We start from the raw sequence: 66,555 nt of genomic DNA, 5'->3' as shown, positions 1-66,555 counted from the left end.
GACGAATTGCTCAAACCTGTGGTATGTTTTTTCACTTCTTTGCTATGCATGGTGTATTTTGGAGGGGGTGGAGGGGAGCAAAATCACTCCTCTCGTCTGAAACAAACCTGTAGTGTATCTGCAATCTGATTTTTCAGTTTTTGCACGCATGCCATCATTTGCTTATTTGAATAAATTAAGCTACTAGATAACATTATCCGTGGAGCCTAGATAATATGACATTGGTATGAAACAAAATGGATAGAGGGTACTGGGAATGCAAAAAGTTCAAGATACAAAACAGCCTTGACTTGATACATTTGACACGGACCTGCACATACATAACATCTGCAAAGCAGTACAACTACAGGGCCACTGGTCATTTCTTTTTTCTCATTAATGCATAGCTATATCAACAAATGAGGATCACAAATTCACAAAAGATGATGTTTGCTGTTGTAAATAAAAGTGTAAAGTTACATATGGCCAAATATATTATTTCCTATATAAATATGTCATGGAAGGGTCGTATTAAGTATTGGGCTATATTAAGACAGTCATTTTAATTTTGAAAAATCAAGGCACTGTATTTTATATGACAACTGTATCTAGCCAAGGTAAATCTTACCAGTGTAGTATCCCAAACATACCTGCTTGTAAAAAAAAGTTCAGAAGACTCCCTTGATTTGTATTTAGCTGTATCATACAGGTGTTTATGTTGTATGTGCAACACCAGTACTTTTTCCGATTTTGGCGTCTCTGCACTAAATAGCTATTGACAGCAAAAATTCCACTTGCGTTTTATTTTCTGAAGCGTCTTGCACTTAGCTGGAGTCAAATCCATGATGATGATTGACTTACTAGGATTCTATTGGAAATTTATTGTTTAAATTTTACCTTTCGTTGTTTTTAAAAATATTTTGCTGAGATCACACTAAAGTTTGATCAGCTCCTTACTCTGCTTGTGAAAAAATACTTAATTACTGAGCAAATGTAAACCGTTTCACTAATTCTGAGTTTGTTCAATAATATCTTCCTTAGCTTATGGGGTGGCTAAAGTTCCACATATAGTATGAGATACTCAGTGGAGTATTTGAGTGATTTGTTCTTCTGCCTTAATAGTTAGCTTTTAAGGGAGAGTTTCTCGAGTTAAGATCCTCTCCGTTTGCTAAAAATAAATGGACAATGCCAATTAGTGAGAGATAGATACAAAAAAGTATGTAATGGGTCCTACCACTAAGTGGGTTTTAAACTTCTGTGTCTTTATCTCTTCAAATGGAAGAATTGGAGAGACTAATAAATGGAGAGGATCTTGACTTGAGTTTCTCGAGTGCTTTGATACTATCAAGAACAGGGAAATTTTCCATAAGTTGACCAATTTTTCTGATCAGTAGTGAATTTTTTATTTATTTTTTTCCATTTTGCCTTGGATGTGAATGTTTCTATGCACACGACTATATTAAGAGGCAGCAGATGTGTAGATTAGCCTGTCGAATTCAAATTTCAGAGGCGATATTCCTGGGCCAAGTGGGATGAAATGAGCAAAATCGGGTTGCTGAAATGTGCCCTTGAAGGTGTAGATGGGATGTTGTGGTCCTTCAGCTTTCATTGCTGATAATTTCTTCTGGTTCATGTCTCATTCAATGCAGCTGTGAAAAGAATAGGCTGACAATTCTTGCTGGTTAGCATTCTGGTGGTTTTTCCTTCCCTTATTATCCCTACCTTTTCCTTCTTGAACTAACAGGAGATAAAACTGAAATGTAGAGTTTCTAAAAGAGAAAATTTTATAAGTTGGGTATTGAGAGTAGGTTTGTTCAAATCATTGGATTTATTTTTGAGTTAGTTACTTTTGAGAAGTGTGGAAACCACTACGGCACACACTAATGGTATCTGCACAAATCCCACTCACCATTAAAACTTCATAAACAAAAAATTAGAGCATTGCATGCATATGGAGTATTACGATCTAGACACAGGATAAAAAAAACGACAAGAGATAAGAAAAAAACATCACATAGGTTCCAAAACAAAAAGAAAACATAAAAGGAAAAGGAAAAGATTTAATGAAACTGCAAATAATGGCGCCCAACTTCTGTTTAGGTGGATTCTCAGTTTCATAAATTCGTTTATGCATCGTCGTTCTGAAGGGTTATGAAGGGAAGTTGTTAACATTTTGCTAAATTTCTTCTTAAAAAAACATTTTGCTAAATTTGAACCGCAGTTAACTACTGTTTGTGACAGTGGTTTTTAATTGTCGTTGAGATATTTTTGGTAGTTTAAGATGCGGAAGCAAACTGTTATAGGTGCCTAAAGTGCAATTTTTCATATTTTTGTTAGAGTTTTTGACTTTGTTACATTTTTAGAGCTTGAATTCGAATTACCCTATAAAAGTATGTGAAATGGGAAATGCTAAAAGTATTTATATTTTGTTTTAGTTTTGTACAAGAAGGTAATTTTTTTTAATTGCTATATATTTTTCTTATATATAAGAAACAATGCTAAAGAATTCGAATTTTAATCATTTCTATACTAGCGTAGCATGAATTAATTAAAATGATTTCAAATACAGTTGTGACTACAATATGAAAAGAACTTAATGTAGACCTACAAATCGAGTTAGAACACCCTTAAAAAGAATCGAGTTACAACAACTCTATTCACTCTAAGTTATGGCTTACTCTTTTGAGAATTTTTTCCACCCTTACGTGCCCTCCAAGTCTTCCATTTTACCGCCGTTCATATTTTATATAATCTGATATATTTTTTTTACTCTATTTCAAATTATATAATTCGAATTCCCTAAAAACTAAGAAGTCTATGTGTTTTGTCATTGAATTACTCTGGTTTCTCCGATTCTTATTAAAAAACAATCTGAAAAACATAATTCGAAAAAAAAAAATTAACAGTTCATATTATATGATCTAAATGTGTTAAACCCCCATCATGCCTGTCCATGTGAGCTTAGCTCAGTTTGTAAGGACAATGCATAATATATGCAAGGTCCAAGGTTCGAACCCCAAACAGCACAAAAAAAAAAACCACTGCATCGGTTTCTAATAACAAAGATAGTCCTCATGGTGACACATTTCGGATTATATATTATGAATGCGTTAAATATAGGTTTAGGTTATATAATTTGAAATGTGTCAGCATAAAAATCCTAAGTATTTGAGATAGAAAGCACACCCTTTTGCAAGTTTACGTCAATTTGCAATACACGTAGTTCTCATGGTGACACATTTCGGATTATATATTCTGAATGCGTTAAATATAGGTTCAGGTTATATAATTTGAAATGTGTCAGCATAAAAATCCTAAGTATTTGAGACAGAGAGCACACCATTTTGCAAGTTTACGTCGTTTTGCAATACACACAAAAATAAAATATCGACACACCTCAAAATATTATCAAAAGAGAAATGCTAGCAACACTCTCTTTTGAGCACTCTCTCTAGCACTCACTCTTTTATTGGGTGAAATCAATGTGTGACCTACACTTTCGAAATGGAACCCACATAAAGTGGTGGGACATACATTGATTTTACCCAATAAAAGAGTGAGTGCTAGAGAGAGTGCTCAAAAGAGAGTGTTGCTAGCATTCCTCTTATCAAAATATAATGAAACCATAACACGTCATAATTATAACATTATACATGTGTAAACTGATATCTAAATCATACAAAATATTTGGAATAAAATATTCAAATCATACAATATATTCCAAACAAAATATCCAAATCATACATAGTTATAAACCCTAGTCAGCGACATACGGCATACCACCACCCCTCCTCCTGTAGTGATACACCATCCTTCCCTGAGAATCAACAATGATCCATTCTAAACCTTATCGGACTGGACCCCCCTGCTCCACTTGGCCACTAGCAAGTATCCCAAATGTCTATCACCCATATGTGACCTAATCACAGGCCCATATCTACCTACAACGTGCTCCAATCCTCATTAGCAGTAATCTCATCAACCATCTCATACTCAGGTGGCCCAGGAAGATCTCCGCAGGTTTGGAAAGTAGGCACGAATGTGAAATCCTGAGATACAGTTTCATTATATGTTTGTTGTCTCAAAACCATTCAACACATTATCTCCCAAGTCCGCAACAGACAACGCATGACTAAGAAAGTTGGCCTAGGCCACAAGCACCTTCTCTCGGGTCGTCATAAGTGAAATAAACCGAGTTGGATGTTTGAGAATGGTTTGGACAAATCAAAGATAGCACAATACGTGCTCCGAAAAATAACATATTATGCGAGGTCCGTATAAAATCCAGCCTGAAGAGAGTTTGTCCGGCGGTGAGCAGTTATGCGTAAAAGACACAATTTGTAGATATAATATAGTCCAAGTGCGCTCTGTAAGGGTTTACAAGGTGGAGACCCTTCATCGGTACAAACAAGATAGCAAACAAGTATTTATCCGCCTACAATGCTCCTCAAAATCCATGGGTTCGACTCTGTCGATCTGCTGATAAATTAATGCTTATATCAATAGATACTAATAATTAAACAACAAATAATATACATGTTTACAAGTTTCGTAAATAACAATTTGTTTATTATACCTGAAGTAGTGTCATATATGTAGCCAATCAACTGTCTGGTTCTATGAATACAGGCGACGTTATGTGATAACCACAAAATGTTTGTTATTACTTTTGTTTTATCCCCTTGATTTAACGATCTTTTGAGTGATTGCATGACTTAAATATCATATTATGTGTCTATTTAAGATTTTATTCAGCTTTTCTTGATATTTATTTGCTTGGAACAATTTATATTTGTTATGGTTGTTATGTGTTTTGTTGCGATGATGTTCAACGATGCAGCGCTTGTAGGACTGCAAGTACGAATACGTTATGGTTGGTTTTATGTGCAGATTGTGTGTTTTGTTGCGAAGATGTTCAACGATGCAACACTTGTAGGACTGCAAGTACAAGTAAGGCGGGAGGTGGGAAAATAAATTCTATACTCTTACATTAGTAAGTATAGTTAATAGTTCGTTAGTCCATAATGTCTTTCATGTTTCTTCAAGTAATTAGCACTTAGATAATTATTGTCAAGTCACAATTGCTTATGTTACTATAATAGATAGTTAATAATTCATCCAAACGTCCTAGCTCAACTGACAAAATGCCGAAATTGTGAGGCTGGATGCTATGATCAGGGTTTGAACCCCGGTACCTCCACTTGTGTGTGTGAGTTTATAATGACTTTACCATTTCGTTTATCTACCAAAAAAAAAAGATAGTTAATAATTCATACTCTATTTTTGGGGTTTTCTAATTAGTATGTACCTAATCCGCACTGCTCGCTTAACACAACCAATTAATGAATAATTATTCTCTTGATCTGCTATCATCAAAACATCAATAGCAAGTATTTAGAGAGAGAGAGAGAGAGAGAGAGAGAGAGAGAGAGAGAGAGAGAGAGAGAGAGAGAGAGAGAGAGAGAGAGAGAGAGAGAGAGAGAGAGAGAGAGAGAGAGAGAGAGAGAGAGAGAGAGAGAGTTACAATTGATGGATACCGAGTTGATTTGGTGTAGATCTTTTTAAAGGATTGATCTCATACCACTATTTTAAGTAAAAAATATTCTTTCTTTTTTCTGTAGATTAAATGAACAAGAGTTGTATTTAGCTAAATTATAAAGCACATAATATGTTATCTAATTAATTTTTAAAAAATGTTATCTAATTAATTTAAAATAGAAATATTTGCTTACAATAGTGATCAAATGAAATACATTTGCAATAATACTTCTTTCGATCTATATGCAAAAAATTACTTTTAGATTGATTTGATAAGTGATGTATATGGTCTATATAGAGACCAGATACATCACTTATTCAATGAATCTAAAAAGTGATTTATCGTTTATAACAGAGAGGGTAGTTATGCTATAAATATTCACTACTATAAATAAAAGAATAAAACATATATTATTTTTTTTACCAAAACATAGAATAATAATTTTATTAAATTCACATCACTCCTTTAAAAAATATACAAAAAAATAAAATAAAATAAAAGCACCTAGTCTAAATTTGGATCATATACATATACATTTTTGTTTTGTTTTCTATAGATCCCTTCAGTGAAGTTAATTATATTCGAGGCGCATAAAAACATGGATGCCTCTTCCAACTATGATGGTGTCTTTTTCAGCTGTGATTCGAACTTTGGTTCACTATGTTAAACAAGAAATCATTAGTATATTAATCATTATCATAAATCATTATTGTTATTGTTATCATAAATAAATATAAAATAAAATATATTGTTATCATAAATAAAATATATTAACTAGAGAATGATGTAAATAATATAATTATGCATAGCAAAAAAAATGTATTAGTTAAAAGACATAATTAAATGTATTAGTTAAAAGACATAATTAAAAAATAATTATGTATTTTTTTTTTTTTATGTAAAAGTGATACTTTTTTTTGTCAGATTATTTTTTTGTCACATAAACGTGACACTTATTACAATGATGTATATATAGTGAGTCATGAGTGAGTGTAGTATAAAAAAACATTGAATCCACCAACTCACTCTCTCCTAATTCTTTCTCTGAAAAACAACAACTGCCGCAACATTACAGTTTGAGGTTTAAGCATACTTTGATCCTTCCGCTCTCTCACACCAGATCCAGGTAATCACAAAAATCCGATCTTTTTTTGAAATTTTTTATTTTTATTTTTATTTTCATGATCATATTCATATTCATCCATTGCTGAGAATCTTTCAAGCAACGCCGTCATGTATGCGGCGGCGCCGGTACGTGAATCACGGTGTTTTTTTCTTCTAATTTTTGGATTATGATTTAGATCTTAATTAAATTGTTGAATAAATATATTTTGTTGTGTTTTTTGCTTTCAATAGTTTAGAAAATAATGCAGTATTAAATTAATTGTACATATATGCATCATAGTGAATGAATGAATAGTATGAGCTTTTTGATTTTATTGCAAAGTTTCTGTATTTTGATGTTTGCTTTGTCACAGATCAAATGTCAACTATGGCTCTTCTGCGTTTTACACCTTCATCTGGTCAAAGCCGTGCACTTTCATTTCCATCATCATTACCATCACCACCTCCACAGTTAAATAACCGTACTTCTATATATCTCACCAACCCATCACCCCATTTGCCTCAAAGGTTGAAAATTTCATTTGTCGGAGGTGATGGTGTTGGAAGTGGTGGTAGTGGTAGTGGTAGGAGTGGTGGAGGTGGTGGTGGTGGAAGTGAAAATTGGGGTGGTGCTAATAATGATAATGATGATGGAAAATCAAAAGATTCGTCTTTTGGGATTTTGGGTCTGTTTCTGAATGGATGGAGATCAAGGGTTGCTGCTGATCCACAGTTTCCTTTCAAGGTTTTGATGGAAGAGTTGGTTGGTGTTACTGCTTGTGTCTTAGGTGATATGGCTTCAAGGCCTAATTTTGGTTTGAATGAACTTGACTTTGTGTTTTCAACTCTTGTTGTTGGTGCTATTCTCAATTTCACACTTATGTATCTATTGGCACCAACATTAGGAGCTTCTTCTGCTAGTGTGCCTGCAATCTTTGCATCTTGTCCTAAGAGTCACATGTTTGAGCCTGGTGCTTTTAGTTTATTGGATAGGTTAGGTACTTTGGTGTATAAAGGTACCATTTTTGCTGCTGTTGGGTTTGGTGCTGGTCTTGCTGGTACAGCACTTTCAAATGGGTTGATTAAGATGAGGAAGAAAATGGATCCAAATTTTGAGACACCAAACAAAGCTCCACCTACTTTACTCAATTCTCTCACTTGGGCTGCTCATATGGGTTTCAGCAGTAATCTTAGGTACCAAACACTAAATGGTGCTGAGTTTGTGTTGGAGAAAGCGCTTAATCCTTTAGCATTCAAGTCCTCGGTGTTGGTGCTTAGGGTTGTGAACAATGTTCTTGGAGGAATGTCTTTTGTGGTTTTGGCAAGGTTGACAGGGTCACAGAGTTCTGGTGAGAAGCCATCACAATTGGAGGATGGATTAGTTGAGAAGGTTGAAAGGGAAAGGGAGGAGGCTTTGGAGAATAACAACCAAACAACATCAACAAAGTGAATAGCATCACTTAGTTTGTTTTTATCTATAGCTTTGACCAATATTGTTGGATAGGTGAGTGTCTTTTAGTTTTTCTGAATTTTCTGGCAGCAACAAATAAGAATGAAGGGTAGATTGAGATGGGATATTTGGTACAAAATTTTGGCAGGTTTTGATGGTATGTTGCTGAAAATTACGACCTGAACAATAAGGTGACAAATTAGTATGGCCATGTATTGGATTTTGGACCCCCACCACCTACTCAAATGAAAATGTTTTGGTTTTGGTACTATGTTGCTGTTTTTTTGTTTCTTTTCTATCAGTAGGCTTTTCTTGTCCTTTTCTAGACCATTATTATCTTTGTAAAAGTATCACATATCTAGTTTGGAGTATTGGCTAAATAAAATCAGGTGTATGATATTGACATTAAATTGTGCAACATCAATAATTTGGTTTATTTTCACTTTTATTGATATTAAATTTGCATATATAATAGTCCTTCAAATTGTGCAACATCAATAATTTGGTTTATTATGGCGAAATTACATTTGCAGTTCTTTTAAGTTATGTGCTGTATTTCTAAACGGTGTTTGTATTATGGCGAAATTCACTGAGTTGGATGAATGACATTCCAATTCAGGTTAGAACAGATTTCACCAGGAATAGACTTGGTTTACCTTGCTTTAGATTTGTAAATTTCTGAAAGGTTTTGGTCTATGTCCCCCTTTCTTCTTGTTTTGCTTTTTGGTTATATAGATGTCTTGCATCAGAAACTTTTATAAAAAAAAAAAGTTATGTGTTTGTATTTGACAGGTCCTTTTAGATTCTAAACAAAAACAAACAAAAAAATAACCAAATGTCATCTTCCTATTATGAATCCTAATGTATTCCCTCCATCAATAAACCAGAATTCATGTTTCCAGTCATGACCGTCCCTACACTTTTGTCCCTTTTGCTTTGCATAGGGAAGGATACACAAATCATCACAAGAAAAAATCACCCTTGACATGAGTTCTGTGCGTTGCCACAAATTCCTACAAGAAACAACAAGTATATTGTGGTTTTCTTTCTAGAAAAAGAGGATGCATAGAAGCAAGTGCTCTTTAAGATTGCATTGTTGATGCCAAACATCTCAAATAGTATTACACAGTAAAGCAAGCAAGTACTCCGATCCAAAACCGTAATACCAAACATGCACTTAGAGCATCAACAATGTGTACTTCTAAAGAGTACTTGCTTGGTTGTCGATGCTCTAAGTGCGCATATTTGATATCACGGTGAAATTCCTGAAATCACAACTATGATTCTGCTTTACTTGTTGGTACTTTTTGAGCTTTGCCTTTTAAATTTTTTTCCTTCATTTGAACCAATAAAAGAAGTGAGTCGCCTATTTTCACTTCAAATTAGCAGGGAAAAACTCATCATTATTACAAGTACTGTGGATATAATGGCATGTTGAGTTTTTCACGTATCTGTAGTATTTGACAGAAACACTTGTCACTCCTTCCATCATTTTCTCCACGCATTCAAAACCATTCCTTCTATCATTCTCCACCCATTCAACATCGATGCTCTTCCCAATAGGGAAAAACTAATCTTGATAGCATAATTCAGTGTTTTAACATAACCATGTAACATAATATTTTTGATAATACTCCAACACACATTTAATGGCACAAATGATTGATTCATTAGAAAAAAAATCACCACGCTTTTTTTTTTGGGTCGAAATCACCACACTTTTAAAGTGATCAATTTACAAGACCAATGTATGGAGTTTTTATAAATCAAATCAATCAATGTTATAAAATTGGTTTTTTCTAAGTTACCCCTTCATGATTTTGGGGTAATTTACCCCTATAAAGAAAAATTCACTTTTCTTCATCTTTATTCTTACAATAGTAACCAGTTTCATCTCAAGAACATCAAACAACTTCATCTCCTTCATTCAACATGTGATATCCATCTCCTTCGGTCTAGAATCGAATCCTACTTTTCATAAGAGATAAACTACCCCCAATTCATCAAAAGGTAATGTAGACCTCACCGATAGGGTTTTCTCTTACAATCAATTATCATTTTCATCTCAAGAATATTGTCCTTCTTTATCTCCTTGATTCAACATTTGATCTCCATCTCCTACGTTTCAAAATTGAATCTTATTTTTCATTAAGGATAAATTACAACCAAATCATGAAGGGGCAACATAGGCCATTACCTAGAATTTGTTAAGAAAAAAAAAATACGGCTATCATTTCTCTCTTAACATAATTTCATTTTTCTTATAAGCCCCAACATAATTTCATTGAAATGAATCCTTGGTTAATTTTCTTTTGAACCATGTTATAGATAGATACTTTGTATATATTGCCATTTAGCAGTGACTCCGAAATGAGTTTTTTAATTTTCAACCGAGTTTTCTTATACAGAATAGTTAGAAATCAAACCACTAACTAGTTACTCGTTTGAAGTGCCTAAGCCTCTTATCCTGTGGACCAACCACATGGCAGTCTTTCATTACTTTCCTATTATCAACTTGCAAGCAAATTTAAAAGGGAAATTACCACTTTTCTGCAGCAAGCGTTCTTTCACACTCATTAGGCATACTTTATTTGATTTTGATGTGTTTAATTACAAACATCGTCACAAATCTTCAACAAAACAAAACAAAAAGGAAACCAGGTGATTCATATATCAAAACTCACAAAATATTGGTTTAAGAAAATGTGCCTGCAACAGTCAAATATTGGTCTGTTTGTAAATAACCAGATGAGAGCCAGAAAAGGATAAAAGGGAATAATATGTCACACTTCTCAGTAGTGTTACACTGTTAAACAAATTCAGATCATGTGTAAAATTTATATACAAGTAAACACTAAAATATTACACATGGACAGGTTCTGAATGAAAACTTGGTCTTCTTGTGGATCTTCCACTTGACATTGCTGTTTCTAGTTTCTTTCTTCATTGAGAATCTCTTCAAATTTGTGCAACCATGCCTTGTGAGATCAAACTAAAGAAGTGGATGAACAATAATAACAGAGCAAGCAAGAAATACAGCATAGAATCGCCTTATCTAACAGCCTCTGGTGCAGAATTACAGTATGGTGTATGCAAGCAAACCAATCTAGTGAATGTTAGACATAAAGTGGCGAACGTAATACCTATAATAAGACCACAGGTGCTCTTCCGTTTATCCAAACTAAGTGCTCTTTTAATTACATTGCCAAAGCTAGGAATTAATCCACCACATGCAAGAACCATTATGTGATCAAGACCACTATAATCAATACCACTGAGAATAGCTCCAATTGCTGATATCGGGCCCATAAATCCAATTATGGCAGCTGCAGCAAGAGAACCATGCCAGCTATCGGTGGCTCCAAATATGCAGCTGGCCACAGCTGCACCACGAGGAAGACCGTGTAAAGAGACTGGAAGGACCATATGACGACCAAGTCCATATGCCTTTGGTGCAGCCACTCCCAATGCAAGTCCTTCAGCCACAGCGTGAAGAGCTACTGCACCACATGATATGAATGATTGAAGGGTGTGAATACTGAGCGGGAAGCCAGTGATTGTAGGTAAGTTATGGGCTGAGGTTTTTTTTGAAGTTGCAAGCTTCAATACACCGGAAGAAGATATATGGATCAAAGCAGCTCCCAATGCAAGAAGAGATGAGACAGGAACAAGTCCCATTTTTGAAGACAAAAGAAGCTGCACAGGTCGCCATGCACCAAGAACGAAGGCAATACCGCAAGCAATGCCCATGAGAAGAGCGTGCCTAAGATGAAAAGCAAGAGCAAATGCAACCAGAAAAATTCCGCCAAGTGATGGGCCTAGGCCAAAAAGTAATGAAACAAAGAAGCCAGATGCATCCTCAGAGCTGCAACAACGAAATCACAATTTAGGGAGAAAAGCTGAAAACTCTATCAGAAGAAGTAAAGAGAAATTCTGCACATTTCACTATATTTCAAATTTCAGCAGAACATGGATGATCAACACTATTCACCAAAGCAACAAACCCAAACAACAAAATTTATCCGATAATACAAAATGTACACACAAAAACACAAACTCACTTGTAATCATGACTGAAATTCTGAAACAAGGTGCTGAGAGCTTCCATAAATGCTACAGAAAGGGTAGCAGCTGATGCAACCTGTGAAGGCGAGGCTTCCTATAACCCAAAAGAAAAGAGAAAATGATATTAAATATATATGAAAAGACAATTTCATAAAAGTTAAAGGCAAGATAATAGCATAGAAATGTATGCGTGGCTCAAAGAGATGAAGTCCTGCAAATCCCATGAACAGAAGACAATATAAAAAGGTTAAGAAATACTCCAATCACCCCTTCCTTTAATAGCTTAATCTTTAAGGACTTGGTCTCAAAAAAACACAAGAATTAAAATAGTAAAGTTACAAAACAGTAAAATAAAAATTTACACCTCGAAAATGTTGTGGTAAACAAACAACATATCATAATAGCTTTGGTATAAAATTATAAAGGTAAATAACCTTGAATGCATCAGGAAGCACTTCAGCAATAACCATCCAAATCATGCATCCAGCAGCAAATCCCGTACAGAATGGAAGAAACTTGCTGAATGCATCCGCACAAATGAAAGAAGGAACAGCCACGATTGGCTGCATTAGTATTAAGAATAAGAGAGTTAGAGGCTATAGTCAAAGACAGTGACGACTGTATTAAACAAATAAACTGCATTTTACTAAAGAAGTGCTATGCTTCTACATGCTTACTTTTCTTTCCTGAATTAAACAAGGAAAACAAACCAAAACCGAACAACTAGAAGCGTGTATAAGGCTCTTGGTCAGTGTTCATGTCTGTAACATGTAGTCATATGAACATGAACTGATTAACAGTCTTAATTAGGCCAGACTAGCTTAAAGATAAAATTGCGTCACACAGTTACAACTAAAGCAACCTATATCAACCAAGTGATTGGGTTCAAGTGGTTAATGAGCTTCACCAAAGGACCGATCGTTCGGGAGAACCCGAGTTCGATTACTAGGTGAAACAATTCTTGGCCAGGCTATACTTACCCCACGGCCGAACTCCGGATTACCAAGGCCCCCTTCCCCTGGGAATCGGAGGGTTAACACCCATAAAAAACTATATTAGGCATACATTTAACCTAACATATATATATATATTGACTGGCAGTGAATCATGTTAAAAGTATATAACTAGCAGATATAAGAATGGTTTGGTGGTTGAGGTGGGGGAGTAAAGGAGTGGAGTGATAAGGCGGCCCAGTGATCTACCCCCACTCCCAAATAATACTAATTGAACTAAAGAAGACGAGCTACCCAATTATAAAACTAAATAGTGTCTTACAACCACAAACTACCCAATTATAACATTATTCATACAGACAATGTAATCATGAACATGAGCCTAACAACCAGTGGCAAAGGGGAGAGCAAAGGTTTATATAAAGTCAAAAAGGAAATCCTTCAAAGTGATGCTGACCAAAGTCAACAATTTTCTTCTGAACAATGTAGGATGTTAAAATTTAATTAGGATATACCTGCGGTAAAGATGTAATTACACTCCATAACATTGCATTCTGTGGAGAAACACCCCTTGATGCCAACACCATGCTCACAGCTAAACCCTCTGGTATGTTATGCACCGCAATAGCCAAGGTTACCAACAAGCCTTGACTAAAACCCTTTGAGCCAGCAAATGAGACCCCAACCCCCGATCCCTCTCCAAAAGAATGGAGAGTCATTATTCCAATAACAAGAACAACTTTTGTTGCATCAGCACCTTTTAAATCCAACATACTTACTTCTCCATATTGCTCAAGAAACTGAAATCCAAGAGACATGCAAGACAAAAGTGAGAATACTATAAATCTAAAATAGCCTCTACCAGTAAAGTAAGAATTACACAACAAAAATGCATCCCAAAAACATAGAAAATGAAAAGGCACTATACATGATACTTTTAGTAAATGATCAATTCATCAATTTTTCCAACATTCCTAGAGTACATTGGTAGGAAATTTTAGCAAAAATCAATACGACATGCAAATGTGACGTGAATAAGAAAACCATTCTCGATTTTGATGTTCATTTTTTTTTGACAAAAAGATCGCCAAGGATATAGAACTTATTTATATCAATGTAGTATCAAAACATAACAAGACATATATACATATATCAGTGCATAGAAGCACTGCTGCGATAAAACAGCAAATGCAGGTAACTACAGTAAGGAGAAAGAATGGCAGACAGAGAGCATGAAGAATCATCATCACCTTTTTACATAACCAAATAAAGACTCCACCAGCTAAAATTCCAGTAACAACCCAGCTTCCAGAACCATACTCCTGCCCTTCCTGTATCAAGTCAAAACTTGCAGCCAACATAACACCTGCAGCCATTCCATTACACAACCCAGCCCATTGCGGATCAAGCTCTACAAAGAAGAATGGCACTGCACCTAAACCAGTAGCAGCTGCCATCGCCAACGTAAACAATGCAACCGTTGAAACGGAAACTCTACTGCTTCCGCTCTTCCTATTACCATTCTCAACTTTTAAAGAACTCTCTACACCAGTGCCATCAATTACAGTGGATCCTACATCCTTATGTGGAGCAGCTCTTACCTTATTATGCAAAACTTCATTTTCTAATTCTGCATTCGAGTTTCCGATTACAAGAAAGCTCAAGAGTATAAACAACAAGGAAACACCTAACCTTAGCTTCAGATTTGGAGCCATGTACAACATAATCCCTCTATATGAAGGAAACTCTCTTTTATGCCAATAGCCCCAAATCAAAATTCACAAAAGCTACAGCTCCATTAGCTTCTATTGCATCAGATTAAATCATAAAGTGGTAGTTGATATTAAATCAAATCCCAGAAAAATGCAACTCAAATGCAATGAATTTATGATCAATCTAGCTGCAACAGATATAAAAAAAAAAATAACAAAGAATTATTAGAATTAGAAATGAATATATAAAATAAAATACCAATGACAGATACAAACAATATATGCAATAATAAGCAATTATCAATTTTGCATATACTCAAAAACCCAATTTTTGTTTACCAAAAAAAACCCAATTAAACCCTAAAAATCAGAAAAATATGAGCATTGTGATAAGAAAAATTGAAAATTGGGAATTGAAATGAATAGGAGAGGTAAAGGGAAAGGTGGCATACATGATTGATTGGAAGAAAAGGAGAAGAATTTGAAAACCCTAATTGGATTGGATTTATATAGTGAATTGATTGATTGGAAAGATAAAGAAATTTTGAGGAAGCAAAACCGGCGACTTTGCGCACGCAGAAACCGCTGCTGATTTACCTCAATGTGTCCATTCATACATTGCTCAATAAATAGCATTTACTTGTTTTTTTTTTATAAAACTTACCAAAAAGATATGTTTTTTTGGTCAAAAAGAACATAAGGTTCAATGATAACAAAAGAAATTAAGAGAAAAAAAAATAGAAATTAAGACAAATATTAATGTCTATTTTGATCATTATTGAGTCAGAAATAAATATTAATGTTTATTTTGGTCAAAAAGAAGAAAAATAAATTTCAAGTCAAAAATAAAAAGAAAAAATTAAGTTTTTTTGGTTGTAACTAAAACTAAGGTTCTTTAAGAACGTAGTTTTAGTTTTATTTGATGATAAAAAATTAGGTAAATTGAAATACAATATTGTGAACTTTGGTAAAAAAAAAAATACAATATTGTGAACTTATAAATATAATAATTCTGACCTTTTGAAAAGAAAATAGAATTGCATTCTAAAAAAAATTATGATCGTGTATTATAAATTAAAATTACCTTATGAAAAAAAATTATAAGTGTGATTGTAATTTTATACTGAACTGTATTTTTTTTTTAATAATATACTGAACTGTATTTTAATAATATAATTATGAATCTATCATATTCTAACCATGTCAAAAGACACATATACTCATTTATTTAAAAATCTATTTATAAACTATAAATACACATATTTAATCAAATTTTCCCAAAATAAGTTTTTTTTAGGCCCAGAATAAGTTGAATCCAATACAACTACTATTAACTTAAGCAGATGCGAGTAATATGAGTAAAAATATATAGGCATGAGTATTTATTTATTTATTTTTAAAAAAGAATAGTTAAAAAAGTCTTATTTATTTGTGACTCCGTCCATATTTAATAACAGACAAAAAGAGTAAAAGCAACCAAAAAAATTACCTGTTAAGAAAATTCTTTTTTTTTAATAAAGAAAAATCATTAAATTGACCCAATACCATAATGCAGATAAATCTACTAGATTAGTGGTGGATTGATATATGATCCATGTATAAATGTTGGATCGATTGGTGGTTGTGTGTTGGTATATCCAACGGGTATATTTACGATATTGCAAAAAGAAATGATATTTGTACAATTATTTTAAAACAACTTTTGTTGCAACTCTATTTCATACTCTCATTATATTTTTTTTATTTTTAAACAAGTATATTCTTTTTATTTTTAAACAACCTTTTTATGGGACAATATATAGGAGACAAAATTTCTTTTCTTTTCTTACCTTACCTTTTTTGTTAGAAAAAAACAGTAGCATATGATACTGCAAAACCTAAACTCAAAATACTGATATTTTCTCCTCGAGAAATTTAAAATTTTGTTTTATTTGTCGCTAAGTATTCAGTATTTGTAAAGAGAAAAATGTTAATTTCCTATTTATTATTTGACAAATATTAACTAATATTCTCAATACATTGATTAAAGAAATACAAATAAGTTTACCAAAAAAATATTAATTACACAAAATAAATTTAAAACTGTGTCTCAATCCCAATTGAATCATATACTCCTACGTTCTAGATTACACAACAATCTCACTTTCATTCCCTACCATTACACTACAGACAGCAAAAATAATCAGCTCAAACTGATATCAGGAACCACTAAAGATGAAGGCTTTTGGGTTCTTAGTGTATGTGCTGGGACAAACAGTGAGTTGGCATTATCATGGTGACAAGGTGATTTTGTTAAAGCTCCAAAGTACAATTTATGTCAAAATCGTTGTGGTTCACCGTGATTCTACCATTCTCACAGTAAATCCAAACATGGATGTCCCACAACATCAACTTTCTTTGACACATGACCTCTCCTATCATATATAATGCTGATGATGCAACTTTGCAATCATAAAATGAAATATATGGGAAAGAACTACAAGTTCCTAGAAGCTTTTCAACAATATTTTCCAAGCTCCACCACCACACCCCATTCATGGTTTCTTCTGTGTTGTCATGACAACAACTGAGTACCAAAGTTATAAACGTCTCAACACAATCTGACAACAGTTAGGAACCTATTATGCTGTCTACAATGGAGAATATCATGCTAGATTGATCACTATTTTATGAATAACTGTCCCAATCAAATTATTTAGCCGGACCACACGAGGAGATTGTCTTTCCCTTTCTTTCCAAGCCGGGGTAAATTCTACTTTAACGAGTGCTTAAAACACATCTAAGGTCATACAAAATTCTGTCCTAATATCATCTTTGATGGAATTAAATCCTATCTTGTATCATCAAGAGTCAACCATTTTTTCCAATTTTCTGCATAAAAAACCAAAATATATTATATTATGCATTATATTCCATCCCAGTGACTGAGAAATTCTTGTGCAGGCTAGTTTATTTAAGTTGTGTACAGCTAAGCTAATTATTAATTATATACCACCACCACACCATTTGTATTAAATAATAGTAGATCATTTTGTGCCAAACAACTCATATTTAAAATAATTACGTGCCTAACAAGTTGCCTAGACTTTCTAGTTTGAAAATTTGATAGAAGTTAAAAATATAGAATCGCTGACAACTTTACAGTAATAGACTCGTCCCTATATTGTCACGGGATCAAGGCAACATCTTAGTGCTAAAGTTAATCCCTCAAATCAGATGGGAGCAAACCACTCTGCTGTCTAAATTCTAAAATGGAAAATATCATGCCGAAATAACAAGCCATATTCACCTGATCTGACACTATTGCCCAATGATGGTACATATTGAAGTCTGACACAATACCTACAAAGACCTCCTGAATTTAAAAAAATAAAATAAAAAATCCATGAAACACTTTGCAGGCAATTGATGCAATTATCAGGAGTGCTTTTACCAAAAATAGTAATCTTAATAATCTGGTAAATCAATTATCTCTCTAAGCACACCTGTGTAATAAAAAAAGGATGCATAAAAGTCTTGTGCAGTTTGAAATCATGCCTTGCCAGGGTGGAACTAAGAAGGGAAAACAACCAAATGAAGTTACCTTGCAATCAATAGTCTTCCTCTGATATAGGTTGCAACTCCACCAAGAGCTCCAGAAACACGGCTCTGTGGTGTAAGGGTTTACGAGTTAGTACACCACATACCAGTTTGAAAGCTTCACAAAATATAACCTCCTTGGACAACATTAGGTGAGCAGTTAAAATTGTACTCAGTATCAACTGCTAGTTCTTTGAAAATGAATGCTTTCCTTCCATCTATTTCAATGCAAATATTCGAGGCTGCAAAAAGCATAACCGTTAGATCCATTCTTTTGATAATTATCGCAAATGATGCTGTCAGTGTCGGGATAATGTTCACAATGTGGTACAACAGTACTTACTATTGTATGTTACAGGTGTGTAGTTTTCAAGTGAAAAGCTCAAATGTATTATGGAGTTTCTGCTTGATTGTTAAATACAGCCCATTGAAGTGGATAGTATCTCATCCCATCATGCTTGGGAGCAAAGCAACCCTCTACTCCAACTCCAACAGCTTATTCAAATCTGAGACCAAATGTAACTGTTTCCAGGAACTACCAAAAGTCCTTGCAAGAACAGGAACCATCTTTAAAATGGTGAAATCTATTGGCATCTCTTAAAATGATCTCCCTACCGGTGACTTTTGCGATCAGTTTGATCGCAGAATGACAATCACCACAAACTCGCAAATTTTTCATGACTCTAATTGGCATCCCTTCGGGCACTTTTAGAAGTCCATATGCTACAGCTAGTCTTTCACTATGATAACCTAAGCTATGTGTCTTCTCTTCCTCATCCACGTCATGAAGCACAAAGCTACCATCGGGACAGTAACCAGCTTCCCTTAAAAACCCACTTAGCTTTTCCAACATTTGTGTGATCATATGCTGCTCAGGGTGGCTCTTGCTGTCTCCCCCGGTGAACATATGCACCTTCTTCTCCACCTCAATCCAACTACAGCCAGGAAATTTGATGACTCTCCTATTTATCTTTTTCCTAAGTACTTCAACATCCCTCCATCTTCCTTTGGTTGCATACATATGTGAGAGCAAGACATACGGCCCAGCATTTTTGGGCTCTAGCTTTGCAAGTTTCTCTACTGCAACTTCAGCCAAATCCAGCTTCATATGGTTTCTGCAAGCACCTAACAATGCACCCCAAACAATAGCATCTGGTTCCATTGGCATCTTTTCTACTAGTTCCATTGCCTCATCAACCCGGCCTGCTCGGCCTAGCAAATCAACCATACAAGCATAGTGTTCAATTCCTGGTTCCACTTGATAAGTGCATTTCATTGTTTCAAAAATTTTGAACCCTTCTTTCACTTTGCCGCTGTAGCTACAAGCTGAAAGAACTCCAATGAAGGTAACCTCGTCTGGCTGAACTCCAGACGAGCACATATCATGGAAAACATTTAAAGCTTCCTCTCCCAACCCATGTTGGGAATAACCAGTGATCATAGAATTCCACATAACGACATCCTTAAACGGAAACCTATTAAAAATCCTTTTTGCTCTAACAAGATCACCAGACTTAACATACATCGTAATCAACACCGAGGCAACATATAAATCTTGATCAAATTCAGACCTCACCAACCTAGCATGAACCTGCCTGCCATGATCAAGGCTAGCTAAACTGGCACACACAGAAAGAACACTGATCATCGAAGGGAAATTCAATGCAACCCCTTCCCTTTGCATCCTAGCAAACAAACCCAAAGCTTCCAAGTCAAACCCTTTCCTCTCACACACTTTAATCATAGCATTCCAAGTTCCCTCATCCCTTTCCTTCATTCCCTCAAACATCATCCTAGCTCTATGCATCTCCCCAGCAAGTCCAAACTGTAAGATCATCTCATTACAAGCAACAATCCACTTCACTGGCATCGCTTCAAAAAGCTCAAAAGCCTCCTTCATCCTCCCACTCTGAGTATACCCCATAAGCATAACCGTCCAAGACACCTCATTTCTTTCCGGCATCACCTCAAAAAGCTTCCTTGCAACATCAACCCTCCCATTCTTTGCATACCCAGAAACCATAGTAGTCCAAGTAAACACATTCCTCACCTTCATTTCATCAAACAGTTCACGAGCTTCATCCAAACGACCCACCTGACAATACCCACCAATCATATTAGTAACCACCACAACATCCTTCTCCGGAATCATATCAAACAGTTTCTTCGCATCATCAATACGAGATTCCTTCAACAACCCACCAATCATAACAGTCCACGACACCACATTCCTATGCGGCATCTCCCAAAACAGCTTCTCAGCTTCCTCCACCATACCCTCTTGAACATAGCCCCTAACCATGGATGTCCACGACACCACATTTCGTTCAGGCATTGCATCAAACACCTTCCTAGCATCACCAACCATTCCATTCTTCACATAACCCGATATCATACCATTAAAGGAAACAGTGTTTCTTTGCGGCATTTGATCAAACAGAAGAAGGGCATCACGAGGTTTGTGAGATTCAAAGTAAGCGGCGACCATGGCGTTCCAGGAAGCGATGGTTCTTTGTGGCAATGGCGTATTGTCGAACACCTTACGTGCATTGTGTATATCACCGATGCGACCATAACGTGAAATGGCGGTAGTGTTGCTGCAGAGTGATCTTGCTTGCACCATGCGACAACGTAGAGTTGCGGCGTAACCATAACCCATGTGTGTGTAATGTAACCTACGAGCGCAAAACATGCACTTTTATAATCTAGTGTCGACTATAGAATATATGCTATGCTTGGTTGAAAATATTAATTTCAATGCACACGGTAAGTGAAGTAAGCATAAAGTTTTTTTTTTTTTTTTTTTTTTACGGAAATATAAAGTTTTTTATACAATGATGTGTTGCCGCATCATTTAATATGTGTTTGAAAACACATGATTTATGTATGTGTAAAATAATTTTACATCGACGGTGTATACAAATTAAATCATACTTTCTATAGAAATGAGAGTGTGTTCTTCATCAAGATCTCATGTTCGATTCTTTCTGATGTTAATTTTGGTGGGTTAATTTACCTTTTTTAAAAAAATCATACTTTCTAACACTATTTTCGATGACTTTTTCACCAACGTAAAAAAAATTACATGATTTGATGAAATTATCATAATTTAATAAAATTGATTTGAATTAAAACTAATAGAGATACTCTAGCATCAAAGGTGTTCAAAGCTAAATGTTTCTCTAAAAAGTATTTCTTGGAGGTTAATCTATGCTACAATCCAAGTTGTGTGGAGTATCATCTACGCTTCTCATGCTGTTATCAAGGAGAATTTACATTACAAAGGTGTTGATTGTCCACTTGATTGTCTTCAATGGGATCGAGGGATTGAGGATGTTTGGCACTGTTTTAGTTGTTGTGATGCAAAGAATGTTTGGGAGGAATCGGGTTTGCGACTCTTGATCGATACCACGTTGGCAGGTGGTGATGGGGCAGCGACAATAGTGTTTAATTTGTTGTGTAACAATTTAGATTACAGCACTCCTTTGTTATGATGTATTGGTGTATATGGAAAAGAAGGAACGGGAAGGTGTGGGAGAATTCTGCAAAACCAGATCAGATTTTAGTAATGCACACGTTGAGCATTTTGAACAACTGGTAGCGAGTAGCGAAGACGTGACATAATCTATCAAAATATCAGATCTAGTGTGGAGCAGCATAATCAGATTTGATCTCGGACAGATTTAGGATTGTTAAAGTGTAATGTTAATGCAGCTTTATTCAATGATTCTAATATATTTGGAGGTTGTATGTGCATTTCAAACGACATAAGGAAAAATATGGGTATTATAGAGTTCCTCCTCATGAAGCTGAATGCATAAGTGTGTTACTTGCTCTGGAATGGTTGTCGGAGTTGGGCCTATCACAAGTTGTTATTGAATCCGACAAGCATTAAGTTGTTACAACTTACAAGTATAAATGGAGACAATGTTTCTCCTATGATCGGAGATAAGATACACACTGATATTTGTATCATTGAAATTTAAACTTCAGAATAAATAGATTATATCTACTGTTCCCAGTTGCATTTGGTCCAAACAGAACATCTAAATTCAGACATACATCAATGCTCACAGGTGACGCAAAATCATAACATTTGATTCATATTTCTTATCAAAATAAATAACATTTGATCATTCCTACAATTTGCACAATAACACAAGTATAACTTCATCCAATATATATGTAATCAAGCCAGCCAAAGCTAACTACTCGATGTAGATATGACTAGTGACGGTAGCCTGTTGTGTTCATCATCATGATGAACTCCTCTGGATCAACCTCTCGATCATCTGCATATTATAAAACAACAAATGTTGTCTAAATAATATCTCACAAACATGGGAAGATATTACCAATCCTAACGCAAGAAAAAATTCAACACACAAAAAGAGTATGGTATAACTATAACACGTTGAACTCCCCTTAAGAATTTTTATGAAACCAATGCAAACCCCCCGTTTAGTTTCAAACTGACAAACTACTCATTTTTCAATAAATGTTTTATGGGATATACAATTCAGGAACCTATTGTAATCATAGGAACCAGAAAAACCACAGGACATAACAAGTAGTACAAGCAGGGAAAGTGTATGGGGGAAAGAGAGAAAGAACACTGTTATTCCTGCAATGGAGAGAAAATAAGGCAAATAAACCAGTTTCCCCTCACAAGTCACAACTAAGAGACTCAGTTGTTGCCTACTAATCCAAAATGCCTATACAAATGTGCAGAACCTGCTAATTAACCTCTAACTCCCAAATTGCCATTGTAACTGACCTTTGACCGACCAAATAGCACCCTATTGTTTATTCTACCTTGATTTCCAGCTAAATCGCATGTCCAAGTCCTACGCATCGTGTGTATTGTACACAAAAATTATAAGTTCCAGGTGATATGGCTGTGAACCTATTCTATACTTTAATCTATTATAGCTCTGTTTGCAGCCTTTTAACTTTGTTTTTTATGGGGAAGTAGTGAACAATTTACTGCAGAGTCCTTCCCCGCTACCATATGGCAGAACATATCCTTCAGCAGGAACGCTAAACTTTTTTTTTTATAAACTAAACTAACCCACCCAAATTGGCACCGGGGAGAATCGAACATGTGACCTAGAGGAGGAGCACACTCTAGGATCCCAAGCCAACACCATCAGGCCAACCGAAGTGGGTTATGAACGCTAAACTTATCATAGAAAAGGTGGTTGGGCCTAACACAACCCCACAAAAGCGGCTTGTGAGGTGAGGATTGCCCCCACTTATAAACACATTGTCAGGCCATCACCTATCCGAAGTGGGACTCTTAACACACCCCCTCACGACCAGCACTATTAGGCTTGGTTCGTGGACATAAATGGTGGGTGGCCTGATAGCGGAAACCTGATAGCAGGTGGCCCAATGGATCTTGGAGAGGCTCTGATACCATCTTAAGACTGAAAATATGTTTTACTATATCATATTATGTGGGGAGAATGTACATTTATATGGGTAGGAGTCTCCTAGTTAACCCCTAATTAATAAAGAAGATTAATCAATACAATCAATACAATAAATAGTGAAGTTAAAACTATACAGTCACAACTTTTCAATATCTCAACAACTTAAAAGGCAACTTCTGAATATGAGTTACTACATCAACCTTAGGGATTATATATATATATTTTTTGCTTCAAACTAATATATTTTAACAATGGACTTACTACTGTAACTTGCAAGATGGAGTGGATTTTGATTATTTTGCTTCAAAAGCAAATTCTGTGTTTGTTTTATCATTGCAATAATGTTCCTAACAACTTACTTTCGGACATTTTGGGAGATCTAAGTCCACCAGCAAATATTACCTTAAGGTACTCTAATTAAAATATACTCCATGCAATGCAACCATATATCAGATTCCCTCTCTATAGCTCAAATTATGTTCATAGTATTCCAATCATTATGTTTACTTTTTATCTAATATGATTCATTTTTATTGTCAGGATTAAACTATCATTAGTTGTAATACCTTCGATGTTTACATGAATGTCTTATCATTTATTTTTTCTTATGTCAAAATTATAAGTGTCCGAAACTACGTGAGTACTAAAACATGACCCAATGCGCACTATACTTTCAATGTAGAAAATCACAGATTTAAAGTTCAAACCAATGATACTATTATTTCTTATACACTATGTTAGCATAACCTAAAACACACATATCTCCACCCAGCTCACCGTAGAATGATATACAAATACGCCATGTGAGATGTAAAATTTTTACTAAAAAGTTAGAACTAGCAAGGATATGTTTGTGGAAACTTACTATTTTGGTCTGCTTCATCAACCATCTCCTGAATCTCTCTATCAGTAAAATTTTGACCTAACTCTTTTGCAATCCGCTTGATATCCGATGCCGATATCTTACCCTACAATACAGTGACCACAAAAATACAATGAGAATCAATAAGAAGCAATACTAATGATGTATAGTAGAGAAGATATCTGATATTCACATTTTTGTCTTGATCAATAATATGGAAAGCTTTCATGAGCTCCTCTTTAGTGTCTCTTTCTCCTATTTTGGCCGTCATCATGTGCTCAAATTCATCATAGTCGATTGCTCCACTCCCATCCCTGTCGACATCTGCTATCATTTGCTCAATTTGCTGAAATGACACAATGGATGATCTATTAGAGAGAATGCATATAAAACTTTAACAAAGAATAACATCACAAAATCCTGACAATATTGTACATAATCTATTACTATTCTACAATCAAATTTCATTAGCCATTGAATCCCTATCTCTAAATTAGTATAAGAACAACCATAGCTAAATGCTACAACAATAAAAGAGGTATCACAGAGAAAGGGAATTGGCTTCATTGCTCGTGATATTTACACAAAAGACTAGGAATTATTTTCCTTGGCAACGGTCAATGGATGAAATAATTAAAATCTGTAAACTATGCTCAATTGTATGAAAATTGAATGAAAGTACTTAGATATTATCAAATAACAAGATGTACTTGTTACTTTCCCAAACATAAACATTAATTACCGCGACAACATAATATGCAACGAGTGGTTATAAAAAGGGGCAGAGGGGGGTACCTCTTCAGTCATCTCAAATCCAAGGGCCCTACAAAGATAAGAATAAGATGTATGTTATGAAAACAACATGCCCAATTATTATGAAAAACATTTTAACCTTGTGAATAACAACAATACCTCATAGCAACATTAAGCTCCTTGGCATCAATAGTACCTAAAAATCATTAAACAAAGTATTAGTATGGTATAAAGAGGAGATCAAGAATATTTTTGACTACATGGTTATTGTTGATGGTAAAGTGTAAACCTGAGCCATCAGTGTCGAATAATTCAAAAGCTTCTTTAATCTCTTGTCTCTTCTGTTGCGTCAAATGATGTTTTCCTCTTTGTTTGTTGTTGAATCTTCTGGAATCTCCTCTAAGTATAGAAGATGACTGATAACAAAATTGCACATCAAATCAAAAGACAGTTCTTGATCAAGGGAATCTACTCTAATAGTTTAAAGATAAAATTTGCAAAATTAATAATAATGACTAAAGATCATGATCTGTTAGTTTGATTGAAAAATAAGAACAGCAGAGAGATCGTACCATTGTGGAACTAGGGCAGCAATTCACGATTTGGAAATTGGAACAAAGTCTAAACAGAATCTTTGCCTTCGATTTTGTCAAATAAATAGTAGCACAAAACTTAGATGTTTTTTTTTTTTTGATAACAAGAGGGCCGAAGCCCGAAAGAAAGCAACTACCGCTTCACAAGACGCGGAGTTGAAATGCCAAGAAAGTCTGCTACATAAAGAGATCTAATCTGAGCGGGACATTGCTCATACAAAATCAAAGAAAAACCACTATCACAAGCCATATTCGCCAACGCATCTGCACAAGCGTTGGCTTCTCTAAAGGAGTGACGAACTTGAACTTAAATAGTAGCACAAAACTTAGATGTTGGATACGTACGGTTATTATCCAATAAAAACATGACAGCTGGACTACTTCTAATTTATTTATTTTCTTTATTGAAGGACTAATTTTTTTAAGTTCCACTTTTTTTTTATTTTTTTTATTTTTTTTACATTTGGAATGATCCCACATTGACATCTTTCATGAGAGGGATGATGTGTGAGTTGGATGAATAGGGTGTCCACACCAATATATTTTATTTGTATTTTCATCAATAACAACTATCATCTCTTGTAAAAAAAAAAAAAAATATCATCTAAATTATTCTATTACGGTCAAGATTTTCAACAGTTTTAGTCGCGATAATGCATCTTCGTCCTTAACCATAATTTATCGGGTTTTTCAAATACTCATTAATGACATCTAAATTGTGTTCAAATATATGTAGAGTAAAATTAATTTGAATGGATATACACTGACAACGATGTAAAATGGTTTTACATCATCGTCTAATATGAATTCATTGTATAGGTCATGTAAGTATATTTGTAATTTCTTTTAATATAACCAACAAAAAATTAATTATATTTTTCATCAAAATAAAATAATTTTTTTTTGTCAAGTAATTTAGTGGACGGAATAAAATATTTCGGTAAAGAAAAATATTATGTTAATTTTAAATTATTTTAAGAATTATATTATCATTGTTGCCAAAGTAAATTAATTTCAAATTATCTTCATTTCAATAAAAGTAAACTGAAGTTAAGTGAATAAAATAGTTGTTTCTAGCTCAACTTGTAAATGCCTATATTGCTAGATTGAATACCTTTACTTGGATTCGAATTTAAAACCTAAGTTGTACATGTGAATTTTAGATGATAATTGTCATTTTATCTGCATACAAAAAAAAAAAAAATGGTTACCACCTCGCCACCTCGATTTGATAGACTTTTTTTTTGTCAAGTAGCCTAGTGGCTAGAATTCACCTTATAAGGTGAATAAGTGAGGTGTCCAGGGTTCGAACCCCGACCCCTGCATATAATAATGCATTGTCCTACCAGCTGAGTTATGCTCACGGGACCGATTTGATAGACTTTATCATTACAAATATTATCCAACGCAATTATAATTCAGCTGGGTGACCACCTTATAGATCATCCCTCCCAACCATTTTATAGTTCAATCATCACCTTACTTTATCCCCAAAGTGACCATAAAGAGTATTAGTGTTATTGGTTAAAAAGAATGATGCAGTATGAGATTGAGAGTGAACTAAAGAAATTGAATAAAATGATCATTAAAAATATGTACTCCCTCCGTCCCGGAATAACTGACCCATTTTCTAAAAAAAAGTGTCCCAAAATAACTGATCCATTTCAATTTTCAATACAACTTTCATCATTCTCAATACAATATAACACTAAATAATACTACTTTTATCATTCCCAATACAATATATTCCACTTTCCCCTTTATTTATACATTTTTCTTAATATGTGTGAAAAACAAAATTGTGTCAATTAAATTGGGACGGAGGTAGTATCATTTACCTATGATAGATGATATTTTAGATTAGCTGACACCAGTGGCACTGTTTTGTAAGATATACACCCTCCGGTCACTAATATAAACAAAAGTTTGATTTCTAGATTCATTCATTAAATGACGTATGTAATCTATAATAAAGACTACATACGTCATTTAATGAATGAATCTAAAAATCAAACTTTTGCTTATATTAGTGACCGGAGGGTGTACTCAAGAGTAAAGATATTCTTATTCTTGTGACAAAGGGATCATCGTGAATTATACGGGCATGATCAATAGCTCGTATGAAGATCAAACTCACGATTTTCTTATCACTTCACTTCTTAACTCTCACCCCAAATTATCAAGTCAACCTTATATCCTCTCCTAAAAAATATTATATGTTAAGTTAAATTGTTAAAAATACTCAACATTAAAATAAAAAGTATGTGACAATAAAAAATATGTGCTTCCATGATTTGGACAAACCACAAAAAGGCTATTGGTAAATATATCAATCTTGTAACAATAGATCATATCTTGATAATGTTTTTTTTTCTTCTTTTTGTCAGCAAATTTGTTTACATAAGTACAAAATTTACAAAGTCCCATGTAGGATGGGAAACAGCAACTATCTCCCTATAAACTCTCTATCTTTGGTATTATCAAAAAATGTATACTTAATTTGGTATACTTACATTCTTTTTGGAAGATCTGAGGGAGACTAATAACTACAAGGTCTCAACGAGGAACGATAGTAGGAATGACATCGCTGACAAGATCACTTCCTGACACATATGAGGACATGTGTTGTTGGTCCTTTCTCATCGTAATGAATCCTGATGTTGTTGTCGATGATGAAGATGAGGGTGCCATTTTACCAGAATTATCTAAAGAAATATCTGATGATAAACTAATTTCAGTTTCCGGTAACAAGGCTATAATGTCTTCCAATTCCCTCACCACATCTAACATTGATGGTCTCTCCTCTGGATGGTCATGACAGCAACTGAGGGCCAGTGCTAGGAACTTGTCTAAGCATTCGGATGGATATTCGCCCATTCTATCGTCTATAATGGAATCTATCAAGCCAGCTTGACAAGCCAGATTAACCTGATAAAATTACGTACCATAATAGATATAAGAGTACGTTTAAACAGTAGTATTTCTTTCAACATGGTTGGAAAATAAAGTGTTGCTGGACAGTGTCAATTTACTCTCTTAAATTAATGAAATTTTAAAATGTCTTCTGAATGTGAGCATAAGTTTTATCATCCAATGCTTTTGGTAATATAGTTATTATCGTAAAATAAAGAAAAAAGACACAAAAATTAAAAATGTACCTCGCGGACAATGTTTTTCCCACGTGATATTGGATGCATGCCCGTCAAAAGCTCCAAAAACACAATTCCCAAGCTGTATACATCACTTTTATCAGTTAACTTATGAGTCATCATATATTCTGGATCCAGGTAACCCTGCACCAAAGTTACAAAATAGTTAGTATATTCGATCGAGCATTTCAATGATTGTTTCAAAATATTGTTAATTTCATCAAGAACCAAACTGTTTTTTTTAGGGGAAGAACCAAATTGTTTGATAACTACAATTTCAGGAACTAAATCAATTATTCATACTATTAGGAACCAGCAATATAACTTCAAGTCTTCAATGTTAGAATTGAAATCATTCCTAAATTTTCTTTAGCAAATTTACCGGTGTTCCCTTCACAACTGTTGACACATATTTAGGTACAGCTCCCTCTTCATCTGAGTATGGTATAAGTCGTGACAATCCAAAATCAGCCACTTTCGCTGTGAACTTTGAATCTAGCAGTATGTTGCTGGCTTTAATATCTCTGTGGTATATAGGAGGGTTAGCCTCTGTATGCAGATATAGTATGCCTTTGGATGCACCCATTGCAATCCGTAATCTCATGAAAAAACTTAGGCCTTCCTTGCATTTTTTACTTTTACCTGCCAGATCACAGTATTGATTAGTTTGTGTCATCTACAACATAAAAAATTTAAAATCATGATGCAAATGTCTTCCTTTTTAACTTCTACAATATGTTCAACTTTGCATGAGAATAAACAATATTTTGGCAAAAAAACTAAAAATTGAGAGCAGAGAGCAAGAATATGAAAACCGAAACGAGTTCATATCCATAACCAACATAAAGGAGCCGATATATATTTAAACTTGAAATAGATGACATTTCTAATTTCAATACAAAAATTTCCGATGATTCCTTACCAGAAATCCATTCCCTTAAGGTGCCATTGGGCATGAATTCATAAACCAGCATCTGAACCAAGAAAAATAGTATATATGAGATAATATTATGGTAAACTATCAAGCAATACAACAAAACATATGTCTAACCTACGATTACATATTTGAGTTCCAAACATAAGATTAATTCAATAATATTAAAATAATAGAAATATTCAAGAAAAGAACTACAGTCGAAATAGACATAACTTTAACATACAGTGACATATTCATTGCCTTCGATTAGCTACAATCTCAACTCACATATGAGCTTAACAGAACAGACACACCAAACCAGATCAACAGAAAGAACCAGCACAGGAAAAGGGTTGAATAAACAAAAGGAAAAGATGTGCATATATTCGAGGTCTCTCCACCAGATTTCCAAACACATTCAAATAGGATGTGCGAGTGTTTTATATTTTGTTAAAATCTATGACTTATAGTTAGATGAATGTTTATCCTATGGTATGGAAGTTTAATAATTATGTATAGTAGAACAAATTTATTTTCTCATTTTATTTTAAATTCTTCAATAAAATTAAATTAGGTGCAAGATAATATACATAAGATAAGCGTAGCTATGGATTATATACCTGCTCTCCTTCTTCGTCACAGTAGCCCACTAGTGAGACAAGATTTCGATGATGTAATCTTGATAAAAGCTCAATCTCAGTCAGGAATTCTTTTTGTCCTTGCAATGAATTTTCTCCTGCTCGCTTAACGGCAACGAATGTTTCATCGGATAAAATGCCCTTATAGACACTTCCATAACCTCCTTCACCGACTTTAGTTGTGATATCAAATTTGTTAGTAGCATGAGTCAACTCTTTCAAAGTGAATGATTTCACACCATCTACTTTGATACATACACTAGAAGCTGCAAAAAGAAATAGCCATTCAAATAAATTTCTTTCTTTGAAAATCAATCAAATAGACATTATCCAACGAAAGCATTGAAATACTTACACATACGCTTCCTGGAAATCAAGTGCTTGTATTTCGAATTTCTTCTAAAAAGTAGGAGCATGATTATTGCAGATATTGCTAAAACACTAGCAACAGCTCCTAATATAATTGCAACTATTATGCCTGTTTTTTTCTTTCCGTCTTCTGTATGAATAATTACTATAACAATAAAATGAAAGTTATATCAGAGAAACTCAGTAAAGGGAATACATTATATAAACTAAACCTTAATACTAAAAATTTACACTAGCTATCTGACTCGTTAACATTAATGGAAAACTATTTCTACATTCACATTTATCTTTTGTGGATCAAGATATTTCTGGTTTTTTTACACTTCATTTTTTACTGCGAGGATTAGTTTGGACGTAAATGGACAAATGCCCTCATCTTTTTAGTTTACAACCCATGTTTCTTTGTATGTGAATAAAACGTCACAAAAAATAAGGCATACACCATTAAAGAACTAAAGATTAATGCCTTCAACTTTCAAGCAACATCTCTCAGGTAAAATCAAACTTCCAATTGTCAACATCTAAGTTAAGCAATGGTACATTAAATGAAAGTGTATTTTTTTATTTATTTTTTTGGTACAAAATGAGAGTGTATATTAACAACAACAATAATAATAATCCTTGCAATTTCTTTACACCATACATATGAAATTGCCTATCACTTCTACAAGCAGCAAAAGAAATTTCTTTTAGATTCGTTGTTGTTAAATAGTACATACATTTGGTTGGATGCAAAGATATAATATAGTCAAGGAGGCATAAAAAATGTTATGTATAGTGTAAGATAACACTAAAATGTTGAGATTGAGAAACTTACTATTTGCATAAGGTCCTAGAAGAGTGACATTCAGGAGTTCATATGGTCCAAAGAAATCCGTGCGAGGGAATCGCCATGATGTAAAGAGGCCACTAATCCGAAGGACCTCACTTATGTTGAATGTGTGAGATTGAGAATCATTAAATGAAGGGAAAAATTTTAAATACATTCTAAGACGAGGTCCCTCTTCCCATTCATAAGAATCTATTGATAACTGAAAGGTTTTTAAGTGTAAGGAATCGGCTATGTATGATTCAAAACTATTTATATAGGGAGGAAAGTAAGAAAAACTTGGACTTTTAAGCCTATATCCAATTCTTAGAGGTGCTGCGCAATAACAAGAAACTGGGGATGACGGTGCATATTCAAAGAAATTGTCTGCTGCACAGCTTTGAATGGGGCAGACAGTGGTCGAATTTTTAAATTCTTCATCTACTTCACGTCCTTCATGATCACAATATTCACCAATTCTTTGTATGTTGGACTTATTGCAAACAGGATTTCCGGAAAGCCTTTATGGAAGAAAAAAAAGAAACGATAAGATATTGATGTAACACCAAACCTATAAAAACTAATGATAGTATAATCCTGACAATAAAAATTAAATATAATGAGTGAAATAGTCAATACTATGAACATAAATTGAACTATAGCGAGAGAATCTGATCATATGGTTGCATGGAATATATTACTGAAAATATTAATTAAAGTACCTTAAGGTAACATTTACTGGGGGATTCAGATCTCCGAAAACGTCAGAAAGCAAGTTGTTATGCACATCACTGCAATGATAGAACAAACACACATAATTTACTTTGGAAACAACGTAAATCAAAATGCACTCCACTATTTTACAAGAGTGAGCCTCTTGTCAAAATATATTAGTTGGATGCAAAAAATAAATATTCCTTAAGGTTGACGAGTAATTCAGATTAAGAAGTTACATTATAAGTTTCGCCTTCCCACTGAAGGATAGGTTCTGCCATATGGTAGCAGGGAAGGACCCAGTCAGTAAATTGTTCTCTAGTTGCCTGTGTTTGACAGTGAAAACAAAACGTTAACCCAATAAGTGAAGAACTTCACCAGACTAAAAGTCTTGCTGGATTCGAAATGGAAATTTGCTTCTCATAAATAGAAATTTATTTAGAAATTTTAAGATATGATTATGTAATGATTAAAGAAATATTATGTGAAATACAAGTTGATGAGGATTCTCACAATCTTTGAAGATGAGGATATACTACGCCTCGAGGAATTGATCCATTGAGTTTGTTATGGGACAGATCACTGCAATAGCAAAAAAAAAAAATACTATATTAATATTGTGATGAAGATAAGTAAACTAGGATCAATAGAGATACAAATTTTATAAATAAAATTGGCTATTTACATACACAGTTGTCATATTTTCTGCAAGTTTCGTTAATGGTATAGGTCCAGTGAACTGATTCCAGCTTAGATCCCTAAAACATGAACCAAACACAAATGAGTTTGTATCCAAAGCAGAAGTAAATGATTTCATTATCATCAGGCACAGTATAAAACAAAGCCACAAGATATACTTCAACATACAAATATGCAAGTCTTGGTATTAAACTGAAATCAGGAAGAGCTCCTTGCAGACTGCAATTTCTTAGACTCCTGTTAAAATACAAAAGGAAACATTAGCTCAAGGAACAAAAATCGATCTGTGTTCTTCAATTCACTGTCCGAAATTTGACAGTATGCTTTTCTTAGTTCAAATCCTACTTGAGCCTCAAATGTAGCCTAATATTTTTATAGAACACCTTTATATGAATGCTCTTTGGCCATGAATCATGGAAAAACAAGTACTCCACATGCTATGTCAAAACTCAAATTTTTGAAGGGTTAAGGAGAGACCACATGGCGAAAATCGATTTGGAGGCCATTTCTAACATTTTGACTTAGTTTATGGCTAAATAATAGTCATCAAATTTTTGTAACGTCCTATGTTAAATGAGAAACAGAAAAAGGACATGTAGACAAACAATAGTACTTACAGTTTTACTAGCCTCGGTAGATTTTCATAGGTAGACGGAATTCCATTCCCGCTGAAATTATTATTATCAAGTTGGCTGCAAGGAAACAAGAAAGTATGAAAATCACAGACTATACCAAAATCCCTGTTGTGGCCAAGCTTAAGTACACACAAGACCATATATACAGACAGGCATGCAAAATGGTTGTAGAGTATACTAGTAAAATTCTTAATTAGTTGAGTGCGTAAAAGACTACAAATATTCTATTGCCGAAGTAACGCAAGAAGTGAGATTCAACTTTCCAAACCAAAAAAAGATTAATCATTTATAAGAGTCATGCAGTTGACTATTGCATTACATGATCAAAGAATCATTAAAAATGGTAAAACAAAATATAAAGGCTACAATTTGATTATTGACATTTGACACAAATGACTAAAAAATATGAAAGCAAAATGTCAATAGGGCTCTGAGTCTGACTCATCACACCAGAGTATAACATTGACATGTTCACTAAACCTCCCCAATAAATCAAGCAGATGCATGTCAATAATTTAACATATATACAATGAAGAAATTATTGCATGCTACTAATCTAGACAATGTGGAGCATAACATACAGTATTGCCAAACCGCGCAACTTGGAGAATTCTGGTGGAAGATGTCCAGTTAAGTTATTGTTGTCCAACAGCCTGCAAAGTCATGTCAACAAGCAGACAAAGTTAAAACTTGTAAAAAAAAAGGTCAATGCATCCTAGGATGCAACTCTAAAGTTTTAATCCATAATAAAGGAAATGTTAAAACTGGCTTCAATACTCACAAATGCATAAGGTTGGGTAGATTTGAAAGTTCAGGTGGAAGTTGACCATTGAATGAGTTGTTGTTCATGTGGCTGCAAAGATAAAAAATGAAGCAGATAAAGTACATGTAAGAAATCCAACTCGGTGTTTGTTGATGATGCATTTGGTTTAGAGATCCACTTACAGGTGTCTAACATTGAGCAAGTTAGCAAATGATTTTGGCACAGGACCTGACAATTGGTTTTCATCTAGTTGGAGTCTAGTCAAATTTTTAAGGTTGCCAAGCTCATCTGGTAAACTACCAGATAATTTATTTCCATTCAAGAGCCTGCATAGAAAATATGTCAGAATTATAACAATTCATATTACAACAGTGGCTGTAAGACTCGCAATGTTGTATGAGACATAGTCATTGTTTGGATAAACATCTTAATTAAGCGCTTATGCTATAAGCGCTTATCACATAAATGCTTATGTATAAGCTATTTCTATAACAAAAGCTAAAATAAAGTCAAACTATTATTATATATATGCTACAAGCTGTTTTCTAAGCTATCCTGGAGAGCTTATGGAAATAAGTTGAGAACAGTTTATGGATATGTCATAAGCTGTTTCCATAAGCTTTCTCAATCAATCTCACAAGAGCTGACGTAAGTAGCTAAGCTCAAACAAGTCAAACTCAATCCAAACAGACCCTTAATGTTGGATGGTAAAGTACCCCGAAAGTAAACTTAGTGTAACAGAATTGACGGATTAGTAAATGGGTTGTTCGAGCTGGATATTATATATGAAAACACTATATGCTCCACTGCATGATTGCGTCCTAAAAAAATGCTTAGATGCTCTTGTAGCCACACATAATTACGTCGAGTTCTCTTCAATCATGAACACCAACACACAGAAAGCAGAACATCAGAAATTTTCTTGTATGTTCAGCCAATTCTACTTCAAACTTATGTCACAAAGAAATAAAATAAGTTTATTTATAAAACATAAGGATATGTTAAGCATAGGTCCAAATTAAGATCCTTCTTTTGAAACAAAGAGACAGTGTCAAGTAGGACAGACAGCACCACCTTAAAACAAAATTTGATGAGGATCAATACTAATAATTCATCTTCTTTGGTAAAGTTCTTACAAGAGTCTCAATGATGTAATTTGTCCAATTTCCTTTGGTATTGTGCCTGTCAGATTGTTCCACATGAAATCCCTTCAAGCATAAAACAACGAAGATATTAGCGTGGTATAACACATTACCATTTATCCTTCTGACACATACATTTGTGTTCCAAAACATTTTAGAAAATGATAAAACTCACATTATCGCAAGATGGGAGAGCGAACCAAGCTGCGGTGATAGAGTTCCCGAGAGATTCAAAGTCATCAGGTAGCTAAAGTAAAATTTAATAACAAAAAAATTTAGAAATCTATGTAGAATTGATTATTGATTGAACTGAAACACAAGCAAAAAGAAAACAGAAGGACAAAAAAGACATACAGCTCGCGGATATGGAAGTAACCATCATCGCTCTTCTTGTCAAAACACCAAACTCCAGTCCAGTTTGCTGTACATGGGTCACCCTTATTCCAATTCCTCAGTTTGTTCATGGGATCAACCAAACTCTTTTTGATGTCTATCAATGCTTTTACTGCATACATACCGAAATTAGAATAAGATTGTTTGAGTTTAAAAACTTCAAATACCATATCAAATTACATGGAAGCAAAAGAGAACAAATATGAATTGACCAATAAATTTAAGCTAAAAATCTAGAATCAAAAGCTCTGAATTCTAGCTTTAATTAAAGATTAAAATCAACTCTGAAGTCAAAATCAATTCTAAGTAGAGAACTTTCAAACATGTCAAAATCAATTTTGTCTCCTCCAAAACTGAAACCAAACATAAACTAAGATTTTTTATGTCTCTATGACTACGATTGAGCTGCATTTGACCGCAATTCTCCCTGATTTTTCAACTTGAACTGAAATTTTAATCTAAACTCTAAAATCATAGAACAGAAAAATTCAGAATATTATAATTTGTTCCAACAAATTTACCTTCTGAAGGATCTGTTTTTTGTGAAGCAGCCATGAGGGTAATGAAACAAAATGAAACAGCAAAGACATATCCATGAACTCGTAGAGCCCACATCACAATATTCCCTAGAAATCAACCAAATAAAACACATGGAATACTATAAGAAGCATTGAAACATCATAGAAAAGAAACAATTTTCAGTTATATACATATGTATATATCATACAATTCAGAACAAAAATTGTATGAGTTACAGTGAAAACTCAATTAACACAGGTATATAACAGTTGTTAAATAAAATAATAATGAAAGAAACTAAGGAGAAAAGAAAAAAAAGTCTCACCAGGGAAGGTAGCTTATGATGAATGAGATGAAAATCTAAATCCTAAGTCAAAAATAGAGAGTCCGTGAGGAACTTATTAGCTAAATAATTCTCTTAAACCATGATTCACATATTATATACTAATGATTAATTCATGACAAGCATATGATATAATATTGACCGACCCTCTTGTATTTTATTTAATTATTAAAGTAAGAAAATGATTTTGTACCAAGAAATAAAAAAGTCAGCAAATGAGTATATGAGATGGCACTGTCATGGTTGGTTTGGTTTATCAAACTTTCTAAATTGTCAAACACGCCATTTTGGAAAGAAGCAAGCAGCCTTTTTAATTTCATATTTTGTTACTATTCTCTTAACTCTTGTGACCACCTCCACCACCTACTCATGTTAAATATGGAAAGTTTACCTAAACAATCATGTGCATTTGTGTCAGTATTTTTCCATAACTTAGGATGAGGGAAATGTTTTTTACATTTATGACACAAATTTGGACACAAGCATATTAATACGGTTTATGAATTGGATATTGTTTCTTTCATGTTGGAGAATAAACTAGAGATTTTTTCTTTCTTTTTTTATCGTACACATTTCTCGTATTTTCAAAATTTTCATTTTGTATTTGGATTATATCCAAACCGTTTAATTTGGATTATATAATATGAAACATGTATGTATATAAACAGCGATCAAAACCTCATCCTATATCAATTGTTGCGGCTTTTGTTCTAAAAAACCATAAAAATAAAATAAATAAAAAAGTAAAAACTGTCGAAACCTATCAAATAAAATAAAAAAATACCACTTGAAGAAACTAAAAATCAAATAAAATTAATGCAATTTTTCTGAGAATATGAAGAAAAATGGGTCTAAACACTAGAATTTTGAATTTTGGGGACGGAGTCGCGTAAGAAGTCATTTCTATGGAAGCCTTGATCCTTCATAATTTTTTTTGGACAAGTTTCGAAGGAAACTTGCACAATCATCCGAAAACCGGTTTTTTATTTTTCAACTAAAAATATGCATTTCCAAGACGTGAAATACAAGGAACACATTTGAGCACTAGGATGATTAGTATGGTTCTTAAATTGGCTATCCCTATCACAAACAAATTCAGTCTTCCGAACAAGTTTTTCCCATAATTTTTTTTGGCACAGAGAGGGTGTATAGGGGCGTTCAGAATTTTTAATCCAAAAAACAAGCACTTCACAATTCATAATCTAAAGGCACCTTTTACATGCTTCAAAGTAGGGTGTATAAGGGGTGTTCCGATTGTAAAAATCTGGAGTACATATTTTTTTTTTCAGATTTCGAATACGAATTGATGGAAAATTGATTTATTTCACCAAAACTTAATTGATCTACTTGACTAATCAAGTGTTAGGCTCAATTATTCAATAAGTAAGTCCAAAGAAAATTCTAGAGAGATGTAGAAGTAGATTCGTAATAGAAATACATAGTATTAAACGTGTGTGGTAGAGAGAAGCGTGTAGAACTCTCTCTTGATGTGTGTAGAATAATATATTGATGTATGTATAACTCTTCAGTCCATGGCGAGCTCAATCATGGTTTCTTCCGTCAATTTTGGCCTCTCATAGGTAGAGAAATTTTTTAAGCTAGTTGTTCTTGGTTCGAAGAATTTAGCTTACTCGTTAATCTTAATGATACTAATATTTCTCTTGTGGCGAAGATTGATCATCAACAAAGCTTGTGTGACTTGTATCCCATATCTTTAAGTAATGTCATCTATAAGATTCTCTTCAAAGTGTTGGCCAAACGCCTCAAAAAGGTGTTATCTAAGTATATCTCTAATTCTCAAGCCACTTTTGTTCTAGGTAGAGACATCCTTGATAATGCTCTTACTGCTTTTGAAGTCCTTCACTACATGAAGTGCAAGAATAAAGGCAAGGAAGGTTTTATAGCTCTAAAGTTTGATGTTAGTAAAGCTTTTGACAAAGCAAATGGATGTGTCTCCGAGTTGTTGCAGATAGTATGGGTTTTTCTAACACATGGATTCGTTGGATTATGCAGTGTGTCACCTCAATAAGTTACCATGTTCTTCTTAATCGTGACAAAGTATGTCGATTACTCTTCTTTGTGACCTTAGACAAGGTGATCCTATTTCATCTTATCTTTATATTATTTTCTCATGTGGCTTATTTTCTTGGGAAATGTTAACCAGTGCCCCAGGGGCACTAGTTAAGGCCTTTAAAAGGTAACTTATCATGAAAATATGTGTAATCAATGCATCGGAAATCGAAATATTTGACTTTTTTATAAAATAATTTCTTCTTTTGGAATCCTTAAAGAGTGCCCCGGAGGCACTCGTTAACAAGACCATATTTTCTTTTATCAGTCATCACGAAGATAGAGATATCATTCATGGGGCACATTATCATTCATGGGGCACATATTTCTAGTTGTAGCCCTCCTATCATGCATCTTCTCTTTGCGGATGATAGTTTTTTCTTTTGCTATTGTGTCTAGATGGTGAAAATAGTTGAACTGATAGAAAGCGTCTCTCTATGATTTCTTCCTCGTCAAGACTTTCAAGTCCACCCTTTAAATCCAGTATAATAAGATCCCCCTCCACTCTTTTAATTTGCTCCCATAAATTTGTGATATGTTTCATATGTCACTCACCTAATAAAGCTCTAATGATCATGGACAACCTCAAGATAATCATCATATTTTAACAAATAGTTCAACATTATAAACGGATGTGATCCTCAATTCTCCCTAATATCAAAAACCATAATTGCCAATGATAGACAAACCTCTATCCAGAGCCCATTGCAAACAAGAATCTCAATTTGCTCATGATTTTTCAAACAAAATGAATCAATTAATATATTCATGCACACTTACATCTAATTGAGTTCAAGTAAACCTCCTACAAATTTATGGTAAATCCACCAATTATTCATCATCAATAAAATCATAAAAACAATTTATATCCTCCACTCTCGAAACTTCACCCATTCCTTTATGTTCCTCTTCATTTCGAATTGAATTGAAATCACCATACACTCCAACAACACCCCAAATTTTCCTCAATTATGTAGCTGATTTGTTGCGTATGTTCTTTCTTACTATGGAAGTCACATGGAGCATAAACATTAATGACATGCACTATAGCTCCATTTTGCTTCCACAAACCTTCTCCCATCAAAGTATGAGATAACATTGATGTGGAATTCATTTAACATAATTAAGATCACACTTAGTAAATGTTTACATGTATTTTTTGTCTAAGGAAAGTCAACTAAATCCAAAACATAAATAAATGTTTACTCGGTGTGAGTGCGGAAGTTTGAACAAGTTAATAGGTAGACTCCCCCACTATTTATGTATATAGAGAAAACACGTTTGTGACTCAACATATTCTCTCCCCATACTGAAATATAAGTAAAATGGATACTTAAAGAATTGATGTATATGGTTAAAAAAGTAAGTCTACATACATCAACTTTTCAACTTTCATTTTTGTTTATATTTTATTCCAGGATAGTGTACCAACTTCGTTTATATTGGGTCTTCCTTTATTGAACTTGTGATTTTTGTCGAATTCATTCCTGTTTTAGTAGATTCTTGATTTGTCGATTTGCTAGGTTGATATGAAAATGTTGACTTTTATATTGACGCAGATCATATTCATACAAATTTCAAAATCCTCTAAAAAAACTAATTAATTAACAACCAAAATATTGTGTAATATGATTAGAAACATTCCATGGAATCAATGTAAGTTAAATTAGAATGACGTGTAATGTGATTAGAACTTTTGTATGGAATCAACGTGGTTAATTAGAAATTAAAATGATTACTTACCAATAAAGACCAAACTTTTTGAGGGGACATAGTATGGAAATGATTATTGATTAATTATAATGATGTAAAATGTGAACAACTCATGTAATGTCAAAATGCTATAGCATGATGGAGTATAGTTTAATTTCAAATTTCTTTTAAATATTACTTTCGACATGTGGAGCCTGATCTCATTCACTTCAAGTTGTGTGACGGTGAAACCGTCCTGTCCTTCAAGTTGTACTTGTGATGTATTACCACTCCTTTATACTCGCTTCGGTCACTATTATAAACAAATTTTCACTTTTTAGATACATTGGATAATTAATGTATCTAGTTTATAATAAAGACTAGATACATTAATTATTTAATGTATCTAAAAGTGAAGTTTTGCTTATAATAATGACCGGAGAAAGTATTTTTTAGTATATCGATTTTACAACTTGATATTTTTTTCTATTACATCTATATCCTTAACAAAAAATATATACATCTATAAACTTTTAGTTAAACCTCTATTAGAAGAAATACGCCTAATTTCTTTTCAAAATTTCAACTATTATACTTTTTGCTTATTCTCTCACTTTTTTTTTTATTTTCCGTCTTTCTCGTCCTCTCATTTTCAAATTCAAACTCATTTTTCATATAAAAAAATGTGTTTATTTTTTACATGCGAATGTGATAAAAGATATGCATGAATTAAATTCACATAGCTATCGATATAAGATAATTCAGTCTCCGCGAGCTTAACTCATTTACTAAAGATATTGCATAATACATGTAGAAGCTGATGTTCAAACTCCTCACTTCTCCACATTTAAAATGTGTGAAAACAAATATAAACTAATTCAATTGATGTATAAGATTATGTTAGTTAATTCAATCAGGTGAATTTTTGTCTAAAATATTCAGTTCATATATATACACTTTTATTTTTTGATATATATATATATATATATATATATATATATATATAATATACTTTTAAATTACACTTGAAATCACATAAACCTCTAATTAACCTTTGAAATTTTTATATTTTCTCCACCGTTTAATTTTGAGCTTATTTTTGTTGATGTGTTTGTTGAATAATGAGTTGACCACTTTTTTTTAGATCGTCTTAACGGAGATCTTCATACTAAAAGCATAAGTTAAACTCACGATTTTGCGGATGAGTCAATTCTTTACCGATTAAATTGTGTTAACCTTTATTGGCATTCTCTTTAATTATTTCAATTTATTTTTACTCGTGTAAAATCATATCTGTTCACAGCCATGGTTATAACTGCTCAACCAAACATCAAAGTGGAAAGGGAAAGGCATTGACTAATAATAATTAAGCAAAATGTGAACAGCATATATTAGTGTAAATCTGGTATGATGTTTGTCTTGTATTTCTTTTCAATGTCTCTTTCGAGTTTTGATATAGATCATGGCCGACTGAATTAGATAACACTAAACTTCCATTTAATTATTTAAAGTTTGTTCAACGTGTGTAATATTGCATATAAAAAATAACTTAAAACAACTAAAAATCACAAATTTTTATTAAAAAACAGTAATTATTTATTAAAAATTATATATTTAATAACAAGTTTTTTTTTTTTTCATTTCATGGCCCCCTTGATTTTTTTTTTTGGCTCCGCCACTGACCCCAAACCTTGTATATATTATGCATTGTCCTAACCAACTGAGCTAAGCTCACGAGGACATTAAGAAAGAGTTTAATGATGCACACAATGTTAAAAAAAAAGTTTTGCATTATCAACAAATCATCATCCATCGATCAGTGCAACCAAATTAGGGCATGTTTATTTAAGATTTAAAAAAAAAAAACTTAATGTTTAAGTTACGTTTGTGTGTAACCTTTTTTAAAAATTGATTTTTATGCTGAAAATAAGAAGTTTTTTATTATCCCATGAGTTTAGCTCAACTGGTAGGGATATTGCATATTATATGCAGGTGCGGGGGTTCGAACCCTGGACACCCCATTTCTCCACAAATAAATTGTGTGAGCTCTTGCCACTAGGCTACTTGACCCCACTAGGCTACTTGACCCAAAAAAAAATTATTAGCTTTTGAATAAATCATTTAGGCTACTTGACCCCACTAGGCTACCTGACCCAAAAAAAAAATTATTAGCTTTTGAATAAATCATTTTTAGCAGAAAAGAGTAAAATACAATTTCTCTTTTTAGAATTTCAAACAAATAGAAAATAACATAATATTCTTAAAAAGCCACTAGGCTACTTGACCCAAAAAAAAAATTATTAGCTTTTGAATAAATCATTTTTAGCAGAAAAGAGTAAAATACAATTTCTCTTTTTAGAATTTCAAACAAATAGAAAATAACATAATATTCTTAAAAACATCTAAAAATGTTTTATTATTTATAAAAAAATTACAAACAAACATAATTAAAACATCAAATATATAAATCAAGTGATTAGACTCAAGTGGTTAATGAGCTATGCACGGAGGGTGACATAAAAAAAATTGAACATCTATTTTGTAAAAACTATTTCGACAATAAAAAACCTTCAAAATACTATGTCAATATATCGTGACTAAAAAAAACATCAAAAATAATTTTTTAAGAATTTTAAACAAATGGGCCATTAATCTCATTAATTGATATAATAAAGTTGCACTAACATGAGATATGACTTTTTTGCAGAGGAACATGAGATATGACTTAATTACCTTGCAAATCTTTCTAATTTTTGATTAGTTTATTAAACTGATAAAAAAATTCTAGAGAATATACGTAACAAAAATGTGCACATCATATGATGTGTGTATCGTTAATTGACTTAAACTTCCTTGATGACTTTGTGTGCATATGGATTACTTCTTTTTTGCTAGAAAATTCATTAATAGGAGACAGAATCTTCTTGTGTTCAAACTATGATTTCCTCATGGGTGACCATGTTCTTCAAAAGACACTTTTATGACTTAAATGAAATATATTATTTTAATTAAGTTGTATATATATCAAGGCTTTATTCAAGAAGAATTATATTTGCATGTGTTAATTCAACATTTAAATATATATAATTCCTGACATTTTTTAATGAAGAAATTTTGACATAGCACTGCACTGTAGGTGTTGGAACTGGAGTGGAATTTTGCATAGGAGGAGAACAAGTAGAATACCACAAGGAGTTAGGTAATAGGGATTAGTTATATAACAACTACAAAGTCATATCCTACTAACGTGAGGTTAGCTAAATGAATAAAAAGCAGTATAAATCATATGCAGTATATATCAAAATCATTGACATCTAAGTATTTTTTTTTTTTTTTAAATTGTTCTCATATTTTTTATTAGTCTTCTTTGCCTTTAGCAATTGAACTATCCTATTTCTGATTTACTGTTTTTACAATCCAATTTATAGGTGTTTTTTTATTACCTGAGAAAAAGGAAAGCAAAAACAAAACAAAAACAAAACAAAAACCAAAGAAAGATAACTAATAACCACGCGGATAACTAGCACTCATACAATATGACATAGAAACAAGCGAAGCTTAGTTGGAGGATCAAGAATAGTCATGAGATCATTAGTAGACTTTACGTCAAACTTGGCTAAAACGTCGGCACACGTATTGTACTCCCTGGAATGTGACAAAGTTAAAAAGCCCCAATCTTTATCCATGTACTTTCTTATAGTAGCTATCTCATTCTCGTAGTGATGATGAAGACATCTACATAATGTTTCAGATGAATATTTTGAATGGAATCAGTGTAGCAAATGATATTTTTTCAGTCGTTCGAACAAATTTGAATCCTAAGGAGAAAAGCCAGGATTATATCATGAAGAATATTCGAGTAACTAATATTACCATGGAATCCACACGTGAAACCTCTATTGGAGTCTCTAATTAGGCCACCAAAGCCTACCATTCCCGGGTTGGATTAATCACTATCATCTACATTAAGGGTGTGTTTGGATTGAGGGTTTAGAAGGGGAAGGGAGGGGAGAGTTCACTTTTAATTTTTAAATTACGAACAACGTAAAAAAAAAATTATAAATAATTTAATTGTTTTTGAAGTATTATATAATTGTTTATCATGTTGTTAATTCAATTTTCTAAAAATCATTTTATAATGTCCGTAATTTAAAAAAGGAAAGTAAACTCTCCCCTCCATTCCCCTCGTAAACCCTCCATCCAAACACACCCTAAGAATACGAGTTCATCTTTGCTCCATTTAGCCTTACTCCATTTACTCCTTTTCAATGCATAGATGTATGACACATGGTAAAAATAAATCCAAGGGCTGAAATTAAAAGGTTAACATAAACACTTATCCATCTTATTCCATCTATCTTCTTCTCGTCACCTAATCTCCATTGTCGCTCTCTCTCTTTCTCTCTCCACCACCACCACCACCGCCGCCCCTCTCCGTCAGTTCCAGTTATAATCCCAACCACCATGAAACTAGTGTTTTAATCAAAATACCCATTCTGATTCATTGATTTACAATTAAGAAGAAATCCCTAAATTAAGATGAAACCCTAAAATTAAGAAGAAATCAAAACAACTACGTGATATCCATAATTTTATGCATTTGATCAGATCTGAAGCAAAGGCATCAAAACAAATTTCATAACGTAAAACAAGAGAGTTGAATAAATTTGGAGCAGAGGAATCAATGATAAACTCAGAAAAATGAAGGTGATGAAAAAGAAGAAAAGGAAGCATCTGGTGGTGTGAATATGGGACCCAAAACGTTTGGTTCTTCTTTGGATATGTTTCATTACTTTCACAATTTTCTTCATGCTTGGCCTCAGAATCTCAATGTTAACAAGTATGAGCACATGATGTTGCGAGAATTGCTCATGAATGGAGGATGTATGGTGTTTGTGTACCGGTGATTGTGATGATGATAGAAATAAGATGCATAGGTCTCTATGTTAACCATTTAATTTCAGCCCTTTGGATTTATTTTTACCACGTGTCATGCATCTATGCATTGAAAAGGATCAAATGGAGCGATATTAAATGGAGCAAAGATGAACTCTAAGACCATCTCCAATGGTGGTGTCTTTACCAATTAAGACACCGTACCTAATAGGTACCCCCATTGGGGAATTTTTTTTTGGGGGTCTCTTAAGACCCGGGGTCTTATTTAAGACCCCCAACTTTAAACGGGACCCGCACACTTTTAATATTAAAAAATTGAAATGTAGTTATATAAAATTATTGATAGTTGATTAGTGGGTCCCATTTAAGAACTTTGTGTGAGATCTGGGCTGGAGGGATTGAGTGCTTATTAGGTACTACTATTAAAAAATAATAAAAGAGTGATGTGTACGTGTGTGACCCATTTAAGTACCCAAAAATGGGTGTCTCCATTGTGGATGCTCTAAGAATACATGTACTAGATTGTCCTCTCTGTCAAGCAATAAATCGAGTTTGATGTTTTGTACTCTCCTTACATATATCACCAAAAGCATGAGCAGCATCACACGTCATATAATTAATTTTTAACAAGAATTCAATAGAATATAATCAAATTAAATAGCCTTTGTTTGCTAATAGGTACATATATTGCCGTATCCTCTAGCACCAAAAAAAAAAAAAAATCCTAAGAATATAATTAGATCTTATTGGCAAATTTTCAACTGTTGTCCAATCTTATGGTTGAGGTTTTTGTTTTACGGAGAAATATGGTGATGCATTTATATAGTTGGGTAAAGTGAACAAGTTACTTGTTCCATCTTGCCCCTTAATTAAGAGTGTTACTTTTCCCACCCTATGGCCTCCTCGCGCGTCCTATGCAAATTACCAACATACCATCCGGAATATATAATCCGGAATAACTATGAAAATTCCGGATTATATAATCCGGACAATTGCGACATATTAAAGGAACTTCACCCCCCATTTTTACAGTTTTATATTTTCACTTTCCCAAACTCTCTCTCTCTCTCTCTCTCTCTCTCTCTCTACATTATCCCAAATTCCGAACACAACAAATCTTGTCCAAATTTGGAGTTTTTTTGCTCAAAAGCACCGCATTTCAACCCTTGTCAAACATCATGGAAGGTAAGTTCGATTTCTGTAGTCATGCAAGTTCAATTAGTTCGTTTTTTTTTTTTGAATTCTGTCGAATCCAATCCGGATTTTGTTTTTCGGACTAGGTTGTTCCCTTCCGGAATTTGAAATCCGGACAAACCCAGAATGTTATTTTGCTTCTGTTTTGTGCTATTTGATTGTGCTGTTTGATTGTGATGGTTGATTACCCTAATTTGAATGTTACAGAAGGTTCAACTTCTAATACTCAGCGCGTAAGGGAGGCAGGGCATGCTTCCCGTAGGAGAGCGCGTAGGCAACAGATGGAGGATGAAGGTGCTGTTAGTCCGAGGCGTCGGGGTGCTAGAGGACGCCATGCTGATGTCGGTCCTGATGTCGAGCAGCAGCCGGATCAGCAAGAGGACATAGAGCAGGAGATGCCTGATGTGGAGTTGCAGCGTATGGAGGAGCAGGAGCTTGAGGAGGAGCTGCAGGGTATGGACAAGGAGATGGAAGATGGCGAGCCACAGCAGAGGCGAAAGAAGAAGGAGAAGGTGGTGGACCCTGAGCCATTACAAGACTATCCTGGTGGCCCACACCAGACTGACCTGCTGTGGAGGTACCATGTGCACGTGGCCAGGAAGGCTGCTGATGGCGTGGTATGTATTGTTTAACTCACTTTATATCTGAAGCTCATTTTATATCTGAAACTGCTTGGTTATGTACTGTTTATATCTGACTGGTTTATTTATTGTTAAATATGTTTGTGAAGCCATGAATTTAAACTCACTTTATTAATTATAAATATTTGTAGTGGCGTGGAAAATTAAAATGCATCAACAACGGAAAGAAGATAGAGGCGATGCATGATGATGACACCAGACCTATCATGGCTGCACGTTGGTGGGAGAGCAGATTGCGTCGCACATGCCTTGGTTGGCTCCACGTAGGGATGGCAATTGGACCCAAGTCCAATGGGCACCCGCAAAAAATACCCATGATGGGCAGGTAAATACCCGCATTAATGGGTATGGGTGCGGGCTCGGGTAATTACCCTCAAAGTTGAACGGGTATGGGCGCGGGTACGGGCACTCTAGTACCCACCCCGCCCCATGCCCGCAGTTTTATTTAATATTAAAGTTAGTTAAGTAATCCTAAGTCTTTGATATTTATTATAATATGCACTTGTTTTTTATATTTTAGATGCTTTTTATTTGGTTAAATAATATGATGCGTAGTAATTTTTATGTTGATTTAAAAGATTTATGATCATATTTTAATTATGGTGTGATATTTTTATTTATTTATTATCTTTTTGTTGTGAAAGTGCGGGTAATGGGCGCGGTTACGGGCGCTTAGATGCCCATAGGGTATGGGGACGGGCACCATACTTGTTACCCACGAGGGTATGGTCATGGGTACGGGGATTTTTTAGAAACGCGGGTACGGGGATGGGCGCTATAGTACCCTGCCCAAAGGGTACCCATTGCCATCCATAGCTCCAGGATACGAGCTACACGATTATTGATCATGGGCTGATCTGTGCGTTCGTGGAGAGGTGGCACAAGGAGACTTCCAGCTTCCACCTTCCGTTTGGGGGAGATGACAGTCACATTTGATGATGTGGCCTCTTTGCTGCATATCCCCATTGACGGCATGCTCTTGTCCCACGGGTCCATATCACGGGACGAGGCGGTGGAAAGGATGGTGGAGTACTTGGGGTCTGATCTGGGTGATGCACTCAAAGAGGTCGAGAAGACCAAAGGTGCACATTGCAGATTTAACTACTTGGAGAGGATATTCAAGGAGCGTTTGAAGGAGCAGAGGGATTTGGTGGACCAGTATGGTGTGACTGAGGAGGTGGAGAGGTTGCGGGACCAGGCTGTTCACATATATTTGCTATACTTGGTGGGGATCACGATCTTCAGTGACAAAAGTCAGTGGGCTGTGGATGTTGTCTACCTGAAGTACTTCAGAGACCTTGATCTTTGTGCCGGTTATTCATGGGGAGCTGCGGCACTAACTCAGTTGTATAAGGAGCTCAATAATGCTGCACGTTGGAACACCAGTCAAGTGGCAGGATACCTGAGTTTGTTGCAGGTATAAAATAAGAACTATGTTTAATTTTTTTTAATTTGAGTGTATATGGTTTGTATATTTATATGTGGTTGTCTTTGATGCAGGCTTGGGTGTTTCATCACTTCATAAGTATGGAAAGCAAGGATGTCTGGGACGGATATGTGGAGAATTTGTATCCACGCGCGATGCTTTTTGTGCCACTGCATGGTTTAGGCACGGTGGACAACTACAGGAACTATCTAGATGCGCTGGATTTGACGAGGGTTGTCATGGCCCCATATGGAGAGCACCGTCAGGCACGTCCATTTGAGCGGGTCAGCCTTTACTCTGGATGGCTGAGATGCGGAGAGCGCATGGTGAGATATCTGCCGGAGAGGGTGCTTCGCCAGTTTGGGTTTGTTCAGACCAGACCGAGACATCCCGTTCAGAGTGCACCTGTTGATGTGAACTTGGCGGAGATCACAAACCGCTTTCAGCGTGCACTTGATTATGCGTTGACACCTCAGGAGTTGGGAGAGACTGCAGTCCATGGTGTGGAGGTAGTAGATGGATACATCGAGTGGTTTTACCAGGTGTCTCATCCACGCATGATTCTTCCAGACATGCCGGTACCGGTGCCACAGCCACCAGAGCGTGAGGTCCTTGATGCCCGAGCTGCTCAAGATGATGGAGACCTTGCGTACTTACAGCTTAGCGGAAGGATGAACCGCATCAGAGACCACATTTATGCTGTGATGAGAAGCGGTCTGTTGCTGAAAGGGAGTGAGGAATGGCAGCATTTGGAGGATGCCTTGAGAGAGGTGCATGATGCCAAAGTTTACCGTCGTCGGAAAGCTACTGAGGGTGGCAGAGGTGGTGGCAGAGGTGGTGGCAGCGGTGGTAGCAGAGGTGTAGTTATTAGGGACTGATACTATTTTATGTAATTTTAATGTTTGAATATTTTGGATAATTATGTTATGTACCATTTGGATAATTATGTTTTATTAAAGTTTAAAAATTATATTATGTTGTTAATTTTGATGTTATAATTTGATTTTCTGGTTTGCGTATGGTCAAAGGTCAAAAACATTGACTGAATTTGCTCTAAAACAGAGGCTCAGCCAAAACAGATGGCTTCTGCCTCTAAACTGATGCACTCCGGATTATTAAATCCGGACATATTTAACGCATTCTGGATTATATAATCCGGAACTGTCGTTCACCACCCCCTTTTGTTGACTTTCAACGGGGTGATTTACATGTTTCGGATTATATATTCCGGAATATCTCTAACGCCTTCGGATTATATAATCCGGACCACTATTTTTATAACTGGTATCATCAACCATCAGGATGAATGGAGTGTCAAACTACACGAATTAATCCGGAATATGTATTCCGGAACTAGTTCGGATTATATAATCCGGACGAAGGGTATTTTGGGAAAAAAAAAATAGGGCGCGCTAGGAAAGGCATAGGGTGGGAAAAGTAACACTCCTTAATTAATTGATTTGATCAATTTGGCCCATTGAGTTTGTTTTAAGTTAATATATTATGGAGTATTACTTTTCCCACCCTATGACTTTCCTCGCGCGCCCTAATTTTTTTCCAATTTTACCCCTAGTCCGGATTTCGTAATCCGGAATGTATTATTAGTAATTTTCAGATGTCTCTGGATTATAAAATCCGGATATGTATTTTAGCAGAACTTTTGCAATTTTATGCTCTACAATTCGTAAAATAAAATGCTAATAAAATAAAAAACATAAATAAAAAGACACAAACATAAAAACAACTCATTTTATTAATATATGAACAATACATTACAATAATTTTCAAGCTTTTTAAGCTTATTACATAACATCCTAAATCTATTTCTAATCTCCTAAGAGCCTAATTCTAATCTCCTAAGAGCCTAACCACTGCTATGTGATAGGACATAGCAGTAGCTTGGCTATTGGAGGAAAACCGGAGGAGGGGGGAAGAGGAGGGCAGGAAGAAGAAACCAATGCCCCTGAGGGAGGTGGGGGGTGCTCAAACTTACGCCCCGACAGGCGAAGCTAATAACCACACTGACCCACATGACCCTCAGATGAACCGTCCTTCGTTGCAGCGCGGTTCCATCCTCATTGACCGTTCATACAAACCCTGAAAGTTTTCAACGAGGCCCTTATCTATGAAATGCCAACGATGGAAAACCATGGTTGTAGAAGGAAGAAGAGGATGAGAGGGATGGTGTGAGAAATGGTGGGGTTTGGAAGGGTATTTATAGGGAGGGGTGGGTGAAAAATGGTTGGGAAACCATTAATGCAGTCAAAAAACGTGGTAAAACACGTTTTTTTGACTTGACCACCGACAAATGCGTGTGGTGCAGACCACCGGCCATGACACCGAGGCGTTCCGGAATATACAATCCGGAATGCACCTTTGAATTCCGGAATATATTTTCCGGATTAGTGCGATTATGGTGCTCTTATGGTGAACGAGGGGAACGTTTGCACTTCTTTGTAGGGCTAAGGACATTCCGGAATGTATAATCCGGAATGCTTCAGCATTGACTTCTTTTGAAAAATTGCTTGGCTTCTTTTGAAAGAGTGCCATCAATTAGTGGTTGGACGGTTACAACTACTAACACGTTTTCATTGTCTGTATTAATGACCTAGGACTTGTTTAAGGCTATAAATAGGCTTCCATCTTCAACAAATACATTCATTCTTCACTTCACCTCTTTCCTTCCATTTTCTTCAAATTTTTTAAGTATTGTAGGAGTGTCGGTGGTGTCATGGTCATTGTTGACCGTTCCTATGAACCCTGCAATAGCATTTCAGCTTGTGTGGGGTTCATATAACGGTCAACAGAGACCCTTGACATCAAAGAAAGACACAAAATATTCATTTCGTCTTTGTTCGGATTATAATTTCCGGAACTCTCTTCACCTCTTTTCTGCCATTCTCTTCAAATTTTTTAAGTTTTGTAGGAGTGTTTGTGGTGTCATGGTCATTGTTGACCGTTCCTATGAACCCTGCAATAGCATTTCAGCTTGTGTGGGGTTCATATAACGGTCAACAGAGACCTTTGACATCAAAGAAAGACACAAAATATTCATATCGTCTTTGTTCGGATTTTATAATCCGGAAACACTAACAATATGGTCCGGAAAACATAATCCGGACCAGGGGTATTTTTGGAATTTTTGCAGGGCGCGCGAGAAGGCCATAGGGTGGGAAAAGTAACACTCTATATTATGTTTACCGAGGTTAACAGTATCAGTCCAAATGTTGCTTTCTATCAAACTTTGTTTATTTTGAAAAATTTATCCAACTTTGTTAGTTAAAATCCGAGATACTAGCTCTTAAGATGAAATTTTCTCACCCACAATAATATTTCGGATGTGTAAAACATAGCTATTCTTCAGTTAGGCCAACATATAGCTATTCTTCAAAGCAGCAGCTAATTTTGATGATTGCGAGGCCACCCTACCTCTTAAAGAGATGAATCATTTATCAATCAAGGACGAGTTTCATAAAATACAAAAGTTCTGAAATTTTGGTACCCAAGTTTTCCTGATAAACAAATAATGCACCGAATCTGTAAATTATAATGTTAAAAAAATGCCCAAGTGCTGGAGGCAATTAAGTAAACTATACTAAATAAAATTTTTGTTAGGACTAATGATATATAAATGAAGAGAAATACTAGCAGCACACATTCTAACACACACTTTTCAACACACTCTATTTGATTGGTTAAAATTCACATGGGACACATCAAATTTATATGGGACCCACATGATTTGGTGGGACCCACATGATTTGGTGGGACCCAAGTGAATTTTAATCAATCAAAGAGGGGGTGTTTAAAAACGTGTGTTAGAATGTGTGTTGCTAGCATTCCTCTTAAATGAAAGGACTAATGTACAAAAATGGATTTTCTTATTAAATATAAATAAGAAAAATGGAAAGAGTTGAAAACTTTCATATAGAAAAAGATGTTTTTTTATTTTATTTTTGGCTTATTTATCTATGCTCACCAATACCATTATCGGAAACAAAACTGACTAAATAGTCCATTGGAAGCTACCTTCCGATAGGTTATTTAAAAAGAGTAAAAAATTGCTTATCGGAAACATACAAAGATCAAAGTTTGATCTCTGCTGGTAATTTTCTCATCCATCAAACAAAATAACCGCTAACATTTATCCATAAAATAATACCAACACTTAGAGAGTAGGGAGACTACAACAAAGAACCAAAAACATTGGACCCATAATCGCCCAAACCATGGGATGAATGCTCATTTCAGGATACTTGACAAACCTATACTCCTCTTACACACTGATACAACCATACATTCAAGATGACAAAAATTTTATTTAAAAAAGAAAAAAAGAAGTAGAAAATAACACTGGTTCTTTAACCAAAGCCTCACCATTATCTGTTTGAAAAAGTAATAAAACTTTGGGGGAAAAGAATATCTTGCTACAACCTAACACAGTAATTACAGGATGATGTCCAATCTTTATACTTTCATACTACAAACTTGTCACTGCTGTAACGTTGTAAACTTCAGGTTGCAGTGTTAAACAATAACAAAAGCATAAAGAAAACTTCCTTATCAATTTGGGTACCAGAACATGCCTTTTATGCCCTCTGGGTCAGCTTCAAACCCTAAATTGCGATAAAATTCCACGACTGCATTCAAAATACAATAACAATTAGTTACACTCCAATTTCTATTTTACATAAACCATGAAAGCGCATGAAATTCAAGAAAAGTTTGTCAGTATTGTTATACCTTTACTATCTGCGAACAAAGTAATATTACCGATGTCCCTTTGCAAAAGAGCTCGAATGAGTTTCTCTACAAGAGCTTTACCAAGACCTTGGCCCTATAGAATCAAATCAACATCAATAAGCAGTACTCAAGTCTATATGAAGCCATAATCTATGTTTATACTGGAACAGAACACAAGGAGGCACTTAAGCATAAAAGATAAAAGTAATTTGGCAGTATCCCTGAATCCAAAAATACCTAATGTGTTTTTCAAATTTGTACTATATAATCAAAGATTGTAGCATGAAACATTTAACTTTCCCTAAGTGAGGGTGTGGCGGGTCTAACGAACATCAAGTAGAGTGGTTCAAAAAGGGCTGGCCTTGAAACAAAAAAGAACACTGCTTTTGTATGGAAGTTCTAACGAGGAAATGAATGGAATAAATGTTTTGCTGCTCATCTATTTTTATTGAACATTTATCTTAAGAACATCATTCTTTGCACCTAAATGAATCCCAATACTTATGTAAAACGTATTTTTGAACAAATTTATTCACACAAGATATAAGATTTTTAAGATCTTAACATATTGTATATCTGTTAAAATTATTTATTTGCTTCCCATTTCAACAACTGTTTGAATCAATTCTTCAAAAAAAGAAATAAAAAAGTCAATTGTTTGAATCAAGCTATTATTTTAAATTAATATGACATCTAGGAGTATAACTTAAAGATAATTTAAATTAAACAAACCCAAAGGCCATATGACATATGGTGGTCCTCTACTAAAGCAAATGTCTTGGTCCAGAACCATGAAACCATTAAAAAAGTGAACCTTTAGGCTACATATGAGAGCAATAGTGTGCAAGATAATCAACACAGAGATCTGATTACGTGCATCACCGTCTATTCATTTCTAATTTAGTAATTAGCAAGAATAATACAATATAAAAAATTAAAAGTTATATTGTTCATGAACTTGATTCTAGTTTTAGAAGCAAACACTTTCATTAACTTGCACCCGAGTTTGTATTCAAAATCTATGTTTGGTTGCCAAAGTACCTGGTAGCCTGGATCAACTAGGACATCCCAAATTGTGGCATTGAAGGCATGGTCTGATGTAGCACGGGCCATGCCAATTAATATCTTTTGTTCATTCCCCTCTGTCAAATAACTTCACCAAGTACACTAAGATATTCATCAAATAGGTTTAGACAGCTACAAATATAAACAAAAAGTTTAACCATCCAACGAATTAACTTAATCACAAGACACAGTAAGATGTCATATTATTATTACCTGACCCTGGTGACTTTCTTATAGAATACAGAGAGGCCACCATATAGCTATTTTTCAAAGCAGCAGCTAATTTCGATAATGGCCTACGAGGCCACCCTACCTGTTAAAGAGATGAACTATTTAGTAACCAAGGAAGAGTTTCATATAATAAACAATTTTGAAATTTTAGTACTCTAAGTTTTAGTGATAATAAATGATACACAGAATCTGTACATTACAATGTTAAACAACACAGGTACTGAAAATTATTAAACTATACCGAAGGAAACTCTTGTGAGGATTAATGTACATAAATAATTGAGTTCTTAATGTTGCTAAGGAACTAAAATAATGATAAAGATATTGATTAATATAGATACAAAAATGAAAGGAAGAAATAAGTTCTTAATGTGGTCGCACACAAGTTCCTCAAATATGAATTGAGTGCACGCACATGGTTTTGTGTCTGAAAAGTAATTTGAAAAAAAACTAGCATACACATAATCACGGTCTTGCAGTTTCAACAAAAACATCAATATACATCATAAAAACATATTAGATACGCACCTTGTCACAGAGGGCTTGAAGATCATAAACATCAAGATCTCCACCTGAAGAGAACAATATTTGCTCAATTGTTCCATCAGGTTCAGTCTTTTCAACAAGCACAAACTCTTGAGGTAGAGGTTCTTCGTCTTCTTCTTCTGTTAACTCTGGATCGATGACCTGTGTGGTGTTATTCTTCATCAACCTGAAAGGAGAAACATGTTAAGGGTATTTTTAAGAGAGATACACTAATAATCATAACATGGAAATGTTATACACCGCATATTGTCTCAGCAGTCTTAGATTTCAGCAACAAGGAACATAATCAAATGAAAACATCCTATACGTATAAAAAACTAAAAATTGTATCCACAAAGGGAAACAAGGAAAAGAGACACACTAATCATAACATGTGAATGTCATAAACCACATTTTGTCTTGGCAATCTTTTTATTTTGGTGGCAGTCTTAGATTTCAACAATAAGGAACATAATCATATTTTTTTGGGCTTAACCCTCCGGTTCCCTGGTAATCCGGAGTTCGACCAGAATGTAAGTAAAGTTTGGCCAACTATTGTTCTCACGGGAGAGAATTGAACCTGAGACCTTGAGAAGGAGCACACTCCCAATTCCCAAGTCAATACCACCAAGCTAGCCCAAGTGGGTTTAAACTTTAAACCATACATGCAAGTTGATTAACAACACCTCTAAAGCAGTTAATTATTCCATTCTACATGCTAACAATTGTACAAACAAAGTAGTTCAATTTCTTGTGAAATTAATATCTAATGCCCCTTTGAATTGTATTTAATTTTCAGAATGGATAATAAAATTTGAAAAATACCCAGATTTAATTGACTCCCAAAATCCAGCCTTGAGCTGAAAAGTCCTCAACTTTCTGGTAGCTGAAACCAAAAGAGAAAACAAACAACAAATAAATAATAATGATAAATTATTAACAAAACCAGTGAGAAAGAGTGTTTTTTGACCTGTATTAGCAAAAGGGTAATTAAGATTAGCAGGAAGTAATAACTGAGTTTGAGTAAAGAGTGGATGAAAGGGAAGAGTTGAAGAAGAAAGAGAATTGAGATTGAGGGTTAGCATTTTGGATTGGAATTTGGATGATACGTAAGTGACTATGTTTATGTCCACCCAAACCAAACACTGTTGTATTGTATCAGAAATACCACTTCACTTGATAAGTGAAATGGATGTGTGTGTCTTCCTTTATTTTTTTTTTTAGGAAATTTTCCTTTGTGAACATGTAACAGCTAAATACTCCCTCCGTCCATGTATGTAAACACACATTTGACTTTATTTTTATCCATAAATGTAACTTTTTTCAAATTATTAAATGCATTTATTATTTTTTTCCCAAACATACCCCTAATTAATACTACTAACATGTCTTGAAATATGAAAAGTCAAATTTAATACACATACAAACAAATGACAATTTGGTAATATTAACACATAAAATAGACACATTAATTACACTAACAACTTTTCTTAAAAAATGTGTAAAAAACAAAGGGGGCTTACATACAAAGACAGGGGAGTACAAGAGGACATCCTCTAGTCACTATTATAAGCGAAAATTGACATTTTAGATTCATTCAATAAATGATGTATGTAGTTTTTAATATAGACCACGTACATCATTTATTGAATGAATCTAAAATATTAAATTTTGCTTATACTACTTCCGTCCCTAATTATAGAACCCTTTTGCTAAAATCACAGGAATTAAGAAAGTGGATATTTGTATTAAAGTTGTTTGTAATCACTATTGTTTTTACAATTTTATCTTTAAGAGAGAGAGTTAGTTTATGTTTTTCATATGCTATTTATAGTTGATTGAAGAAAAAGATGTATAATAAATAGGGGCATGTATGTAAAGAAATAATTAATGTAGTTGAAAATTGCAAAAGTGTCTTATAAAAAGGGACAAAAAAATTCTCAAAAGGGTCTTATAATTAGGGACGGATGTAGTATTAGTGACCGGAGGATGTATTTTAATTTATCGAAATTAAATTAGTCATTAATTGTATATTATGTTCATCAAAATTGTGATTGACGCTAAAATAGATTTTTAATTGTATATTCTGTTCATCAAAATAGTGATTGACGGTAAATAAATACTTATAAATCGACGTGACAATATTAACTGAACATTTTAAGGTTAAAGATTATTTTAACTAACAAAATACATAATTAATGATTATTTTAAAATTTCAATACATTGAGATAATATTGTGATAATTTGTTATAGGAAAATGATTATTTATCTTTTTTTATTTGTCTTCTCGGCTACCTTGATTGGACCTGCTTTTATTTTCTAGGCTGGTCCATTTTTCACATCTGATTATAAAATCTAAAATGGTGTAGGATATTAATGGATGGTTTTAATGTATTTTTACATTGTTTAAATTTATATAATTCGACTGGTCGAGAGTAAGGGTGGGTAAAAAAACCAAAAAAATCAAATTGAACTGAACTAACCAAAAAAAAACGAACCATTACTAACAATTTTGAAACTGAACATAAACAATCCAGTTCAATCCGAAACAATTTGGTAACTAAAATTCGATTTCGTTTGTTTTTTTTATATTTTTTTCAACGATACAAAAATAACAGTTCCGTTCGAAACAGTTCAGTTTAGTTCAAAATGCAAATAATTCAGTTCAGTTTAGTTATTTTAAATTTAGTAAACATTTCAGTTTAATTCGGTTTAGTTTTCATCCCCAATCGAACCATGTCCACCCTTAATCAAGGGCGGCAAACGAAAATTTTATCAATGGTCCATTGGTTTTCACTTTCACAACAAATAGATATGAATTGATTTAAAATGATAATATTATTTCTTTACACTTTATTCGTCTCAAAATAAGTGTTTTCTTAACAATTTTTCTCTGTGTTAAATTATTTGTTCATTTTATAGTATTAATACAATATTTATTATTGTTTTTCCTTTACATACTTTATTTAATACATTTCGATCATCTAATTACTCTACTAACTATAATTAATATTAATCAAGCTAACTAGTGTCACAAAGACACTAGTAAGGAAACAAAAAAGTAACGTTTACGTGGAAAAAAGCATTTTTCTTGCTTTCAAGGGTTTTGCTACACAAGGTCCAATATGTTATTATCATATGGGTCATGTTAACCAATGTAATGGGAAGGCAAAAGAAGAAGTTTTAAGATGAAAATGATACTTCAAAAACTTTTGAAATATTGACGGCATAATTTTCAATGTAATACTTGTCACCTTAATGTGCACTTTGTTAACATTCACTTTATTTTATTTGTTTCATTAATTTATGTCTTGGACACTAGATAACATTTTTGTTGTGAATCCAGACAAAATCACACCAATGAAAACAAAGATGTGTGGAGTAGAGGAAGTAGTAATCAATGGATAAAGTGGCATCAAGCAACAACAACAACAACAACAAACAGACCTAAATCTAAGTGTAAAGCATCACCACAAACATAGTCAAAACAATAAAGATAAGAAAGTAGGAAAGAAAACAACACACCAAGATGGTAACCTAGTTCGATCCAATATGACCTACTATGAGGGAGATAACAGTTCTCCAATCCATTAAGATGAAAGTGATACAAAGGAGTTACAAGAAGTTAGCTTGCAAGCTCACAAAGAACAAAATTTAATTTCTACCCATTTTTTAAATCACCCACACTCTCAATGAATCCTAAGAGAAAAGACAAAAAATGAAGCTGTTTGATCCTTCCAATGGTGAAATCTCACTACCCAAGGTGTTTACAATGTTTCCCAACCCAAGAAAACCTCACTACAAAGACACTCAGCCCTAAAGTTATCTCCTTTGTAAACTGAAGTCTCTCTCTCTCTCTCTCTCTCTCTCTCTCTCTCTCTCTCTCTCTCTCTCTCTCTCTCTCTCTCTCTCTCTCTCTCTCTCTCTCTCTCTCTCTCTCTCTCTCTCTCTCTCTCTCTCTCTCTCACTGAAACACTTATATAGTATACATGCACAGTCAAAATCGTGTCACGATTGATGCATACGACCCAAGATACGATCAATCTTATCCAGAAATCGTGTCAAGCCTGCCACAAATTGTGTCACAATTTTCCTCCAACAGAAACCATGCTTCCTACCACGAAAATCATGTCACGCTTCCATAATCATGTCACGATTATGTTTTCTCATAATCACAAATTAAAGACAATAACAACAATTCTCCAAAAGAAACATATTTTACTATTAAAATCAACATTAATATCATTTATTTTCTTAATACGGAGTATTATTTATTTTCTTAATAGTAATGACTTAAAATTCAAAAGATACACCTAAATAATATGGGTCGGAAGGAGGAAGTGATACAATTAAAAAAAAAAAAATGGGAAAAAGCATAAGAAGAAGGCAGGAGTGTGCAGTGGTGCTGTCTCTAATAATTGCATCTTTATTGAGTTCCGTGTCAACTCAGTTGCATTGCATCGATCCAACAATCCATGTCAGATGTCCTTAGACCACTTTTTCTCTTTTGAACCAACTCTTTTCCTTTTTCTGCTCTTGTTTGGATTATCACATCATCTTTCAACCGAGTAAGTAACTTGAGGATTAATAGCCACATTACTGCATGGTAATAGTAGTAACTTGAGTAACTTCCATACAAAATTCTTTTATCAGCTGCAAATTTTGATTTGAATTAGCAAATCATGCTATTAATAACCTACTCATTGTGTAACTGTTTGAGTAATGACTAATGAGTATTATTGGAGCCATAATTCAGCATTTGGTTTTGTCCATTTCAAAATCCAAACCCAATAAAGCATAGCGATACACATGTACACTCCTATTTGCAAATTTTACTATTGCACATTTGCACTAATCAGTCTTTTGTAACGTCCCAAAAGGCCAATAGTGACAGTTATATATCACGTTTGAATATTAAGCATATACTCAATATACTTCCTCCGTCCCGGTATAATTGACCTACTTTGGTTTTTCACACAGATTAAGAAAAGTGTATAAATAAAGGGGAAAGTGGAATATATTGTATTGGGAATGATAAAAGTAGTATTGTTTAGTGTTATATTGTATTGGGAATGATGAAAGTTGTATTGAAAATTGAAATGGGTCAGTTATTTTGGGACACTTTTTTTTAGAAAATGGGTCAGTTATTCCGGGATGGAGGGAGTATAATATATAGTGATAGTGATAAGAGTATTATATATATAATAAAGGGCAGAAACAAAAGCAGCCAAAAAGCAAAAGAAGACTACACACACAGGCCTTGCCATGTTATGAAAATGAAAAGAAAAAGTTGTGTATATCATATATGGGCATTTGTGAATAATTGATTGCTATGTGTTAAGGGTCTTTTAGGGTGTTTATTTCAAAATATTCCTGAACCTGCAATCATCCGTACACATTATTGGATGATAGTATAATCATCCATAGCTATAGGCTACAGTTTGTGTTGCTGTTACTGAAACATTTTACATACACATGCAGACACAGCCCAGACACAAGGAGGAGGAGGAGGAGCTTCCTTTTCCCTAGTTTTATCTTCACTCTTTCTAACGGATAGAAAGGAAGAAAAAACAAAACAAATATGGTTTCTGAAAACTCACTCTCTTCTTCTAAGCACTCTTCTACTACCACTACTCCTAAATTTTGCAACTCTTACACTACTAGGTACTTCAGTAATAAGGCTAAACTACCTCTTATTTATCTTTATGCTTCTTAATTGGTTCTTTTTTTTTTTTTTTTTTACTATATTATGTGTCTTATTCTGTATTATATGAGAGTCTTTCTTTACTTCATTTTATAGTAGCTTAAACATGTAACTTATGTGCTTTTTTATAAGAGGTTAATTTTATTCAAGTTCTGTCTTACTTCTGTTTGTAGTTTGTAAATTTGATAGCTTGGTTAGCTAGCTTCAAAAGGAACTTTTTATCAAATATAAATGTATGTTGTTTTTCTTGATGAGCTTTTGTGTTCATTGTGAAATCAGTTTTTTCTTCTTCATGGCAGGATTTTTGCTGATGTTGCTGGTGACATTACAATTGTCGTTGATGGGGAGTCATTTCTGTTACATAAGGTAAAAATTTCAACATTCCTAACCTTGCATTAGTCATATTAAATTGCAAGTTTTATATGATAATTTTGGTTATTATGGTTTTGGATTTCTATGAATTGGGATGTAATTGAATGCCTTTGAATCCATAAATATGTTAACATGAATTATTTACCCATAAGTGATGCCTACTTTGAAATATTAAAGAAAAAAGTTAATGTCTTCCATCTTTTGAATACTCACATTAGCTGCACTGATCAACTCAAGACTATTCGGATACTGTCATAAATTTTTAAAGAAACAAAAGTTACTTTGAACTCAAAACAAACAAAATGTACTAACAGCTAATTTGTTGTAATGGTTCATCTGTAGTTTCCCTTGGTTACCCTAAGTGGGAAGATCCGGAAGATGGTTGCTGAAGCCAACAAGGGTTCCAGTGTTTCAAACTTGGAGCTTCCCAATTTTCCAGGAGGACACCAGACATTTGAACTTGCGATGAAGTTCTGTTATGGTATGAATTTCGAGATAACGACATTTAATGTTGCCCGACTACGTTGTGCAGCCGAGTACCTAGAAATGACAGAAGAATACCGGGATCAAAACCTCATCTCAAGAACAGATATTTATCTGAGTGAGATTGTCTTTCAAAATCTTCAGAGGTCAGTGGAAGTTCTATCTACCTGTGAGATGTTACCTCTAAATATAGTGGAGGAGATAGAAATCACAAAAGGATCTGTGGAAGCTATTGCAATGAATGCTTGCAAAGAGCAATTAGTTTCTGGTTTATCCAAATTACACTGTGATGGTGAATCTAAGGAAATAAAGGATGAGTGCGTGGCATGGTGGATTGAAGATCTCTCGATACTGCGTATCGATTTCTACCAGAGAGTTATATGTGCCATGGGAAGAATGGGGGTTAGATCAGACAACATTATTGCTTCACTAATGCATTATGCTCAAACATCACTGAAGGGTATTGGAAAGTGTCAATTATGGAATCAATCAAGGACAAATTCAAGTCCAACTACTATAGAAAAGGACCAGAGGACAACTGTGGAAACCATTGTCAACCTCATGCCAACAGACAAAAGCTCTTCCATCATTCCCCTGACTTTCTTGTTTGGCATGTTAAAGATGGCTATCATGTTAGGTGCCACCATTCCATGTAGGCTTGAGCTTGAAAGAAGGATATCATTAAGGTTGGAAATGGTTTCACTTGATGATCTTCTTATACCATCTCTGCAGAGTGGGGACTCCTTGTTTGACGTGGACACAGTTCACAGGCTACTAGAGAATTTCTTGCAGCGGATTGAAGAGGAAGAAGCGGAAGACTACGGATATGAATCCGATGGGATTGGTTCTAATGGACATGGTTCTCTGCTAAAAGTAGGTCAGCTTATTGATGCTTTTTTAGCAGAAATTGCTCCTGATCCTTGCTTAAGTCTACAGAAATTCATCGCTTTGATTGAGATACTTCCTGATTATGCTCGTGTCATTGATGATGGTCTTTATAGAGCCGTCGACATTTATTTGAAGGTAATTTTTTTTACTGTAGATAAGATATTTCCCTGATTCCAATATTTAGGCACTTAATTGTCAAACCATATTCTCAATCTTGCAAAAGTTACACATACAAAACTAATCAGTTGTTTCTGTTTGTTATTCACTTTTCCCACTTCATGTTGACAATGCACCTCTTTCCCTCTGTTCAGGCCCATACAGCATTAACAGAACAAGAATGCAAGAAACTTTGCAAGTTTATAGACTGTCAGAAGCTGTCACAAGAAGCATGCAACCATGCTGCACAGAATGACAGGCTTCCACTGCAGATGGTGGTACAAGTCCTGTATTTTGAGCAGTTGCGCTTGAAAAATGCCGTGTCGGGGAGTTCAGGAGATGGGCTGCTATCACAGAGAATAAGTAGCGGTGTTCCGAGTGCAGCCATGTCTCCTAGGGACAACTACGCATCACTGCGGAGAGAGAATCGAGAACTGAAGCTGGAGATTTCAAGATTGAGGGTGAGGCTGAGTGAGTTGGAGAAGGAGCAAATGTTCATGAAACAAGGCATGATTGATAAAGCAGAAAATGGAAAAACTTTCTTTACCTCACTTTCTAAGGGGATAGGAAGAATTGCAAATTTTAGCAGTCAAGGTGGAGGAAATCGCCAAAAAGCAAGTAGGAAGTCTCGGGGAACAGAGGGGAAAAATGGCAGGAGTAGGAGATATTCTCTCTCATAAGTATTGCTCTTCTTAGTTAGAAGCTTTGACAGCACCCGCTATTATTTCTACCTTTTCAGGTGACCATCACAACGTGTAAATGAGTTGGTCAAATGTTTCTCTTCATCTTTGGTCCTTAGTTTCACAATTGAACTTGAATTTTACCACTCTTCATAGTCCCCGCAATTTAAGACGATTCCAGATGCATACAGAGACACTGCTTGTTGCAGTGGCTACCAACAGGAAGCATCATTAAAGACTACATTACAAGATGTGGAGAATGGCCTAGTCGCAGAGGCATAACACCTCCATTCCTTTCTGTTGTCGTCCTCAAAATGATATGATGTATTTGTCAAACTTGCTCCTTAGGTTGCTAGGAAAGGAAAAATGTAATATGCAACAAAATACTCAGAAATGAATCGCCGTGTATTTAAATTTCCTTAACTTCCCATACAGCAATACAAACCCTAGTTTGAGTTGCGGAAGCGAAATGATGCGATCAGTAATTATCTTAGACCATTCTGCAAAAAATCTCATTGGCACATAATCGGCATGCAACATGCTTCACAAATCTGTTTGGAAATATTGGGGCATGTTTTATCTTGGGAAAATAAAATGCATAGACATGTTAATACATAGTAGCAGAATTCTTTATTACGATTTCAGTATTCAATTTGTTTTCGAAATGCTGTTTCAAGTTTTTCAATTTTCTGATTTTTCATTCATGATAAATACCATCCATCTACTTCCTATAATCAATCAATGAAAGTCATCATATAACAAATATGATACCCTTTCACTCATCCCAACATGAGTGGACTAACACCATCACCCATCAATACATACACGAGTGGACTACACCAAACACTCCTTAGCTCGAAACTTGGAACTTCAAATGGTATTGCACCTTGGCATCTCACGCTTGTTCCCATAATTCAAACTGTGAAAGTAAAGTTTCTTGACCATCAATTTCTTGGTCACCACCTTGAGATTATGGAGCTACAATGTCCAGTTTCATGTGCTATCAAAAAAATCTTTACTTTTAACTCATTAATGTGAGCCGATAGTGTCATCTGCATATTAACAGAATGGCATTCAGATGTTGGCATCAGAAGAAAATATGAATAACTAGTTACTCAAGTTACTTAGTTAACTAGTTGAACCTAATAACAAATTGTCATTGTTCATTGCCTTCAAGTCCAATATAATTACAAAAATACAGCAGCATACATTATTGTTGTTACTATATATAAATATAAGGCAAACTTTACCCTATGATGAAAGTCTTCCAGCGAGGATTCCAGCAAATATGATAGCCCCATACCACTTATTTGATACAAACCTGGAGGAGACGAGAAACAAGGTCAGGTCGCAGTTCTAAAAAATAAATGGTCATGTTGTAGTTGAAATGGAGACAACTGAATGAAACATTATATCATAAGCTAATTGATCAATCACTAAATTATGCAGGGGGTTTTATATGCTGAGGTTTGAGCAAATAAAACAGTAAATAGGCCATCTAGTGCTTGTAGAAAATAGTGAATCTATAAAATTTAGTCTTCAAAAAAACTTCTATTGAAAATTTGGTTTTCTGTGGTATTGACTGTTAAAATAAAAATATACTGAAGCTGCGATAAATGTTCAAGCTAATATAATAAAGATTGAGACCCTTTCAAAAGATGGACTTTAGGATAATTAAATCATAAATTTATGGAAACATCTTCACAAACTTACTTCCTATTGCAATCAGAACGAGAAGAAAGGTCAACTGTCGATATTTGCCAGCCTAAATGTCCAGATGCAACACCCAGAAATGCATAATATGGCCACCCTGCTCCAATCATATGAATCAGGACACAGGAAACAATTATTTAACCTCGTGAAAAAGAGAGCAGAATAACGTTCATAAATAAATACCGAGTTCAGCATTAAATCCACTGAGAGCAAGACCACTAAGGCTTGCAATCCCAAACCCAGTAAGCCACTCCTTTGTTGAATCACCGAAACGTAAAGCTGTTGATTTAACTCCCACTTTCAAGTCATCTTCTTTATCCTGAATGCATTAGAATTTGATTAAGTTGCTTTACACACAAGATTCTTGTGGAGGATACTGGAAACTAAGCAGTATCTCAGGGATCATGAAGCAAACAAAAGGTAGGACAGAGAAGCGAAATCAAAGGGATCATGTCTTTCAAGAAACAATATTGTTTTTACCTGATGCGCGTAGATAGTATCATACACAAGAGTCCAACAAACTCCGGAGGCATAAAGTGGCAGCACAATTGATGGATCCAGATTTCCTTTAATTGCTGCCCATCCCAACAGAGCCCCCCAATTAAAGGTCAGGCCAAGAAATGCTTGAGGCTAACCAATATAGTAGGAGAGCGCAGAATAAATGAGATCATATTTCAAAGACAATAATTAAGAAATAAGAAGAAAAATAAATTTGCCATAAGAAATTAGAAATTAGAAAATTCATTACCCAAAATGTAAACCTCTTCATCAGAGGATATGAAAAGACGAGCAACAACGACGAGGCACCCAAAACACGGCTTCCCAAAAAGACAAACCAAACAATATTTAACACGCAAGCATAAATCACATTTCATGCTTTATTTTGACTTAATCATGACTGCATATGAAATAATGATAACATGTATAAACAAGTATACAGATTATAGCACTTGCAATCAATTTG

The 66,555-nt window shown here is 34.3% G+C and overlaps 8 protein-coding genes and 1 pseudogene across 20 annotated transcripts in view; 3 read left to right on the top strand and 6 right to left on the bottom strand.

Annotated features, from left to right (window-relative positions):
• Positions 1–6,515: 6,515 nt before the first annotated feature.
• LOC146908415 (protein RETICULATA-RELATED 3, chloroplastic pseudogene) lies at positions 6,516–8,514 on the top strand (annotated as a pseudogene). The gene is made up of 2 exons (XR_015017697.1): positions 6,516–6,644; positions 6,997–8,514. The product of XR_015017697.1 is annotated as a protein RETICULATA-RELATED 3, chloroplastic pseudogene (transcript).
• A 2,307-nt stretch (positions 8,515–10,821) lies between these two features.
• LOC146908414 (ZIP metal ion transporter family) lies at positions 10,822–15,402 on the bottom strand. Its single transcript, XM_085723243.1, has 6 exons — positions 15,255–15,402; positions 14,341–14,990; positions 13,606–13,890; positions 12,572–12,700; positions 12,134–12,231; positions 10,822–11,937 (listed from the first exon to the last, which is right to left on the bottom strand). Exons 2-6 carry the CDS (start codon positions 14,812–14,814, stop codon positions 11,124–11,126), a joined length of 1,800 nt encoding a protein of 599 aa, XP_085579369.1. The 5' UTR covers positions 14,815–14,990; positions 15,255–15,402; the 3' UTR covers positions 10,822–11,123.
• A 1,442-nt stretch (positions 15,403–16,844) lies between these two features.
• Positions 16,845–21,206, bottom strand: LOC146908413 (pentatricopeptide repeat-containing protein At1g56690, mitochondrial-like). Of its 5 annotated transcripts, none has more exons than XM_085723237.1 (4): positions 18,725–21,206; positions 18,386–18,623; positions 18,092–18,287; positions 16,845–17,673 (listed from the first exon to the last, which is right to left on the bottom strand). In XM_085723237.1, exon 1 carries the CDS (start codon positions 21,071–21,073, stop codon positions 18,917–18,919), a length of 2,157 nt encoding a protein of 718 aa, XP_085579363.1. In that variant the 5' UTR covers positions 21,074–21,206; the 3' UTR covers positions 16,845–17,673; positions 18,092–18,287; positions 18,386–18,623; positions 18,725–18,916. The 5 variants fall into 5 exon arrangements, with proteins under 5 accessions (XP_085579363.1, XP_085579365.1, XP_085579366.1 ...); XM_085723239.1 differs by having other exon boundaries at positions 18,092–18,144; XM_085723240.1 differs by having other exon boundaries at positions 18,092–18,157; positions 18,725–21,130.
• Positions 21,207–22,347: 1,141 nt separating this feature from the next.
• LOC146908412 (putative calcium-binding protein CML13) lies at positions 22,348–26,053 on the bottom strand. Its single transcript, XM_085723241.1, has 7 exons — positions 26,004–26,053; positions 25,721–25,847; positions 25,591–25,627; positions 25,474–25,501; positions 24,872–25,024; positions 24,682–24,784; positions 22,348–22,673 (listed from the first exon to the last, which is right to left on the bottom strand). The coding sequence occupies exons 1-7, from the start codon at positions 26,004–26,006 to the stop codon at positions 22,609–22,611; spliced, it is 516 nt and encodes a 171-aa protein (XP_085579367.1). The 5' UTR covers positions 26,007–26,053; the 3' UTR covers positions 22,348–22,608.
• Positions 26,054–28,541: 2,488 nt separating this feature from the next.
• On the bottom strand, positions 28,542–37,183 carry LOC146908411 (Leucine-rich repeat protein kinase family protein). 2 transcript variants are annotated; one of them, XM_085723235.1, is made up of 21 exons: positions 37,095–37,183; positions 36,772–36,876; positions 36,212–36,362; positions 36,033–36,104; positions 35,790–35,923; positions 34,898–35,041; positions 34,734–34,805; positions 34,534–34,605; positions 33,935–34,009; positions 33,486–33,554; positions 33,308–33,376; positions 33,132–33,200; positions 32,858–32,944; positions 32,627–32,695; positions 31,914–32,425; positions 31,083–31,241; positions 30,710–30,993; positions 30,096–30,147; positions 29,556–29,815; positions 29,183–29,317; positions 28,542–28,952 (listed from the first exon to the last, which is right to left on the bottom strand). In XM_085723235.1, exons 7-21 carry the CDS (start codon positions 34,799–34,801, stop codon positions 28,581–28,583), a joined length of 2,352 nt encoding a protein of 783 aa, XP_085579361.1. In that variant the 5' UTR covers positions 34,802–34,805; positions 34,898–35,041; positions 35,790–35,923; positions 36,033–36,104; positions 36,212–36,362; positions 36,772–36,876; positions 37,095–37,183; the 3' UTR covers positions 28,542–28,580. The 2 variants fall into 2 exon arrangements, with proteins under 2 accessions (XP_085579361.1, XP_085579360.1); XM_085723234.1 differs by having other exon boundaries at positions 35,852–35,923.
• A 1,461-nt stretch (positions 37,184–38,644) lies between these two features.
• LOC146908410 (uncharacterized) lies at positions 38,645–39,141 on the top strand. Its single transcript, XM_085729267.1, has 2 exons — positions 38,645–38,662; positions 38,785–39,141. Exons 1-2 carry the CDS (start codon positions 38,645–38,647, stop codon positions 39,139–39,141), a joined length of 375 nt encoding a protein of 124 aa, XP_085585393.1.
• Positions 39,142–53,237: 14,096 nt separating this feature from the next.
• NSI (nuclear shuttle interacting) lies at positions 53,238–56,745 on the bottom strand. Its single transcript, XM_085724803.1, has 7 exons — positions 56,566–56,745; positions 56,421–56,481; positions 55,599–55,782; positions 55,053–55,152; positions 54,816–54,916; positions 53,775–53,868; positions 53,238–53,671 (listed from the first exon to the last, which is right to left on the bottom strand). Exons 1-7 carry the CDS (start codon positions 56,678–56,680, stop codon positions 53,595–53,597), a joined length of 732 nt encoding a protein of 243 aa, XP_085580929.1. The 5' UTR covers positions 56,681–56,745; the 3' UTR covers positions 53,238–53,594.
• Positions 56,746–60,927: 4,182 nt separating this feature from the next.
• LOC146908408 (Phototropic-responsive NPH3 family protein) lies at positions 60,928–64,348 on the top strand. Its single transcript, XM_085722474.1, has 4 exons — positions 60,928–61,259; positions 61,599–61,665; positions 62,014–63,177; positions 63,354–64,348. Exons 1-4 carry the CDS (start codon positions 61,177–61,179, stop codon positions 63,876–63,878), a joined length of 1,839 nt encoding a protein of 612 aa, XP_085578600.1. The 5' UTR covers positions 60,928–61,176; the 3' UTR covers positions 63,879–64,348.
• Positions 64,349–64,493: 145 nt separating this feature from the next.
• The window catches only part of LOC146908407 (4-hydroxybenzoate polyprenyltransferase, mitochondrial-like), a 5,448-nt gene continuing 3,386 nt past the window's right edge, over positions 64,494–66,555 (bottom strand). For 5 of the 7 annotated variants that reach the window (XM_085722475.1, XM_085722477.1, XM_085722476.1 and 2 more), the window contains 6 exons: positions 66,340–66,409; positions 66,072–66,221; positions 65,775–65,910; positions 65,592–65,688; positions 65,129–65,199; positions 64,494–64,930 (listed from right to left, as the gene is read on the bottom strand). In XM_085722475.1, coding sequence (XP_085578601.1) covers positions 65,130–65,199; positions 65,592–65,688; positions 65,775–65,910; positions 66,072–66,221; positions 66,340–66,409 — 523 coding nt within the window. In that variant the 3' untranslated portion in view covers positions 64,494–64,930; position 65,129. Of the gene's footprint in view, positions 64,931–65,128; positions 65,200–65,591; positions 65,689–65,774; positions 65,975–66,071; positions 66,222–66,339; positions 66,410–66,555 lie in introns of all 7 variants that reach the window. The other 2 variants (XR_015017471.1, XR_015017472.1) reach the window with 1 other exon arrangement.

Source organism: Medicago sativa, chromosome 7, assembly GCF_051527215.1.
Source record: "Medicago sativa cultivar Bolivia chromosome 7, Bolivia_mono, whole genome shotgun sequence".
Taxonomy (NCBI): Eukaryota; Viridiplantae; Streptophyta; class Magnoliopsida; order Fabales; family Fabaceae; genus Medicago; species Medicago sativa.
This window is presented reverse-complemented; position numbering and strand designations above follow the sequence as displayed.

Bases quoted from the DNA above. Each gene is read 5' to 3' on its own strand.
- LOC146908408 (XM_085722474.1), top strand. From the start codon at position 61,177: ATGGTTTCTGAAAACTCACTCTCTTCTTCTAAGCACTCTTCTACTACC. The intron at 61,666-62,013 runs GTAAAAATTTCA...GTTCATCTGTAG, and splicing joins AGTCATTTCTGTTACATAAG to TTTCCCTTGGTTACCCTAAG. The intron at 63,178-63,353 runs GTAATTTTTTTT...CCCTCTGTTCAG, and splicing joins CCGTCGACATTTATTTGAAG to GCCCATACAGCATTAACAGA.
- NSI (XM_085724803.1), bottom strand. From the start codon at position 56,680: ATGCTAACCCTCAATCTCAATTCTCTTTCTTCTTCAACTCTTCCCTTT. The intron at 56,482-56,565 runs GTCAAAAAACAC...TTTTGGTTTCAG, and splicing joins TTACCCTTTTGCTAATACAG to CTACCAGAAAGTTGAGGACT. The intron at 55,153-55,598 runs GTGCGTATCTAA...TCTCTTTAACAG, and splicing joins TTCAAGCCCTCTGTGACAAG to GTAGGGTGGCCTCGTAGGCC.
- LOC146908413 (XM_085723237.1), bottom strand. From the start codon at position 21,073: ATGTTTTGCGCTCGTAGGTTACATTACACACACATGGGTTATGGTTAC.
- LOC146908414 (XM_085723243.1), bottom strand. From the start codon at position 14,814: ATGTTGTACATGGCTCCAAATCTGAAGCTAAGGTTAGGTGTTTCCTTG. The intron at 12,701-13,605 runs GTATATCCTAAT...ATACTAATGCAG, and splicing joins TAATTACATCTTTACCGCAG to CCAATCGTGGCTGTTCCTTC. The intron at 11,938-12,133 runs GTGAGTTTGTGT...TCGTTGTTGCAG, and splicing joins AATTTCAGTCATGATTACAA to CTCTGAGGATGCATCTGGCT.
- LOC146908411 (XM_085723234.1), bottom strand. From the start codon at position 36,865: ATGTGGGCTCTACGAGTTCATGGATATGTCTTTGCTGTTTCATTTTGT. The intron at 33,201-33,307 runs GTATGTAAATAG...TTGCTATTGCAG, and splicing joins GCAGAAAATATGACAACTGT to TGATCTGTCCCATAACAAAC. The intron at 32,945-33,131 runs GTGAGAATCCTC...TGTCAAACACAG, and splicing joins TATCCTCATCTTCAAAGATT to GCAACTAGAGAACAATTTAC.
- LOC146908412 (XM_085723241.1), bottom strand. The intron at 25,628-25,720 runs GTTTACACTTTA...AATGATTTTTAG, and splicing joins ATTCGACACTGATGGCTCAG to GTACTATTGATGCCAAGGAG. The intron at 22,674-24,681 runs GTAAGTTTCCAC...TATAATATGCAG, and splicing joins TGATGAAGCAGACCAAAATA to ATGATCGAGAGGTTGATCCA.